The 72,089-nt window shown below is 44.0% G+C and overlaps 1 protein-coding gene and 1 non-coding gene across 2 annotated transcripts; one reads left to right on the plus strand and one right to left on the minus strand.

Moving 5' to 3' along the window:
* Positions 1-24,048: 24,048 nt before the first annotated feature.
* Positions 24,049-24,123, plus strand: Trnat-ugu (transfer RNA threonine (anticodon UGU)). Its single transcript has one exon. It is a non-coding gene; the product is annotated as a tRNA-Thr (tRNA).
* Positions 24,124-33,373: 9,250 nt separating this feature from the next.
* On the minus strand, positions 33,374-54,684 carry LOC126228336 (uncharacterized). Its single transcript, XM_049942287.1, has 4 exons — positions 54,462-54,684; positions 41,333-41,452; positions 35,736-36,003; positions 33,374-34,465 (listed from the first exon to the last, which is right to left on the minus strand). Exons 1-4 carry the CDS (start codon positions 54,551-54,553, stop codon positions 34,460-34,462), a joined length of 486 nt encoding a protein of 161 aa, XP_049798244.1. The 5' UTR covers positions 54,554-54,684; the 3' UTR covers positions 33,374-34,459.
* Between the last annotated feature and the right edge of the window lie 17,405 nt (positions 54,685-72,089).

Genomic DNA, 72,089 nt, shown 5'->3' on the forward strand with positions numbered 1-72,089 from the left:
TTGTCATGAGACTGGCGCAAGACATGTTCAATAAGCTGTCGACTGTTTTCTGCCCCAAGTTAAAATAGAGAAACAGCATGTGCCACAATATTTGGAAGTGTCTCTGAGGTCATATTAAGAGCGTATCGCGCAAAGCGTTCCTTCAATTCAGCTACGTTCGTAATCGTAGCACTGATCACATTTTTAAGACAATCTCTCAGCCAGAAGTTACACGGATTAAGTACAGGTGACCTGGTCGGCCAGGCAGTGGGGAAATGACGGCTGATAAATCTAGCTGTGCAATGTGTGGAGGAGCATAAAAGTGATCGAACCCGCATACCCAAACTGCTGAAGAGCTGGAATTACGCTGGTGTGCAAAAGACTCTCTCAGCGCATTTACCAGTGACGGTACAGATAACAGAATCCGCGTAACTCATTACTCGAAAAATTACGGCCCGGCGTTAAACTACGCCGTCAAACCGCATCACACAGTCGCCTTTGCAGAATTTAGCGGTATTGGTTGACTTGTGAGCGGATTTTTGTTGCTCACATTCTGCAATCTGCGTGATGGTATGTCATTGGGAATGGGCTTAGTCTGTTCATAGAATGTTTCATGGCCATTCATTGTCCACTCCCATGCGAACAAAAATTGTAGAGCGAACGTTTGTCTTGCTGGCAAGTCAGCAGGAAGCAACTCAATACGGATGATTCTGTACGGGTAGCTACGCATGATGTTCCATAGGAGTTTATGCACCGCGCTCGCAGGCATGTTAAACGTTCCGGAAATTCTCCGTTCACTGCACCACCGCTCGACCCCTCCTGCAATGCTGTGGCCGTATCTTCGACTGACGTCAGATGAACTACTTTCCCCCGTCTGCGACATTGCACACCAACAGAACCAGACTTTTCGAATTTTATGATTATTTTCTCAAGTCGCTTAACAGACATCTAAACAAGGCTTTTTTTTACCCTTAAGTGCCCGGAACATCTGCAGAGTACTTTCGCACAAGCACCGTTCTCGTAAAAGAGCCCTACCAGCAGCATGCGATACGTCATGGAGACAGTCACGTTCGGACACAAACTGAGGGAAAATCGTGTTTCTCGCGTGTGTTGGTGAGCATATTCTGGCGCTATTCGTCAAATTTCCGTTAAATTTCGTTGGCTCCGTGACGTTTCCCCCTGCGTCAACAGCATGCACGGTTCTGTTTGAACAGTGTTTGGAAACTGGACACTCTGTAATCAAAACGATAGAGAACGGACTGTAGTAAGTGTATAGTATGTAGAGGTCGAACAATTGTACGTCATCTAACTGTTCGACCACTGCACGTTATAAAATCAAAAATAGACTTTGCACAAACATTTTAGCTGAATATTTGAATAGACCATAAAACGGTGGCAGCTTTGCTAGACAGGAGGATGTCGAAGCTACGGACGCCAATACACCGGCTTCGGCTTTGCTGAGTGTTTTTCATCACACACGAACCCGGGCGGTGAAATTAAATTACTGGCTGTATCGTACCTGTGCGGTGTGCAGCACGGCTTGCTGTCGTGCCACGTGCAAGCCGTTTTCGATGTTACGGCGCGGGTACACGGCTGGACGGAAAATGAGTCTCGGTTGTAACGCCGCGCCATTTAGCACTGTCGCGCCGTTGTTTAACTGTGGACGGTTTCCCGTCAGAATCACGCATGTCGGCAAAATTGAGCCCGCCGCGACGTTTGCACCACTGCGAACTTTACTGGTGCCCAGCGCGAATTAGTTCCGCCATGGCCGAGGCAGCAAGAAGCGAGCTGTAACGCAGAGCGACAACCATTGATCTCCGGAAGAGGACGCGGAAGTTTCGCGCGCACTCTCTGTGCCACAGTGAAGCAGCCAAGTGGGTGACGGGCTTTCCATTGTGAAGTACAGACAAGGCGGATTAAGGACTTACTAGCTGTAGCGATGTTTTAAAATGTCGCCCATTTGTGCTGTACCATTTGTGGAAAAATTATTATCATACACCTGAAACGTTTGTGGGTTATTAGAATATGTATAATGATTAGTAACATCAAGAGAAGACGTACACTGAGGCGACAAATGTCATGGGATAGCAATACGCACACATAGGTGGGGGCGGTATCCCGTACGCGAGGTATAAAATGGCAGTGCACTGGCGGGGCAGCCATTTGTACTGAGGCCATTGTGTGTAAAGCTTCACCAGGTGATTGCGGCCGCACGATGTGAACTAACAGACTTTGAACGCGGAATGGTAGTTGGAGCTAGACACGAGGGACATTCCATTTCGGAAATAGGAAATTTACTCCGCGACCCACAGTGTCAAGAGCGTGTCGAGAATACCTGATTTCAGGATTTACCTCTCACCACGGACATCGGAGTGGCCGGCGGACAATGCAGTGGCCGGCGGCCTTCAATAAACGCCCGGGAGCAGCGGTGTTGGCGCAGTTGCCAGAGCTAGCAGACGAGCAACAATGCGTGAAATAACTGCAGTAAACAATGAGGGACGTCAGGTGAACGTATCCGTTAGTTCAGGGGGGAGGGGGGGGGGATTTGGGGTTGATGGCCTGTGGCAGCAGGCGAGCGACGCGAGCGCCCCTATTAACAGCCCGGCATCGCCTGCAGCGCCTCTCCTGGGCTCGTGACCGCATCAGTTGGATCCTAGACGACTGGAAAAACAGTGGGTTGGTCGGATGTGTTCCGATTTCAGTTGGTGAGACTTGATGGAAGGGTTCGAGTGTATCGCAGACCCCACGAAGCCATTGACGCAACAGTGAACAAGGCACTCTACGAGTTGGTGATGGCTCCACGAAGGTGTGAGCTGTGTGGATTTTGGCCCACCAGTCCGACTGAACAGATGATTAACCATTTGCAGCCATTCGTGAACTTCATGTCCCAAAGCAAAGATGAAATGTTTTGGATGACAATGCGCCGTGTGACCGGGCCAAAATTGTTCGCCACTGATTTGAAGAACATTCTGGACAATTCGAGCGAATGATTTGGCTTCCCAGCTCGACCGACACGTATCTCATCGAACATTTGTGAGACATAATCGAGAGGTATAGAGAAGCGTGGAGAGCTGCATCAAACCGGTTTTTGGACTGAAGACGACAGCAACAAGAACAACAACCGAGAGGTCAGTTCGTGCAGAACATTCTGCACCATCAACACTTTCGCAATTATGGACGGCTGCAGAGACAGCATGGTTCAGTATTTATGCAGGGTTTTTTTTTGAGCCCATGCCATGTCAAACTGCAGGGCAAAACGAGGTCCAGCACGGTATTAGGTGATGTCCCATGACTCTTGTCACTTCAGTGTACAGTCGGATATGAGCGCCAGTCACTGTTTACTTTCACTTATTATCACGATATGTTCTCAGCCGCAATGTGCACGCCATCCTGCAGGTTTGCAGGCTCTCAACCCCAATGACAAAGAGAAGCGTCTCTCATTTTATGGTTATGTCCCAGCAAAGATGGAGGATCACCCATTTCTATAGCGTGTATTTTTAGCGATGAAGCGACGTTCTACCTCAGTGGAAAAGTCAACAATGTTCTCATATGGGATTTGGAAAATCTACATTCACCACTGCAACACGAAAGAGACTCACCGAAGATCAGCGTGTTCTGTGTCATATCTCGTGCAAAGGTTTACGGACCATTTTTCTTTGCGGAAAGAACTGTAACGGGAAACACGTATGTTGGAACAATGGCTGTTTCCTCAAATTATGGAAGTTTCCCAGGACTTCATTTTCCAACAGGATGGAGCTGCACCCTATTGGCACAGTGATGTACCAGTCTTTTTGAAAGACTCACTTCCTCAGCGCTGGATCGGTGGCAGGGGACTTGAGGACCTGGCTCTGCATTTCTGACCACAGAGATCTCCTGATCCCACACCCTGCAACTATTTCGTATGGGGTTATATGAATGAAGCTGTTTACGTCTCACCTCTACCAACCACTGTGAACGATCTGCGACTATTTCGTATGGGGTTATATGAATGAAGCTGTTTACGTCTCACCTCTACCAACCACTGTGAACGATCTGCGACTATTTCGTATGGGGTTATATGAATGAAGCTGTTTACGTCTCACCTCTACCAACCACTGTGAACGATCTGCGACTATTTCGTATGGGGTTATATGAATGAAGCTGTTTACGTCTCACCTCTACCAACCACTGTGAACGATCTGCGACTATTTCGTATGGGGTTATATGAATGAAGCTGTTTACGTCTCACCTCTACCAACCACTGTGAACGATCTGCGACTATTTCGTATGGGGTTATATGAATGAAGCTGTTTACGTCTCACCTCTACCAACCACTGTGAACGATCTGCGACTATTACGTATGGGGTTATATGAATGAAGCTGTTTACGTCTCACCTCTACCAACCACTGTGAACGATCTGCGACTATTTCGTATGGGGTTATATGAATGAAGCTGTTTACGTCTCACCTCTACCAACCACTGTGAACGATCTGCGACTATTTCGTATGGGGTTATATGAATGAAGCTGTTTACGTCTCACCTCTACCAACCACTGTGAACGATCTGCGACTATTTCGTATGGGGTTATATGAATGAAGCTGTTTACGTCTCACCTCTACCAACCACTGTGAACGATCTGCGACTATTTCGTATGGGGTTATATGAATGAAGCTGTTTACGTCTCACCTCTACCAACCACTGTGAACGATCTGCGACTATTACATATGGGGTTACATGAATGAAGCTGTTTACGTCTCACCTCCACCAACCACTGTGAACGATCTGCGACTATTTCGTATGGGGTTATATGAATGAACCTGTTTACGTCTCACCTCTACCAACCACTGTGAACGATCTGCGACTATTTCGTATGGGGTTATATGAATGAAGCTGTTTACGTCTCACCTCTACCAACCACTGTGAACGATCTGCGACTATTTCGTATGGGGTTATATGAATGAAGCTGTTTACGTCTCACCTCTACCAACCACTGTGAACGATCTGCGACTATTTCGTATGGGGTTATATGAATGAAGCTGTTTACGTCTCACCTCTACCAACCACTGTGAACGATCTGCGACTATGACTTATGGGGTTATATGAATGAAGCTGTTTACGTCTCACCTCTACCAACCACTGTGAACGATCTGCGACTATTTCGTATGGGGTTATATGAATGAAGCTGTTTACATCTCACCTCTACCAACCACTGTGAACGATCTGCGACTATTACGTATGGGGTTATATGAATGAAGCTGTTTACGTCTCACCTCTACCAACCACTGAGAACGATCTGCGACTAATTCGTATGGGGTTATATGATTGAAGCTGTTTACGTCTCACCTCTACCAACCACTGTGAACGATCTGCGACTATTACATATGGGGTTATATGAATGAAGCTGTTTACGTCTCACCTCTACCAACCACTGTGAACGATCTGCGACTATTTCGTATGGGGTTATATGAATGAAGCTGTTTACGTCTCACCTCTACCAACAACTGTGAACGATCTGCGACTATTACGTATGGGGTTATATGAATGAAGCTGTTTACGTCTCACCTCTACCAACCACTGTGAACGATCTGTGACTATTTCGTATGGGGTTATATGAATGAAGTTGTTTACGTCTCACCTCTACCAACCACTGTGAACGATCTGCGACTATTACGTATGGGGTTATATGAATGAAGCTGTTTACGTCTCACCTCTACCAACCACTGTGAACGATCTGCGACTGTTACGTATGGTGTTATATGAATGATGCTGTTTACGTCTCACCTCTACCAACCACTGTGAACGATCTGCGACTATTTCGTATGGGGTTATATGAATGAAGCTGTTTACGTCTCACCTCTACCAACCACTGTGAACGATCTGCGACTATTACGTATGGGGTTATATGAATGAAGCTGTTTACGTCTCACCTCTACCAACCACTGTGAACGATCTGCGACTATTTCGTATGGCGTTATATGAATGAAGCTGTTTATGTCTCACCTCTACCAACCACTGTGAACGATCTGCGACTATTACGTATGGGGTTATATGAATGAAGCTGTTTACGTCTCACCTCTACCAACCACTGTGAATGATCTGCGACTATTACGTATGGGGTTATATGAATGAAGCTGTTTACGTCTCACCTCTACCAACCACTGTGAACGATCTGCGACTATTTCGTATGGCGTTATATGAATGAAGCTGTTTATGTCTCACCTCTACCAACCACTGTGAACGATCTGTGACTATTACGTATGGGGTTATATGAATGAAGCTGTTTACGTCTCACCTCTACCAACCACTGTGAATGATCTGCGACTATTACGTATGGGGTTATATGAATGAAGCTGTTTACGTCTCACCTCTACCAACCACTGTGAACGATCTGCGACTATTACGTATGGGGTTATATGAATGAAGCTGTTTACGTCTCACCTCTACCAACCACTGTGAACGATCTGCGACTATTACGTATGGGGTTATATGAATGAAGCTGTTTACGTCTCACCTCTACCAACCACTGTGATCGATCTGCGAAACCGGATCACTACTGCCGTGCACTCAGTAACAGCTGGTACGCTTTCGCGTGTGTAGGGCGAGTTTGGTTACAGCGTCAATGTTTTTGGTGCAGCTAACTTTGGCCACATTGAACATTTATAACATTTAGCACATTTCTCTTTATTGTTGTTGTTGTTGTGGTCTTGAGTCCTGAGGCTGGATTGATGCAGCTCTCTATGCTACTCTATCCTGTGCAAGCTTCTTCATCTCCCAGTACCTACCGCAACCTACATCCTTCTGAATCTGCTTGCTGTATTCATCTCTTGGTCTCCCTCTACGATTTTTACCCTCCACGCTGCCCTCAAATACCAAATTGGTGATCCCTTGATGCCTCAGAACATGTCCTACCAACCGATCCCTTCTTCTAGTCAAGTTGTGCCACAAACTCCTTTTCTCCCCAGTCCTATTCAGTACCTCCGCATCAGTTATGTGATCTACCCATCTAATCTTCAGAATTATTCTGTAGCACCACATTTCGAAAGCTTTTATTCTATTCTAAGCATTATTAAATAAGTATTAAAAACTAATTAATTACAAGCAGTTATTAACCGCGCGGGGTAGACGCGCGGCTTAGGGCGTCCAGGCGGTTGCCCCCGTCGTGGTTCGAGTCCTCACTCGAGCGTGTGTGTGTGTGTGTGTGTTGTTCTTAGCGTAAGTTAGTTTAAGTTAGATTCCCGTAAGCTTAGGGACAGATGACCACCGTAGTTTGGTCCCATAAGACCTTACCACTAATTTCCAATTTCCAAGTTATTAAAAATTATTAAATTGATGTGAAACATTATGAAAAAATTTTGAAACTTCCTCTTTTCATTGGTATAAACCTTGTTCATTTTGGATTTGTTCCTGAATAAATATGAAGTTTCGAAAATGGGTCCATCACTTAGAAAAACCCTGTAATTTTGTCGAATGATTCGTTTTTCACAGTGTTTCCAACTTCTGGCCGAGTTTATGTTTGGAGAGTGAAACATGGTGGATGTCCATTGACGACTGAGGCAACGATATTCCATGAGCCACATGTTTAGTCTGCAAGATCGCATTAAATGTGTGTGTGTGAATTGCTAAGGGACGAAATTGCTGAGGTCATCGGTCCGTGGACTTACACACTACTTGAACTAACTTATGCTAAGAACAACAGACACATCCATCCCCGAGGGAGGACTCGAAATGCCGGCGAGAGGGACAGCGCAAACCGTGACATGGCGCCTCTAACCGCGTTGCCACCCCACGGGGCCATATCGCATTAGCTCAAAGGATTATGTGACGATGTTGGCTAATCAGATCCTCCTCACGCTGCAATGTACGTTCCCCAATGGTGATGCTGTGTTTGAGGTCGACAGGGCCCGTGTTCACGTGACTCGCACTGTGCAGGACTGGTTTTTTTCATTACAGGGACGAACTGTCGTATCCGCCCTGGCCACCACAGTCAGCAGGTCTCAGTGTTGTTGAGTCGCTGTGCTCTACTTTGGAGAGAAGGGCGCGTCGTCGCTATCCACCTCCATCGCTACGTCAGCTTGCCACTGTTTTGCAGGAGGAATGGTGCAAGATTCCATTCGGAGAACGGCTGTAAGTCAGTGGGTATTCTACACGGTATCAAGTGTTTACACATTTTTCCATCCCTATGCGCTTGTTTTTCAAATCACTATCGTTTGGAGCATCAAAAGGATTTTCTGACCGGATCGGGGATTCCTTGGTGGGAAGATCTCAACATATTGTCTTGAATGGAGACATTTCGAAGTAATTTCAGGTGTACCCCAGGTAAGTATGTTGTGGCCCTTGATGTTCATGATGTATATTAATGATCTCGCAGAGTATACTAATAGTAAGCTCATACTTTTCGCATATTATGCGCTTACCTATAATAAAACACTTTCTTAAAAACTGGTGAGATATTCAGTCAGTTTTGGTGAGATTTCATGTCTTAAATCTTCAGAAATGTGAAATCGTGTACTTCATAAAAGGGAAAAAAACGGGGTGTCCTATGGCTGCGATATTAGTGATACACGATTGTAATCTGTCGACAGATACAAATACTTAGCTGCAACAGTGTGCAGGGATGCGAAATGGAACGATCACGAAGGCTCAGTCATAAGTACGGCTGGTGGAAGGATAGTGGAAAAATATTCTCACTCTACAAATGCTACTTACAAATCACTTGAGCAAAAAAATGGTTCAAATGGCTCTGAGCACTATGGGACTCAACTGCTGTGGTTATCAGTCCCCTAGAACTTAGAACTACTTAAACCTAACTAACCTAAGGACATCACACACATCCATGCCCGAGGCAGGATTCGAACCTGCGACCGTAGCAGTCCCACGGCTCCGGACTGCGCGCCTAGAACCGCGAGACCACCGCGGCCGGCTCACTTGAGCATCCCATATTACGATGTTGCTCCAGTGTGCCAGTCCCACATGAAATACGATGAACTTGGGATATTTTACTTATAAAAAAAGGGCTGCGCGAATAATGACTGGCTTGTCTGACTTAGCGTTATGAAAAGTCTGAATTGGCAAAGTTTGAATATCTTTTTGTTCTACTTCTTTTTTTACGCCGTCGGGGCCAACGTACCGCACGCTGCTACTAGTTTCATTCTCTGTCGTCTTCTGTCTATCGCTGCCATCTGCCATCTGTCCACATGTATCGATGAGTATTGCATGTCTTCCTGGAGGCCATCCATGCATTCCTGTTTGGCCTTCCCGGTGGGCTTTCTAGCTATCGTCTTCCACACGAGCCACATGTGTAGCCCATTGTAGTCGATTGCTTCTGATGGCTAAAGATTTATACATATCACGCGACACTCGCTTACTTACAAAGCATCAACAAACAGTATTAATTTAACAGTCTAGAAATGTACATCCTCCCATGCATCATTCCTGCAGGACGGCGAGGAGACAATTAACAGAGGTACGTAAGCACTCATTCTTCCAGCCAACTTACATGCGTATTGAGCGGGAAAAGTCGTATTTAGTGGTTCAATGTGATGCGCCCTACGCTGTGCATTTCCCTGTGGTTTGCAGGTTGTGTAGGGAGATGCAGATGAGGAAGCGACGCGGTTGATGGCTACGGCTTGACTTGTTGAGTGATTGCTGTATTGTCTACTTTAGAGGGACTAGATGTAAGCTGCATGCGAGAAAGATGTTGACTGCAACATGGAAGCGTCGCTACGTAAAATAATTGGCGAGATGCGGGCAGCACTCGCGCCCTGAGGGTTCCGTACAAACGTGACTGTGTGTAGAGGCAGCTCAGCCTCCCTGGGAATGGGGGATCTCGACGATGTTTGCCTGTTATCGACGCTGACACTGGAAATATACCAGTCCTGGGAATCTAAAGACTTACGAGAAAGCTTTAGCCGGCAGCTTTGGCCGAACGCTTCTAGGCGCTTCAGTCCAGAAACGGGCTGCTGCTACGGTCGATGGTTCGATTCCTGCCTCGGGCCTGGATGTGTTTGATAGGTTAGTTAGGTTTACGTACTTCTAAGTCCAGGGGACTGATGACCTCAGATGTTAAGTCCCATAGTGCTTAGAGCCATTTGAACCATTTGAGAAAGCTTTAATTTCAATTTTGAAGTCGGATAACAAATGACAAAAGAAATATTTCTCTCGCGAGATATAATTTCAAATTAACAATTTTCTCCTTTTTCACCTTACTTTTTCAGTCAAACATTTCTTTTTCCAAATGTCATCATACCTCGTCAACGGGGAATACCCTATACGTTTTAATGAGTGAGTTTGTGAGTGTGACGTGAGTGGCCATTTCTTTCGATTGCATTGACTTAGAATTCTGACTGAGTGTTTTACAACGCCAAGTGACCGCAGGCCTTAGTACGTGACATACATTTAAACGTAATACTTTTATCTGTTCCTGACGAAAAGGAGTCTTCGCACACTGACAGACAGACAGTCGGATAACAAATGACAAAAAAATTTTAATGTGGTATAATTACAAATTAACAGTTACTTCATTTTTCCTTCACTTTTACTGTATCAGCTTTCTGGTTGACAAATTTCATGATTCTGGGTCAAACGTAAGTACACAATAGGTTCTAATGAGTGTCTTTTGCGTGTATCAAAATATGTGACATTATTGTCCGTATCTTTTGATTGCATTGACTTAGAGGCTTGAGGCTATCCCAAAGGACCGTAGACCTCATTGTGTGGCGTAAAGTTTAACGTCACGTGTTAGCAGTTCCAGAGGAAAAGGGTTTTTAACCCTTGGACAGACAGACAGACTGACGGACAAGAAGATGATCTTACAAGGGTTTTGTTTTTTTCAGGGAAAATAGTTGAATTTGATGTTGGCGCCTGACTTTCGAGAAACATTTTTTCAGAGTCCTTGATAGATCTGCAATAGTTCAAGAGTTTCTCTATACAAAATATGTTCGCTCATGCACAAATTAGCGAAAGAAAAATTGTGAGCAGAATTCTGAATAGTCCCTGAAGAGCAGTACAAAAAATCGTAGTGACACTGACTGAAAGAAACATTGCAGCATGAAGGTGTTTCTAACGAAAGTAAAAAGACAGTGACGATCTCCCCTTTGTGTAAACATGTTTCGATGTCATCTTTGATCCAATATCGGCCATGATATCCTACAATTTTTGCAAGATAAAACGAGAAAGAATGTAGATATTCTTCCTTTCAATAAACATTCTGGAGCTCATGTGTGCTCATGATCGTTTTTCAAACGTGAATATAAGTTTTCGCCGCCTCAAGTAAATAAATGAAAACATCACCGCGAATTCTTACCACAGCATCTCCACACCACTTCAGGGCGTAGAATGCTTCGCATTGCAGTTTAAATTTTCGTTACCACGATCATGAAAAACGCTACCAAACGTACCCCTGCCGGAATTTTAGTTAAAATGGGTAACCTACATTAGACGACGAAACAGATAACTAAGAAGCTGCGAGTCGGACCGATCTGCTACCACAGGACTACGTTTTCCGAGTTGGAGTAAGGGTTTAACAGACCATTTTCTGCAGAACTCTTGCAGTACTATTCAGAACTATGTACAGAACTAGTCTACGAAGTTGTTTTCTATGTATTGAAAATGCATCCCTTGTTATTGGAATTAGCAAAAAATTCATTAGGTTTTTCTGTAACACTTTTGAGGATCTATTCAGAATTCTGACAATGATTTTTCTCGAAAACTGGCACAGAATTGTTCCACAAAATTTCGATAGACCTGCCGGATGTCTGTAACCTCCTGCCAGAATATTTAGGCGCAGAATCTTCAGGTGATACTCGCGAAAAGCCGCTGATCTCCGGTACATGCGTGACGGATTCACTTGGCGTTGCGCGTTCGTTACTTGAGCGCGTTCGTTCTGCTGCTCCGCGCACCCTCCGTGGTGAAAACTCGCCGCATCGATATCAGTTCGATTGTCTTCCCGCGGTTCCATCACAGAACTACGCCGACTACGGAGGAAACGAAGTTTTTCAACCACTGGATTCCATGCCGAATTCAACTGGAAACCGCCGTCTCGATTAATATGTCGTATTTCCACGGTTTCATTAATAATAGTACTCCAAAAGCATGAGCCACAATGTTTGTCTCACTGTAATTAATTACCTGACAAGTGGAAATACAGTGTTCGGCGATGGTAGATTTACAAGGCTGAAGGAGGCGAGTATGCCGCTGATGTTCTACACCGCGATCCTGGACAGTACGCGTCGTTTGCCCTATATAAGATTTGCCGCATTCACACGAAATCCTGTAAACAGCTGCCTTGCGCAGCTGTGGCCCGTCTTTGACAGATCTCAACAGCGACCACGGAGGGCGATCGGAGCAGTAGAATCGAACGCGCTAAAGTAGCGTACGCGCAACGCCAAGTGAATCCATCACGCGTGTATCGGCGGGGCCTGAAATACTAGAGGTAAGTGCATTTTAGCTAGTATCACCCGAAGATGGCCAGAAGGCTCTGCGCGGAAATACTGTGGCGGGAAGTTACAGACATCAGGCAGTTCTCCAGAAACTTTGTGGAACAATATGTAAGCCGGGAAAGTTTTAAATCTCACATGTGCCAAAGAATTTTTTTTACAACGTTAAAATTTTCCCGAGTAGTAGTATTTTCTTCGTGAAATTCTGCAGAGTTTTTAAAATTTTGTGCTGTGGTCTCTGGAACTATAGCGTATCTGCGAAGAACTCTGAAAAAACATGTATACTTCTCGAAAATTAGGCTCCAACTTCACCATGTAAGACGTGTATATTTCTATTGTCTATTGTCAAACCACAATTTATGAAAGATGTTTATATTTTATTAATAGGCTTAAGTAGGAATAATTAATATTTGTCATGTTGGAAACAATTGTGGTAGCACGGAATGTCTGCACCAAAGTATTGTCGACAAGAGAGACCGTAAATTGATATAATTTTAAAAAGGGCGGGAGAGACCGCCGATGGATACATTATAAGTAAAGAGCGGGAATGACCGCGCATTGATACATTTTGTAATGGTAGCAGGGATTGTCTGCACCAGAAAGCATTGTTGGCAGGAGAGACCGCACTTTAGCGTTCGTAGGAAGCCAATAGTAAGTGAGATGTGAAGCGAGTTGGTAGCAGGTCTGAAGCGAGAGTTTGAGAGGAGTAGTGTGCTTGCCAGCCACCAGCTATGATTTACAAGAGATTATAAACGGATGTACAGAGACATGAACCAACTATTATCATAAGAGGAACTAATATTATTGAATTATTTTCTTTGCGAAACTCAAGACTACTGAAGGTATGTTTGCGCAATGCTAGTTGTAAGATTACAGTAAAAAGTAAGTCCCATTTGAACGTTTGTAAAATCATTTCATTACCAACAGTAAATATTTGAAGCGTTTTCAGAATATAATTAATTTTTGCCAGCAATGTTGCATTACTGATTATAATCCATCCCAAAAAGCATCAACATAAAACTTTACAAAAATGTTATTGTTGTCAAGAAAAAGTGTAACTATGAATTACGTAACGTCAGTAAAATATAATTAAAGAATAACGTCAGCTTTGCTATTAAAGAATAACGTCAGCTTTGATAATACAGCCACTTATTATGACAGCCCACCAGCATATACCAGAGTATAGTAAACCAGAGTAAGTATATTCATGTCACAGTTCGATGTAGCAGTCATATGGCTATCCAGTAACAGTAAAATAGGTAAGGAACAGTTTTGGGTTATTGCAGATAACGACTGAGGGCCACGACGACGACACATTCCATGTTTCGTCGAAATAATCAGAAAACCACTTTTAATAAGCAGCAATTAAATTTGTATGCGAAGATTAAGAAAGAGAATAAATTTCAAAGGGAAGATTTCATTTGTTATTGTGGTGTCACCGCCAGACACCACAGTTGCTAGGTGGTAGCCTTTAAATCGGCCGGGGTCCGTTAGTATACGTCGGACTCGCGTGTCGCCACTGTCAGTGATTGCAGACCGAGCGCCGCCACACGGCAGGTCTAGAGAGACGTGCTAGCACTCGCCCCAGTTGTACAGCCGACTTTGCTAGCGATGGTTCACTGACAAATTACGCTCTCATTTGCCGAGACGATAGTTAGCATAGCCTTCAGCTACGTCATTTGCTACGACCTAGCAAGGCGCCATTATCATTTGCTATTTATCTTGTAAAGCATGAACCGTCAGACCGATGTTTACCAATTATGGTTTAAAGTTAAGTATTCCAGAAGCTACGTACTTTTTTACTAGACTCAACTCCTTTAACTGTTCCAGCCCTCACGTCAGCCTGCGTGAGCTTAAACGCGTGCCCTTCGGCCTCCCGTCCTAGTGGATTGGCTGTCTTGCCAGTCCACAACAGTTATCATTAAGCAAGAGATAGAAATCCTAAGGGAAGGTTTCGTAGGTTACTGTAGAAGGGAAAGAAAAGAGGTATAGAGGAGACGGGAAGGTTTCAATCAGACTGTGAAAACTTTATTCAAAAGATGCTACATCTGTTCCATTTTGTCAAGCGAAATCCTGAATTTAGTTTCTTTTCCTTTAATTTGCAGTATATTAGAGTCAAATTGAGGCTCATTGTTAATTTTTCCAAAAGGATTCGCTAAAACAGGAATTTACACTAAAAATTTCGGCTGTGTCGATTTCGACGAAACAAACATGCTAGTACGGGCAGTTGTGGGATCCAGTGCACAGCGGAGGAGAAAGTCGGCCGTTTTGGAGTGCTTGTACTTCAGTCTCGACTGACTCCCAACAAAAACGCGAAGTGTCTGCGTGACGCGTGTCGGTCGCGGAACGGGCCGCCGTCGTCGCGCCGCGGCAGCCGGCAGGGCAGCCGGCAGGGCAGCGGGCGGCTGTCCGCCTGTGCTGCGTTGGCAGGCGCCAACAGCCACCTGGCTGTGGGGCACGATACTTTGCCGTGTTGTTGCCTCCACTGACGTCTATCAATACGCGGTGAACCATCGAAAACTTGCAATTTCGTGTATTGTGAACGGACGAGACTACTTTCGTCCTGCCATAATTGTACGTTTTTTATTGTTCTGGGAGAAGGTTCCTTACAGTAGAGCACGCGAAATATTATTTCACTATATTATATAAATGAGTAAAAGGTCTACTTATATTCCACACAGTGCTTTGTCACAGGATTGTTTGATACAATTGTCACTGACCATGAAAGCTCCACTTTCTGCACTGTCCTCTTGCAGTACGAAACGCAGCCTTCACTGGAGTACGAGTCTGTCGGAAACTTTAACAGTCATCACTGTCCTACACGATGACGTTGACTCCTGTAGCTGAGGTTAAGTCCCTGCGTGCTCGACGGTATACTGGCGTCAGTGTGAGCGCGCTGCTGTCCTGGGATGGAGGCGTGGCCTTCACCGAGTCCCTGCCACTGCTCATTGCCGCTAGATGTCGCTTATGTCTGTGGTATCTATGTGCGTTCCCGACTCCAGTGCTTCACCGCGATCTCTGAACCATATCACATCGCGAACGGTTCGAGATATCGAATACAGGTTACCGACAGATGATAGTATGTGCAGGGGGACGTAATTTCATTACATGGGTATTACTCTTGTATTGGTGGAAATATTTCGCTGCTTAATGAAAGCAACTGCAAATAATTCTACATTTATTTCCTTTGTCCGAGGTGTTCTTTCACATAAAACTAAGAAATATGGCGCCGGATATGTTTATTTCCTCGTAAAGGTAACAAAGGATTGTACCCCTGGTCTAGGGGTAGCGTCTTTGATTCATAATCAAAACATCTTCGGTCCCGGGTTCGATCCCTGCCACTGCCTAAACTTTGATAAATAATCAGCATTGGCGGCCGAAGACTTCCGGCATAAGAAGTCAGCCTCATTCTGCCAACGGCCTTGTCAAAGAGGGCGGAGGAGCGGATAGAGGTTCAGGGCACTCTCTTGTCCTAGGGGTGGGAAATTGCCCCTAAAGGCGGAAGAATCAGCAATGATCAACGACATGAGGATGCAGAAGGCAATGGAAACCACTGCATTAAAGACACGTAACGAGTATCCACAGGACATGTGGCCTGTATTTGAAGAAGTGTCATGATGATCTCTCCATTGGCAAAAGATTCCGGAATAGTCCCCCATTCGGATCTCCGGGAGGGGACTGCCAAGGGGGAGGTTAACATGAGAAAAAGATTGAATAATTAACGAAAGGATAACGTTCTACGAGTCGGGGTGTGGAATGTCAGAAGCTTGATCGTGGTAGGGAAACTAGAAAATCTGAAAAGGGAAATGCAAAGGCTCAATGTAGATATAGTAGGGGTCAGTGAAGTCAAGTGGAAGGAAGACAAGGATTTCAGGTCAGATGAGTATCGGGTAATATCAACAGCAGCAGAAAATGGTATAACAGGTGTAGGATTCGTTATGAATAGGAAGGTAGGGCAGAGGGTGTGTTACTGTGAACAGTTCAGTGACCGGGTTGTTCTAATCAGAATCGACAGCAGACCAACACCGACAACGATAGTTCAGGTATACATGCTGACGTAGCAAGCTGAAGATGAACAGATAGAGAAAGTGTATGAGGATATCGAAAGGGTAATGCAGTATGTAAAGGGGGACGAAAATCTAATAGTCATGGACGACTGGAATGCAGTTGTAGGGGAAGGTGTAGAAGAAAAGGTTACAGGAGAATATGGGCTTGGGACAAGGAATGAAAGAGGAGAAAGACTAATTGAGTTCTGTAACAAGTTTCAGCTAGTAATAGCGAATACCCTGTTCAAGAATCACAAGAGGAGGAGGTACACTTGGAAAAGGCCGGGAGATACGGGAAGATTTCAATTAGATTACATCATGGTCAGACAGAGATTCCGAAATCAGATACTGGATTGTAAGGCGTACCCAGGAGCAGATATAGACTCAGATCACAATACAGTAGTGATGAAGAGTAGGCTGAAGTTCAAGACATTAGTCAGGAAGAATCAATACGCAAAGAAGTGGGATACGAAAGTACTAAGGAATGACGAGATACGTTTGAAGTTCTCTAACGCTATAGATACAGCAATAAGGAATAGCGCAGTAGGCAGTACAGTTGAAGAGGAATGGACATCTCTAAAAAGGGCCATCACAGAAGTTGGTAAGGAAAACATAGGTACAAAGAAGGTAGCTGCGAAGAAACCATGGGTAACAGAAGAAATACTTTAGTTGATTGATGAAAGGAGGAGGTACAAACATGTTCCGGGAAAATCAGGAATACAGATATACAAGACTCAGCATACAGGAAAGTCAAAACAATCTTTGGTGACATTAAAAGCAACGGTGGTAACATTAAGAGTGCAACTGGAATTCCACTGTTAAATGCAGAGGAGAGAGCAGAAAGGTGGAAAGAATACATTGAAAGCCTCTATGAGGGTGAAGATTTGTCTGATGTGATAGAAGAAGAAACAGGAGTCGATTTAGAAGAGATAGGGGATCCAGTATTAGAATCAGAATTTAAAAGAGCTTTGGAGGACTTACGGTCAAATAAGGCAGAAGGGATAGATAACATTCCATCAGAATTTCTAAAATCGTTTGGGGAAGTGGCAACAAAACGACTATTCACGTTTGTGTGTAGAATATATGAGACTGGCGACATACCATCTGACTTTCGGAAAAGCATCATCCACACAATTCCGAAGACGGCAAGAGCTGACAAGTGCGAGAATTATCGCACAATCAGCTTAACAGCTCATGCATCGAAGCTGCTTACAAGAATAATATACAGAAGAATGGAAAAGAAAATTGAGAATGCGCTAGGTGACGATCAGTTTGGCTTTAGGAAAAGTAAAGGGACGAGAGAGGCAATTCTGACGTTACGGCTAATAATGGAAGCAAGGCTAAAGAAAAATCAAGACACTTTCATACGATTTGTCGACCTGGAAAAAGCGTTCGACAATATAAAATGGTGCAAGCTGTTCGAGATTCTGAAAAAAGTAGGGGTAAGCTATAGGGAGAGACGGGTCATATACAATATGTACAACAACCAAGAGGGAATAATAAGAGTGGACGATCAAGAACGAAGTGCTTGTATTAAGAAGGGTGTAAGACAAGGCTGTAGCCTTTCGCCCCTACTCTTCAATCTGTACATCGAGGAAGCAATGATGGAAGTAAAAGAAAGGTTCAGGAGTGGAATTAAAATACAGGGTGAAAGGATATCAATGATACGATTCGCTGATGACATTGCTATACTGAGTGAAAGTGAAGAAGAATTAAATGATCTGCTGAACGAAATGAACAGTCTAATGAGTACACAGTATGGTTTGAGAGTAAATCGGAGAAAGACGAAGGTAATGAGAAGTAGTAGAATTGAGAACAGCGAGAAACTTAACGTCTGGATTGATGATCACGAAGTCAATGAAGTTAAGGAATTCTGCTACCTAGGCAGTAAAATAACCAATGACGGACGGAGCAAGGAAGACATCAAAAGCAGATTCGCTATGGCAAAAAAGGCATTTCTGGCCAAGAGAAGTCTACTAATATCAAATACCGGCCTTAATTAGAGGAAGAAATTTCTGAGGATGTACGTCTGGAGTACAGCATTGTATGGTAGTGAAACATGGACTGTGGGAAAACCGGAACAGAAGAGAATCGAAGCGTTTGAGATGTGGTGCTATAGACGAATGTTGAAAATTAGTTGGACTGATAAGGTAAGGAATGAGGAGGTTTTACGCAGAATCGGAGAGGAAAGGAATATGTGGAAAACACTGATAAGGAGAAGGGACATGATGATAGGACATCTGCTAAGACATGAGGGAATGACTTCAATGGTACTAGAGGGAGCTGTAGAGGGCAAAAACTGTAGAGGAAGACAGAGACTGGAATACGTCAAGCAAATAATTGAGGACGTAGGTTGCAAGTCCTACTCTGAGATGAAGAGGTTAGCACAGGAAAGGAATTCGTGGCGGGCCGCATCAAACCAGTCAGTAGACTGATGACAAAAAAAAAAAGGTAACAAATATCTCTATCATTTACTAACAGGTGATGAAATGAAATGTCGTGTGGCGAGGACCTCCAGGCGGGTAGACCTGATCGCCTGTTGCAAATCTTTTGAGGTCACGCCACTTTAGCGACTCACGCGTCGATGAGGATGGAATAATAATGATTGAGACGACACAAACACACCGTAACTGAGTCGAGAAAACCTCCAACCCTGCTGGGAATCGAACCCGGGACCCAGGGCATCACAGGCCGGCGGGCTGTCCACTCAACTACGGTGGCGGACACTGATAGATGATTAATGAAGTAGATGCAACTCCCAAAAACGTCGATGTAGTAGTTCAGATGGAGTTGTAAGTCCAAAACACGTGGGACTCAAAACAGGGATATAAATAAAATACTGTGACTCAGTCTGCGTACCTCTAGTAAAAATACTCCCAACCTCTTACTTTCAGGAGTTCCAATACTGATTTATGATAGCAGCAATGACATTTCAGCTCAAGGAGTATGACTGGGAACATGTAAGTACGCTAAGTTCTTTCAGAATAAAATTCAGTCACCAGCTGCAAATGTATATTCATTTCCCTTTACCACTTTCATCAAATTAATTCGTCACCTTCAGAAGCCTACAAAATTAGGAATGTTATAAATCTTTAGACCGTGTAAGAAATATACTGATGAAGTAAAACATTATGGCCATCTGCTTGTAGCTTGTTTGTTGTTGTTGTTTCGGTCTTCAATCCTGAGACTGGTTTCATGCAGCTCTCCATACTACTCTATCCTGTGCAAGCTTCTTCATCTCCCAGTACTTACTGCAACCTACATCCTTCTGAATTTGCTTAGTGTATTCATCTCTTCTTCCCCCATGAACCATGGACCTTGCCGTTGGTGGGGAGGCTTGCGTGCCTCAGCAATACAGATGGCCGTACCGTAGGTGCAACCACAACGGAGGGGTATCTGTTGAGAGGCCAGACAAACATGTGGTTCCTGAAGAGGGGCAGCAGCCTTTTCAGTAGTTGCAGGGGCAACAGTCTGGATGATTGACTGATCTGGCCTTGTAACATTAACCAAAACGGCCTTGCTGTGCTGGTACTGCGAACGGCTGAAAGCAAGGGGAAACTACAGCCGTAATTTTTCCCGAGGACATGCAGCTTTGCTGTATGATTAAATGATGATGGCGTCCTCTTGGGTAAAATATTCCGGAGGTAAAATAGTCCCCCATTCGGATCTCCGGGCGGGGACTACTCAAGAGGACGTCGTTATCAGGAGAAAGAAAACTGGCATTCTACGGATCGGAGCGTGGAATGTCAGATCCCTTAATCGGGCAGGTAGGTTAGAAAATTTAAAAAGGGAAATGGATAGGTTAAAGTTAGATATAGTGGGAATTAGTGAAGTTCGGTGGCAGGAGGAACAAGACTTTTGGTCAGGTGATTACAGGGTTATAAATACAAGATCAAATAGGGGTAATGCAGGAGTAGGTTAATAATGAATAAAAAAATAGGAGTGCGGGTTAGCTACTACAAACAGCATAGTGAACGCATTATTGTGGCCAAGATAGACACAAAGCCCATGCCTACTACAGTAGTACAAGTTTATATGCCAACTAGCTCTGCAGATGATGAAGAAATTGATGAAATGTATGACGAGATAAAAGAAATTATTCAGCTAGTGAAGGGAGACGAAAATTTAATAGTCATGGGTGACTGGAATTCGTCAGTAGGAAAAGGGAGAGAAGGAAACATAGTAGGTGAATATGGATTGGGGGGAAGAAATGAAAGAGGAAGCCGCCTTGTAGAATTTTGCACAGAGCATAACTTAATCATAGCTAACACTTGGTTCAAGAATCATAAAAGAAGGTTGTATACCTGGAAGAATCCTGGAGATACTAATAGGTATCAGATAGATTATATAATGGTAAGACAGAGATTTAGGAACCAGGTTTTAAATTGTAAGACATTTCCAGGGGCAGATGTGGATTCTGACCACAATCTATTGGTTATGAACTGCAGATTGAAACTGAAGAAACTGCAAAAAGGTGGGAATTTAAGGAGATGGGACCTGGATAAACTGAAAGAACCAGAGGTTGTAGAGAGTTTCAGGGAGAGCATAAGGGAACAATTGACGGGAATGGGGGAAAGAAATACAGTAGAAGAAGAATGGGTAGCTCTGAGGGATGAAGTAGTGAAGGCAGCAGAGGATCAAGTAGGTAAAAAGACGAGGGCTAATAGAAATCCTTGGGTAACAGAAGAAATATTGAATTTAATTGATGAAAGGAGAAAATATAAAAATGCAGTACATGAAGCAGGCAAAAGGGAATACAAACGTCTCAAAAATGAGATCGACAGAAAGTGCAAAATGGCTAAGCAGGGATGGCTAGAGGACAAATGTAAGGATGTAGAGGCTTGTCTCACTAGGGGTAAGATAGATACTGCCTACAGGAAAATTAAAGAGACCTTTGGAGAGAAGAGAACCACTTGTATGAATATCAAGAGCTCAGATGGAAACCCAGTTCTAAGCAAAGAAGGGAAGGCAGAAAGGTGGAAGGAGTATATAGAGGGTTTATACAAGGGCGATGTACTTGAGGACAGTATTATGGAAATGGAAGAGGATGTAGATGAAGATGAAATGGGAGATAAGATACTGCGTGAAGAGTTTGACAGAGCACTGAAAGACCTGAGTCGAAACAAGGCCCCGGGAGTAGACAACATTCCATTAGAACTACTGATGGCCTTGGGAGAGCCAGTCATGACAAAACTCTACCATCTGGTGAGCAAGATGTATGAGACAGGCGAAATACCCACAGACTTCAAGAAGAATATAATAATTCCAATCCCAAAGAAAGCAGGTGTTGACAGATGTGAAAATTACCAAACTATCAGTTTAATAAGTCACAGCTGCAAAATACTAACGCGAATTCTTTACAGACGAATGGAAAAACTGGTAGAAGCGGACCTCGGGGAAGATCAGTTTGGATTCCGTAGAAATGTTGGAACACGTGAGGCAATACTAACCTTACGACTTATCTTAGAAGAAAGATTAAGAAAAGGCAAACCTACGTTTCTAGCATTTGTAGACTTAGAGAAAGCTTTTGACAACGTTAAGTGGAATACTCTCTTTCAAATTCTGAAGGTGGCAGGGGTAAAATACAGGGAGCGAAAGGCTATTTACAATTTGTACAGAAACCAGATGGCAGTTATAAGAGTCGAGGGGCATGAAAGGGAAGCAGTGGTTGGGAAAGGAGTGAGACAGGGTTGTAGCCTCTCCCCGATGTTATTCAATCTGTATATTGAGCAAGCAGTAAAGGAAACAAAAGAAAAATTCGGAGTAGGTATTAAAATTCATGGAGAAGAAGTAAAAACTTTGAGGTTCGCCGATGACATTGTAATTCTGTCAGAGACAGCAAAGGACTTGGAAGAGCAGTTGAACGGAATGGACAGTGTCTTGAAAGGAGGATATAAGATGAACATCAACAAAAGCAAAACGAGGATAATGGAATGTAGTCGAATTAAATCGGGTGATGCTGAGGGGATTAGATTAGGAAATGAGACACTTAAAGTAGTAAAGGAGTTTTGCTATTTAGGGAGTAAAATAACTGATGATGGTCGAAGTAGAGAGGATATAAAATGTAGACTGGCAATGGCAAGGAAATCGTTTCTGAAGAAGAGAAATTTGTTAACATCGAGTATAGATTTAAGTGTCAGGAAGTCGTTTCTGAAAGTATTTGTATGGAGTGTAGCCATGTATGGAAGTGAAACATGGACGATAACCAGTTTGGACAAGAAGAGAATAGAAGCTTTCGAAATGTGGTGCTACAGAAGAATGCTGAAGATAAGGTGGGTAGATCACGTAACTAATGAGGAGGTATTGAATAGGATTGGGGAGAAGAGAAGTTTGTGGCACAACTTGACTAGAAGAAGGGATCGGTTGGTAGGACATGTTTTGAGGCATCAAGGGATCACAACTTTAGCATTGGAGGGCAGCGTGGAGGGTAAAAATCGTAGAGGGAGACCAAGAGATCAATACACTAAGCAGATTCAGAAGGATGTAGGTTGCAGTAGGTACTGGGAGATGAAGAAGCTTGCACAGGATAGAGTAGCATGGAGAGCTGCATCAAACCAGTCTCAGGACTGAAGACCACAACAACAACAACAACATTCATCTCTTGGTCGCCCTCTACGATTTTTACTCTCCACGCTGCCCTCGAATGCTAAATTTGTGATCCCTTGATGCCTCAGAACATGTCCTACCAACCGGTCCCTTCTTCTTGTCAAGTTGTGCCACAAACTCCTCTTCTCCCCAGTCCTATTCAATACCTCCTCATTAGTTATGTGATCTACCCACCTAATCTTCAGCATTCTTCTGTAGCACCACGTTTCGAAAGCTACTACTCTCTTCTTGTCCAAACTATTTATCGTCCATGTTTCACTTCCATACATGGCTACACTCCATACAAATACTTTCAGAAACGGCAACGAGGGACCCAGCGGGAACAAACCTTTGAATATCCCAACTGGTGAACAATTGTGACAGCACTACCAACAGAGATGAAATGATAATTAAATAGACACCCTAGCTGCAAACAGGCGTTGATATACTTTACTGGGGACATGTTGAAAATGTGTGCCCCGACAGGGACTCGAACCCGGGATCTCCTGCTTACATGGCAGACGCTCTATCCATCTGAGCCACCGAGGGTACAGAGGATAGTGCGTCTGCAGGGACTTATCCCTTGCACGCTCCCCGTGAGATCCACATTCCCAACATGTCCACACCACTACATTCGTAGTGTGCCTAATAGATGTTTGCCCATCATACTCATTACTCGTGGCAGATTAATCTACCAAGTCCCGTACGAGTTCGGGCATAGCGTGTGCGTTCACACAAGAAGGTCAATGGCCGGGAAGCCATATTTTAACTATATATGACGGTAAGATACTACCGTCATATATAGTTAAAATATGGCTTCCCGGCCATTGACCTTCTTGTGTGAACGCACACGCTATGCCCGAACTCGTACGGGACTTGGTAGATTAATCTGCCACGAGTAATGAGTATGATGGGCAAACATCTATTAGGCGCACTACGAATGTAGTGGTGTGGACATGTTGGGAATGTGGATCTCACGGGGAGCGTGCAAGGGATAAGTCCCTGCAGACGCACTATCCTCTGTGCCCTCGGTGGCTCAGATGGATAGAGCGTCTGCCATGTAAGCAGGAGATCCCGGGTTCGAGTCCCGGTCGGGGCACACATTTTCAACATGTCCCCAGTGAAGTATATCAACGCCTGTTTGCAGCTAGGGTGTCTATTTAATTATCATTTCATTTCTAGCAAAGCTGCATGGTCATCCACGGTATGTGTTCTTTCGGGAACAGATACTACCGTCATATAACCAACAGAGATGTCAAGTTGAGCACTGAGTTGTTTGATGGTGATCCGTCGATCATCTCGAACAGCAACAGCAACAGAACGATTCACATTAAGCAGAAAGGAAGGAGGAAGAGGGTTTATCGACGTAAAAAACCTACATTATGAACAGGTAGACAATTTAAGAAAATTCTTTATAGAACGAGCAGAAACTAGCAAAATACACAAAGCAATCACTCATATAAATACATCGGCTACACCATTGCAATGTCATAACCACTTCTATAGACCTTTAGATCACATAACATCAACAGATACGATGAAAGTAAATTGGAAAAAGAAAACACTACATGGCAAGCACCCGTGTCATCTAACACAACCACACATCGATCAAGACGCATCCAACACATGGCAAAGTAAAGGCAATATATACAGTGAGACGGAAGGATTCATGATTGCAGTACAGGATCAAACAATAAACACCAGATATTACAGCAAGCATATTATTAAAGATCCCAATACCACAACAGATAAATGCAGACTTTGCAAACAACAAATAGAAATAGTAGATCACATCACAAGCGGATGTACAATACTTGCAAATACAGAATACACCAGAAGACATGACAATGCAGCAAAAATAATACATCAACAACTTGCCATACAACATAAACTAATAAAACATCACGTTCCCACATACAAGTATGCACCACAAAATGTACTGGAGAATGATGAATACAAATTATACTGGAACAGAACCAGTATAACAGATAAAACAACACCACATAACAAACCTGACATCATACTCACCAATAAAAAGAAGAAATTAACACAACTGATCGAAATATCCGTACCCAATACAACAAATATACAGAAGAAAACAGGAGAAAAAATTTGAAAAATACATCCAACTGGCTGAGGAAGTCAAGGACATGTGGCATCAGGATAAAGTTGACATTATACCAATTATACTATCAACTACAGGAGTCATACCACACAATATCCACCAGTACATCAACGCAATACAGCTACATCCAAACGTATATATGCAACTACAGAAATCTGTAATTATTGACACATGTTCAATTACCCGAAAGTTCCTAAATGCAATGTAACATATACCGTACAGTTAAAAGGAAGTCACGCTTGATCAAGGTCCGCGTCACTTTCCATTTCTAACCAGACATAACGTCTGAGAAAGGAAAGAAATAATAATGAAAACAAAACACATGAAAGTGACGAGGGAGACCAGTGGTATCAGAGTGTACGTACATCTTAAATGTGACATGACATTAATTTTTGACTCATCAATCAGCTGAAGAAGTCGCACTTAAAATGAAAACAATAAAAGATCGAATGTGCGTTAAATCTTGTGAAGAGTTACGAATAGTTCGAAACGAATGACAACAAACTAAAATTCAAAAGAGAGCTTATTATAGGTATTTATCTACGAAAGTTCATCCATGTTCTCAGTGTTCAAACAGTATCATCATGGTTAAACTAATGTACGGATATTACATATGAATGAATAAATAAATATTAATGAGTACATCTATTGCTATAGAAAGATTAAAACAATAGCAGCATTTCTAAATCATTAGTCGTTTGACCTGAGTGATTGTGTCGCTGCCCCACTCTATCTACTGCTACGCGCAGTATGGCAGATAACATCAATAGCATACTGGAAACTTTTTCTGTCCCTACAGTTTTCCCCCTTTCACAGTTTCATCCACCTCCAAGTTAATTGTTCGTGGATTCAATAGCAGATGCACCAAGAACTCCTTTCCTCGCATTCTTTGCAGCATTTCTTACTATATACGTCTCTTAATTTTTAGCTTCTGCAACACTACATTCGAAATGCTTTTACAAACTCTCACAGAATTCCACACGAACATCTGATCCTCATATAGCTAATTTATTGAGTGTTTCTTATCACCAGGGCCATTTTAGTATCTTCATTACTTCAATTATCCTTTGAAATTTTTCTTACAAGGTAGACGAAGCCTTTCAGTTCTGTTACTGTGTAGTTCCCAATTTTGTCGGTAAACCTCTGCTCATCTTCCGATTACGTGTCACTTTCATCTTACTTGTTAGTCTAGTTTGTTCTTATTCCATATCATGTGCTGATGGTGCTACCGATGTAATTAAACAGATCTCCTAACCGACAATCACAATGATTGATTTGTGCGTGATTAGTTACTCCATTAACTGTTAATCTTCTGAAATCTGCTTCATTACTTTGTCGCTCATTTAAGCAATTACAGCCACGGGCTCGTATTCTGACATTCACCTTCCATCCTGTGAATTTGTCGTTCTTTTATTCTTTCATTACTCCCATTAGATTATTATAGATTAGTGCTGTGTCCCCCCCCCATGAACCATGGACCTTGCCGTTGGTGGGGAGGCTTGCGTGCCTCAGCGATACAGATGGCCGTACCGTAGGTGCAACCACAACGGAGGGGTATCTGTTGAGAGGCCAGACAAACATGTGGTTCCTGAAGAGGGGCAGCAGCCTTTTCAGTAGTTGCAGGGGCAACAGTCTGGATGATTGACTGATCTGGCCTTGTAACATTAACCAAAACGGCCTTGCTGTGCTGGTACTGCGAACGGCTGAAAGCAAGGGGAAACTACAGCCGTAATTTTTCCCGAGGACATGCAGCTCTACTGTATGATTAAATGATGATGGCGTCCTCTTGGGTAAAATATTCCGGAGGTAAAATAGTCCCCCATTCGGATCTCCGGGCGGGGACTACTCAAGAGGACGTCGTTATCAGGAGAAAGAAAACTGGCGTTCTACGGATCGGAGCGTGGAATGTCAGATCACTTAATCGGGCAGGTAGGTTAGAAAATTTGAAAAGGGAAATGGATAGGTTAAAGTTAGATATAGTGGGAATTAGTGAAGTTCGGTGGCAGGAGGAACAAGACTTTTGGTCAGGTGATTACAGGGTTATAAATACAAAATCAAATAGGGGAAATGCAGGAGTAGGTTTAATAATGAATAAAAAAATAGGAGTGCGGGTTAGCTACTACAAACAGCATAGTGAACGCATTATTGTGGCCAAGATAGACACAAAGCCCATGCCTACTACAGTAGTACAAGTTTATATGCCAACTAGCTCTGCAGATGATGAAGAAATAGATGAAATGTATGACGAGATAAAAGAAATTATTCAGGTAGTGAAGGGAGACGAAAATTTAATAGTCATGGGTGACTGGAATTCGTCAGTAGGAAAAGGGAGAGAAGGAAACATAGTAGGTGAATATGGATTGGGGGGAAGGAATGAAAGAGGAAGCCGCCTTGTAGAATTTTGCACAGAGCATAACTTAATCATAGCTAACACTTGGTTCAAGAATCATGAAAGGAGGCTGTATACATGGAAGAAGCCAGGAGATACTGACAGGTTTCAGATAGATTATATAATGGTAAGACAGAGATTTAGGAACCAGGTTTTAAATTGTAAGACATTTCCTGGGGCAGATGTGGATTCTGACCACAATCTATTGGTTATGAACTGCAGATTGAAACTGAAGAAACTGCAAAAAGGTGGGAATTTAAGGAGATGGGACCTGGATAAACTGAAAGAACCAGAGGTTGTAGAGAGTTTCAGGGAGAGCATAAGGGGACAATTGACAGGAATGGGGGAAAGAAATACAGTAGAAGAAGAATGGGTAGCTCTGAGGGATGAAGTGGTGAAGGCAGCAGACGATCAAGTAGGTAAAAAGACGAGGGCTAATAGAAATCCTTGGGTAACAGAAGAAATATTGAATTTAATTGATGAAAGGAGAAAATATAAAAATGCAGTAAATGAAGCAGGCAAAAAGGAATACAAACGTCTCAAAAATGAAATCGACAGGAAGTGCAAAATGGCTAAGCAGGGATGGCTAGAGGACAAATGTAAGGATGTAGAGGCTTGTCTCACTAGGGGTAAGATAGATACTGCCTACAGGAAAATTAAAGAGACCTTTGGAGAGAAGAGAACCACTTGTATGAATATCAAGAGCTCAGATGGAAACCCAGTTCTAAGCAAAGAAGGGAAGGCAGAAAGGTGGAAGGAGTATATAGAGGGTTTATACAAGGGAGATGTACTCGAGGACAATATTATGGAAATGGAAGAGGATGTAGATGAAGACGAAATGGGAGATAAGATACTGCGTGAAGAGTTTGACAGAGCACTGAAAGACCTGAGTCGAAACAAGGCCCCGGGAGTAGACAACATTCCACTAGAACTACTGATGGCCTCGGGAGAGCCAGTCATGACAAAACTCTACCATCTAGTGAGCACGATGTATGAGACAGGTGAAATACCCTCAGACTTCAAGAAGAATATAATAATTCCAATCCCAAAGAAAGCAGGCGTTGACAGATGTGAAAATTACCGAACTATCAGTTTAATAAGTCACAGCTGCAAAATACTAACGCGAATTCTTTACAGACGAATGGAAAAACTGGTAGAAGCGGACCTCGGGGAAGATCAGTTTGGATTCCGTAGAAATGTTGGAACACGTGAGGCAATACTGACCTTACGACTTATCTTGGAAGAAAGATTAAGAAAAGGCAAACCTACGTTTCTGGCATTTGTAGACTTAGAGAAAGCTTTTGACAATGTCGACTGGAATACTCTCTTTCAAATTCTGAAGGTGGCAGGGGTAAAATACAGGGAGCGAAAGGCTATTTACAATTTGTACAGAAACCAGATGGCAGTTATAAGAGTCGAGGGGCATGAAAGGGAAGCAGTGGTTGGGAAAGGAGTGAGACAGGGTTGTAGCCTCTCCCCGATGTTATTCAATCTGTATATTGAGCAAGCAGTAAAGGAAACAAAAGAAAAATTCGGAGTAGGTATTAAAATTCATGGAGAAGAAGTAAAAACTTTGAGGTTCGCCGATGACATTGTAATTCTGTCAGAGACAGCAAAGGACTTGGAAGAGCAGTTGAACGGAATGGACAATGTCTTGAAAGGAGGATATAAGATGAACATCAACAAAAGCAAAACTAGGATAATGGAATGTAGTCAAATTAAGTCGGGTGATGCTGAGGGAATTAGATTAGGAAATGAGACACTTAAAGTAGTAAAGGAGTTTTGCTATTTAGGGAGTAAAATAACAGATGATGGTCGAAGTAGAGAGGATATAAAATGTAGACTGGCAATGGCAAGGAAAGCGTTTCTCAAGAAGAGAAATTTGTTAACATCGAGTATAGATTTAGGTATCAGGAAGTCGTTTCTGAAAGTATTTGTATGGAGTGTAGCCATGTATGGAAGTGAGACATGGACGATAACTAGTTTGGACAAGAAGAGAATAGAAGCTTTCGAAATGTGGTGCTACAGAAGAATGCTGAAGATAAGGTGGGTAGATCACGTAACTAATGAGGAGGTATTGAATAGGATTGGGGAGAAGAGAAGTTTGTGGCACAACTTGACTAAAAGAAGGGATCGGTTGGTAGGACATGTTTTGAGGCATCAAGGGATCACAACTTTAGCATTGGAGGGCAGCGTGGAGGGTAAAAATCGTAGAGGGAGACCAAGAGATGAATACACTAAGCAGATTCAGAAGGATGTAGGTTGCAGTAGGTACTGGGAGATGAAGAAGCTTGCACAGGATAGAGTAGCATGGAGAGCTGCATCAAACCAGTCTCAGGACTGAAGACCACAACAACAACAACAGTGCTGTGTCTTTGTACTTTAGCAGCAACTGCTGCTTCGGATGACGTTCAAATTTCGTCGATTAGTTTTCAACTGTCCCTGGTAGTCCAACTTGTGGACGACAGCAAAAATTACAGTCACGCTCCACTTAAAAGGGTTTCTGTTACCCTAAATGGTATTGAAGCCCCACAAAGTCCTTCGAGAAGTGTTGAAACTTCCGAGGTTGTCAGCATTGTCCTGTTGCTCATCGCACTGCAAGATAGGCAAGCTGCACCCGAGGGCTGTTGAGAGTGTTGCATCCCTCTCAGGCGCTACAATAGTCGTCAGGCCGAATTGGTGTCTACGTTTCTGACAAGTACATTTGTAACGTGCGAGAGGGAACCTGTATCATTTTATTTACGCACATTTTCATGTTGCACTCCCCAGAGATCACCCCACAGGAGGGTGAAAGTCAGAAGCGTTGAAAAAGTATAAGCACCCCTGCCAGCTTTAGAGCACGTTAAAATTTCGTCGAATGGATTTCAGAAGACCTGTACAGGGGAGCGAAAATTGTGGTCGCGCTGCCCTCCAAACGAGTACGAACAAGTTTAGCGCCGATGTAGATGCAGAGTGTCCTTATAGAAGGATGAAACATTCGAGGATGTCAGCAGTTTCAAAGGTGAACTGCCGTTTTCGACCGCGAAATTTGTGGAAATTAACGCCACAGAGGAACTGACGCCCCTCAGACATTTTCGTGTTGTTTCTGAGCGCGGGTTGGCTAAAATGTTGTCCTCCTCCACTCATAAGAAAAACGCGTGGTTTCAGGGCTGGGCGCAACCCACTTTACAGCTCACGTGAACTTGTGAGCTGTGACCTTTTCTTGCGCGTGTCGACGCTTTGCTGTTTGAAGCGAGGGTGACATCGCAGAGCGTTCTGGAGCAAGTTTCTGGATACCTTTGAGCCAAATTTTAAACTTACGCGTCGCAGTGGGAGGCAATTACGCGGTTTCGAAAAAGTTACCGTTTAATTATGTTGCGCAGTGCAGCTTACATTGAGCAAGACTTTTTCTAGGTCTTTACATGCCGCGAAAACGTCCCTTTTTATTATTTATTTATTTTTTTATTTTAATCCTTATACCATTAAGCGCATATTCAGAATTGCTTCTAAACTCAACTTAGTTTTGCTGAACAGCACTATACTAGGTTTATACAAGCACCTATAAAAAAAATCCGAATTCTCATGTGTCATCCATAAATTTAATAGGACGCGTCAACAATACGGTGTACTGGTCAAGATGCAGGAAAAAAAGTAGTTAGAGGGAAGCGTTTATACAGTAGATATTGTTCTTCTTTTCTCCTGTCACGTGCTACGATGCTCCCGCTTTGAAGACAGAGAAAATTTTTCCGCATAACATAAGAACTAGGCTAAAATGAAACCATTTTACTGACTTATCTTCCTTCCAACCCGTCAATAACGGACTACGAGAGGTAACAAGAAATGGGAGTCCTCTCAGTATACCTCACGTCTTGACACTGGGAAACTATTTTATCTTCTTGTTCGCTCCAACACTGTGCCTTCGCAAGGTGTGTTGAATGCGAGGTTGCGAATAGGTCAACCCGAATAGGCGACTGTCAATTTATGCGAAGAGTAAGGTTTGTACTGCAGACAGGCAGTTTTATTTTGTCTTATTTCTACGGTTATGAGTATTTAAGTGACATTTTTCGTTTCACTGTGACTTTATGTTTAATTTGGTTACAAATCCACCTGTGTAGACCCGCAGTACCTTTCTTACACTTCTCAAAAGCTTGCTTCAGTCAGCAACAGGCCGTACGCTGCAAAAACATTCAGTGTAGGGGTGTCTCGTTGCAGCTGCACCTGCTGGTGGGGATTTGCCCAGATGAGCACATTATGTATGTTCACATTTCCAATTAGGTGAAATGTCGATCGTCGCTGAAGACGAAACGGTCCATAAAATATTCATCGTCACCCAACAACAGTTCTTTTGCAAATTTGGCAAATAAACTGTTGTCTGTAGGCTTTAGAAACTGTAACAACTGCAAACGTTATGGACGTAGATGTCAGCGTTTTGTTAAAAGTCTCCACACAGACGTCACTGGAATTGCTAATTCAGGACTAACCTTCCAACTGATCTCTTCACGCTACGTGTGAAAGAGTCTCACTCAATCGACACGTTCTTCAGTCGACGTTGCTCGTTCCTTCGCCCTTCTTTTGCCTCCAGGTGTAAAAACTTTTGTTTAGAGCTGATCTTTTATTTAATGCATTATTTATAACTGTAAGTTGAATGTAATAGATGCTACGAAGCCTTAAAACCGTATATTTGTTCTGAAACTATGTACATGGCGTTGCGATAAAATACTACTGAAATCGGCGATTGCAAATACTAGCCCTATCTAGATATTCCTTCATGTACCGCTCTGATATTACTTGTGCTTTTAAGGAAAGCTGTTTTCATCCAAACCAGTTTGTCGCCCAAGGGCGTCAATAATCGTTTTGGTGTGTATTCGTATACGATGAAGAAAGGCGCCACGCCATCTTAGCAAATTCAGCGATGACAGAGATCACAGTATCAGCCGCCATATTCGTACATCAACGGGTAAAGAAGAAGAGTTCCTTGCATTTATCTTGGGCAACAAAAAATTCTGACAGCACAAGTGAACAATATAAAAGTTTATGTGCACATAGGAAGAAGAGCCTACACAGTTTAATGACTTCCTTCACTTATGTAGTACAAAAAAGAATATTTGATATAGTCACAAGGTAAATAATGACAAGCAGTATTCAAATTTTAATAAGCAAAAACCATCATATTTCAGTTTCGTATTTTAATGTTTATACGTGGATTTTGAATGCAATTTTGCCATCGAATTAAAGGTCAGTAGAGACAGAACAGAAAGGAGATAAACTAATGTAAAGAGAATACTGATACAGTTATAGCACCTCTCAGTTATGTCTTTACTACTTATTGACTTTCTCTGCACTAGAAACGGAACTCATGTACTTTTTCTCAGAAGGAAAAACTAATATTCTTTGAACTAGTGTTTTTTTCCTCCTTTCATGTCTGCAAATCATTGTGCTTACTTCATGAGGTTTCTTGAATCTAAGGTTCCCCACTTTTGTTGTTTGCAAACGTCAGTATACTTTTATGGTGATCTTGCCTCTGTTCTGTATACATTATTTCATAATAGCATCATCATTCTGATTTAACTAATGTATACGTCACTGAAGACGTCTGGTGAATAAAATTACAATTAAGTGTAAATGTGTCAAAGATCATGAGATTTTATGTTTAATTCCAGAACATTTCTGAAATAACGGTTTGTATTTTAGTGTAAAATGCAAAACCTTGTATGTCCGTTATTTAATGTTATCAGTAATTATTAGTCAATGTATTGAGTGGAACAGGTGGAAATGAAAAATAAGGCGAATAGGAATTTGATTTTCAAATTTAGATATATTTTCTCAGAGTCAACAGATTTTGAACGAAGACTCACACTCACAATAACCTACAAAACATTCCGATGTTGTGACAAAATAAATTAATACATTTATAAATATTTAAAAATAAATTAAACTTCAGACAGTATTCACAAAATAAAAACAGACTAACATTTATGCAAACAATTTATAAATACTATAAATAGGAACTTTGAAACAGTCAAAATAAATAAAACACAGCCAGCAACGTTGACTTACAAGTTCTATAAGGGTACATGTGAAGTTAAAATACAAAACTTAACAAAAATAATAATACTTTCTGGTATCTTCATGCTTTATGTTTCACATTTCAGGGCAAAAGATAGCTGTGTAAATATCTTTGCATCAAAAGCACATTTATAATTTCTCAAGCAGGAATTGACAAAAAGTTTAAGTAGAAACGAATCTACTAGTGAAAAACAAGAAAATGAAATGCATAAGTAGAAATATTGTATACAGACAAACATTTTAGAGTTTTTGCTGTAGCAAGGCGTCGTAAACATGGGATGGGATCAGTCTGGAGAATGGGATAATATTTTTAGGGTGTGCTGAGGGGCACAATTCATTTTAGGAAAAGGAAATTATTGGGGAAGCAACTACAAGACTTGTCTCTCAAGAAGATACAGAGGGATTTTTCGAAATGTGAGAGCAGCTTGACAAAGTAATTAACAACGGAACGTCAAGGCTAATCGACGAGTGTAATTCTGTAAGTCAAAAGGACGTACAAAACAGAAGGGAACCTCGAATGTGGAAGGAGAGAGACATGACAGGACAGACAGCCTTCTAGATGAAACATAGAATTGGAATGTGAATATTGTCCAGAGATACGGCTAAATGAATTAACATACACGAAATAAATTATTAAATAAATAAATAAATTAAAGATGAGATGATTGACATCAGACAGACTACATTGTAATTATGTACAGCAGTTTCTATGAATTCTAACTGGAACAATAAATTATTAAATGGCCGCTGAACTAGCAACTACTGGATGCTCGGTAGGGCTGCAGGGCGGTAGGGCTGAGCGGGTTGGGTCGGCAGCCAGCTGCCACTTGTTGTAGCTGCCGGGCGGCTCGGCTGGCGATGGTGTGGAGCGCTCGCTTACAGCTGCAACAAGGAGGCAACTGTTCACATCTCTGTCAGCAACAAGTCGCAGGCAAGCACCAACATAAAGTACTACCACAACTTTCACACTAGACTTTATAAACTAGCCTCCCTCTCAAAGCGAATGGCTCTGCAGAGTAGAGATGGAGTGTGCATGGAGTTAGCAACCACAGAGATGTGTATACTCACATCGTAGGTCTTAACTGGTTGAGTTGCTAGAACGATGTCCTCGAAAGTTAAGTGTACAGGCTCTAAACCTTGTTAGACAGATCCACTGGCTGGTTACTTTAATCTATACACTTTTGATACTAGTTAACGACTAACTGTACAAGGGCAGTTTGACAGGCCAATAAGTTTCGATGAAAGAACGGAAAACAAGTACTGATAACATGTGTCTCACAATGTTTTTAACTTCCAATGGAATGTGAAGAAAAATGAAATAATCGTGTGGCACTGACGGCTGGAAGTTCCCATCTGGGGAAGTTCGGCCGTAACTCTTCCAAACTGACGCCACGCTGGGAGACTTGCGTGTCTATGATGATGAAATGATACAATCCACGGCCAGGAATAGAACCCGGGCTCACTGCATGACAGTCAGACGCACTGATCACTCAGCTAAAGGATCGGATATGACGATTTTTTTGATTGAGTTTGCCCCACATGAACAGCTCGAAGTTGAGGGACAGAAATTGGAGAAAAGTAACTTCACTGTTATAAAACATTTTGATGTGAAGAGCTGATCATTGGGGCACGTCAAACTAGAATAGGGTGAAGTTGTTCATTGACATTGATGCCTATTTATTTCTGGACCAATGAGCCTGACATTAGTCACTGAAGCATAGAAGGCATTTTCTCTGCCTCGTGATGACTGGGTGTTGTGTGATGTCCTTAGGTTAGTTAGGTTTAAGTAGTTCTAAGTTCTAGGGGACTGATGACCATAGATGTTAAGTCCCATAGTGCTCAGAGCCATTTGAACCATAGAAGGCAGAATGTGTCTTAAACGTGTTGAATCACAACACAATAAACCATTATAAGACTTTCGTGGAGTGATCTTGTTGATTACATCACTAGAGCTACTGGCATTTCTAAGAAATTGATCCAAATGCTTTCTGCTTGATAGTTCTCTCAAATCTCAAAACCTCTCTGGAGTTTGTTTAAAAATTGCGTAGTACTACTGTATGAAAATTCAGGCGATGAAACTAAATTGCTACAAGTATGAGTGGCGGTCCATAAGGCCCCTTGTCAGTTGATAAACAGTGAGGTGAGCACGCACCTGTGGTGTGAGCGTCCTGGGCCACCACGCCAGTCGCGGCTGCTGCTGCTCCTGCTGCTGCTGCGGCGACTGCGCCTGCCGCTGTCCCTCCAGCAGCTGCAGCAGCACCTGCCGCTCGTCCTCCTCGGTGGGGTCCAGCTGCAGCTGCAGGTGCTGCTGCTCCTCCTCCTGCTCCGGAAGCTGCTCGTGGGAGTCGCCCGCAGCTGCGCTGAGCAGCAGCTGCTGCAGGCGCGACAGCATGCGTGGATCAGAACGGCGGCGGCGTCCACTGTAACGATAGGAGAGACAGCTGTCAGTTACGGAGTTTCTGTGGTCGTCGATAATGCTGACTCCTAAGCCAGAGCATCGCTAATGGCAGCAAAGCTCCTCCCTTATGCGCTATTTGAAGTGCTAGGAACTGATTAGTTTTCATTTTGGGATTAATTTCGTTCCTTATCAGGCCACCTGTACGGTGGGAGAACAACGAATATACCAGAGCCGTTTAATAAATAATGCAACACATATTTTTATCGGCCAATCTAGATTGAAAAAGTATGGAATTCGTTGTTGGTCATATTCCTGCTTCCGTCTTTATAGTCTCATGAAGTTCCGATAGGTGGCAACACTACATGTACCCTCCAAAACTGCGTCTGTAGTGATAGTGCGTTCCAAACAGGGAGCTATAATTCAGTTTATTCTGGTGTTTCAAAATGGTTCAAATGGCTCTGAGCACTATGGGACTTAACTTCTGAGGTCATCAGTCCCCTAGAACTTAGAACTACTTAAACCTAACTAACCTAAGGACATCACACACATTCATGCCCGAGGCAGGATTCGAACCTGCGACCGTAGTGGTCGCGCGGTTCCAGACTGTAGCGTCTAGAATCGTATTCTGGTGGAAAACCAGGTCTTGGCAGATATTCATAGCCGCTTGCAGAATGTCTACGGAGACCTGATAGTGAACAAAAGCACAGCGAGTCGTTGGGCGAGGTGTCTGTCATGATCGCAATGAGGTGCCGTAAACGTGTCCCATCTCCTGCGTGACAGTCGGCTGCACACAGCTGGGACTGTGCGGATACTCTCATCTGAGGGTAACCGACGGGCCACAATTAAACATCTCGCTGCTCAGATGGACATCTCTGTCGGCAGTGCCGACATTCTCGTGCACTGGTTGGGGTACTCGAAGGTGTGTGCCTGCTGGGTTCCTAAGCGCCTAGCAGAAGATCTGTTTGGCACAATGAAGGATGCACCCGGCGGGAAGCAGTACGTGGGTGCTGGAGGCGTTACTGATGCAGTAACACTTCGGCTACGACGTCGCCCAGCAGGATCGGGCATAAAGGTATTGCTAGTAAGGCGTAAGTCGTAATGCCGCCGCGTTGAACGGAGATTATGTTGTAGGCAAAAGAGTGGGGAATGATCTGGTGTATCGCCGTCCTGAACAAAACCAAATTGATTTCAGAAAAAAATATGTTGCATTGCATACTGATGATCATCCTTCGCATCAAGTACACATAACCGTACATATCATCTCATGCAATTTTTCTCCTCAAGTATACAAAAATTATACACAGTGTCACTTGATTATACATACGATATATTAAAAAAAGACAGATTTATCTGTGTTATTTCACAACTGAAATAATTAATCAAAATCTTACAATATTCTGTTTTGCCATAACTTGCGACATACTTGATTATTACAATTACGAGATGCACACTTGAACGCGGCTTTTATAATTAATTTTTTGTATAATTAGGTGAATCTGTGTATTGCAGCTATATAGCCCGTACGAAATGTATCAACCGCTATGTAGAGTTGTTGTATGCACTTTATGTACATGAATTTCTGCTTCTGGTACAGCAGGCCGAAAAACTGTCAGGTTGTAACGTAGAAGCAATTTCAGAATAAAAATGTGTTCCCCTATGCATTGCATGAAGTAGTAACGAACCTCTTTTGCAACTGTTCAACAGATCGTAAGCAAAATATTCCATCTGTGTTTGTAATTTAGGAAAGCTAATTATAGCAGGCTTCTGGTTATTGGGGTGTTGATTATCTGGTTTATCGATTATCCATTGTATAGTTCTGAGCGAAGAAAGAAAAAGTCCTGAGTACTCTGCTATAACCAGAAAGAATATTTTCCTTTAGCATACAAATTTCTGGCTGTGAAGACGTAGCTGACAAAACTGCCCTAGACTGAACAAAAGTTTGCAGGTTCGTACTCGGATTTCATACTGTTCAGTTTACTAACTGATGAAGGAGTGGCCGTTGACGAGAATATTCTTATCCTTATTTTATGTGAGTGGTTGTTGCAGAAGTGATGTATAGACGGGTAACTAATTTCTCTGGTTGTACTCATAAAACTGCTTCTTGCACTTATAACTACGTTTACGGGAATTTATAACTATCTCGCGGGTGCTTCACACTACTAGATCTATTAACTGAGTAGGGGGACAGTGTAGTTCATACACTCGGTGGAACTGCTGCCTAGCTATTGCAACAAATTATTATCCTACTGGTTCCGCTGGCTACTTAAATTCACATAAAGTCGCTCGAATTTGCCGAGAAGTTGTAACATCTCGATAAGATTCAACCCAACAATTCTCTGGCGAATAGCCGCTTACTTCCTCCGAAACGCTTTTATGACGAGGACGCTGCACTCTCAAATGGCCGCAACAAAAGGAAATCAGTCACCAACTGGGCGTCTTGCCACAAGATGACGGCCACGAGTCGTAACTGTTCAGCGGACCTCGAAACCTCAGACTTTTATATCGCCCCGATAAATTATTGTCTTCACTCGTAAGCTTCCATCACCACGCTATGAGGACCTATAGAACATTACAGTTTTGTTACTTTTCTTTGATCCTACTAGGCTGTTCTCGAAATGTTTGTGCCACGTTTTCCAATCATCAGCAGCAACAAAATTGCTATTTCAACCGGCTCGTATATACGAACCACTTGCGACAATACACGAGTACCTGAAATACGTATGTTGCCAGTGTTTATTAGTTGTTCTCTGCAACAGTACAATGCGTGACACGAATACATGTCCAAAAACTGTCCAAAATCGAGGTACTGTTTCGTTTTAAATGGAAAGAAACCAAAATGTATAATTTTCGAGCCCTAACCCCTCGATGTTTTGTAGTTAAATCAGCCATCAACTCAAAAGTTGTCTGAACACGACCGTACCTTACTAGCCACGATCCATATAAGATGTAGTACGTTGAAGTCTGATCTTACTTAACCAGGCAGTTACAAGGGAACCTACAGTCTGAGGTGTACTCTAAACCACGGTGCATCGGCATTTTTTACGTTAACAAACGTTGCCAGATGTGAATGAAGCGACTGTGTATTCGTAAATGAACCGATCATATATTCAGAGTGATTAAGAATTGAAAATGCTTAAGACGAAAGTGTGGAGCCTCCAAATCGCACACTGCTTGATCGGCAGCAAGAAATATGCGGAACTTCTGCTGGCTGCCAGTTACAGACGCGAACATTTCGCATGTCGGTGCCGCATGCATGTTGACTCCGGCGTCAGTCAAACGGATCTGTGCTCGTATGTATCAGCAAATCCAACGGTGTGTCATGCTTTCGCGGTGAATCCATCGCAGTTAGGAAGTAGTACAGGATCACGTGTTAAACCGATTCATTTGCAATGGCAACTGAGAAAAGGAAGATGGGGGTCGGAGTGACGGCTCGTCGTCCGCTGCGGACCGCTAAATGTGATTCGCGGCGGTCGGGGTAGAACCAGCCGACGCGACGGCACGTCGGCTAATTTCCATTCTGCGGGCTCGTAGACAGCAGGCAGCGGGGGCGACCGTTTGACATTCGGGGTGGCTGTGCTCCGATAAACGGATTGTCGCGGAAGAATTAGGACGTTCGTGGACGACAGCATCGAAAGGAAGGGGGAGGGGCGGGGAGCCGGCGGACCAATTGTCGAAGCGGCGACCGCCAACCAGTCCGCGGAAACGAAATTACGTGCCACCCCTGTCGTGCCACCCCTGCCGTGCCACCCCTGCATCCTTTCCCACCCCCTCGTCAATCAGCCGCTGTTCGCCGCAGAGAAAATTTTGTGTTTCACTCTGGAGGCGGCAGTTTGCCTGTATAATACGCGTGTAACTGGCATACGCGCGACAAGCTTAATATCAGTACTTACAGGGCGAATGTCTGTTTCAGTTGTGGAGGTTTTCCACCACCCTTCAACGAAGAGACCAACGAGAGAAACGGTTGACCAGTTCTGATCAGTCTCACCGATCAAACATCCAGCCGAAACTCGTTCTGGAAATATCTAGCTCTACGGTTGAGAACCGATACGAAGTGAGATCACCACACACTGGTGTTTTCCAAACCGAGCTCGAGTTGTTAGCAACAACAAAATTATTATTTCAACTGGTTCGCTCATACGAACACCATTTCACAATGCTCGAGTACTTGAAATTCGTCTGTCAGTATTTTATTTGTCGTTCCCTCTAACAATAGTATGTGTCAATTGAAGATTTAGACAAAATCAAACTACTGTTTCTATATAACTGGAAAGAAACCTTTCTTTGTGGAATTTAGAGGCTGCTGACATATCTGTAACTGGTACGTGCTAGGTAGATGCTACGGCTGCTCGGGGATTATTTAGAATAGAGTCGACATAACTTTTGTGGAACGCTATTGGGAAGATGAGAAGTCAGTTTTCGAGACAGACAGCGAAGTTATTCTACTGTATACATCGCCATTTAGTCGAAGTACGTTTATTTTAGTTTCATTACAATCATTCTTTTTTCTAATTTGTGCTCATCGTTTCTTTTTAAACCAACTTTCTTACCTAACATCTTCTGAAATCCGCCTTGTACCTATATAGCGCCATAATAACTCTCCCTGGACCATAAATCTATCTCTTCCTCCTATACGCACGTGCAAACTCCTTTGGTCACCTCTTATTTTTAGTGCATTTGTAGTTAGTAATTTATCGGTCCAGTAATTTTTTAACGCTCGAGAATTGTTACGACACGGTGAGACAAAGAGCAATACTTGCCTTGCTGTGCTGCGTTACAGAGCGAAATAAAAATCAGGAAGTGAAAAATCGTACACCACACACATTAGATGTATAATTTTTATGTTGTAACCATTGACTTTACCGTGCTTTATAGTAAACCAATTTGTTAGCAGTTTCCTAACAAGTGATACCGTAGTGTTAAGAGATAAGTCACAGACACAGTTTCCCAAAACATTTTGCCTTTTCTGCTAGCTGTGGGACAATGTTCAGTTTTAAAAGCCCTTCAGTAGCTGTAAGAAAACGCGCTGATTGAAATCAATCGTAATCACTGCCACATACTTTCGCAACTAGTGATACGGCCCTTCTTGTTCGATACAGTAAGTAATTTCTTTCATACGCACAACTGCTTCTCGACAAGCTTTTTCTAGATTCCGTAGCCGGTTTAAAATGACGGGGTAATCTATAATTAAATAAATAACACAACAAGAAGCTCTATAGCTCAGCTTTCTGCGCATAAACCATATTGTCACAAGTTATCGACGCAGGCGATGAAGTGAGAGAGGAGACTCTGTCCGCTGTTGCCTCTTTCGTTATTACGCTGTAAGACTACATAGAGACATGATTTATACTCACACTTTCATTGGGTCCACTTGGCCGTATCCAACTTTGTGGGTGACGACTTTGCCGCCCATTTTGCCCATCGACAGCAGAGTCTGGAGTTCTGCGACACGGTGGTCCGACATGCGCTTTACCCTGTAAACAAAATAATACTGCAATTAGAATCGCATAGAAGACGCGAACCTATGTTAGCGGAATATACAATTCACTATATCATAACGCGAGGAATCGCCGACGAGTTTGGACGACGGCTACATGCATAACGGATATGCATTGTGGGTCACCACCTAAACAGGCGCTGACTCGAGGTGCGTCCTGTTTTCAACGTTGCGTAGCCATCCACTTATTCTGCCGATGTTACCGGTATGTATGCCTATAGATTTTTATGTATTCTGTTTGTATGTGAGGGAATGGGTGGAAGAAGGGGGTGAATGAGGAACGTGACAGGAAGGGGTAGGAACGAAGAGAAGCCCGGCATATGCAGTGACTCATTAACGAAAAGAGAGAGAGAGATGTTATCGAGACGTGGCGACACATATGACTGTGGCCATCAGAGTGGAGAAGCTGGAGACGTCCTGAGATGGAAAAGATGCCAAACGGACGAACGCGGTCGCCGCTCCTATCGGCAGGTTACGTAACGTCGTCTTGACGCCAAACTCAGACATCGCCCGGCCGATGCGCAGAAGCGTGGAGCGGAAAGAAGATCGAGAAATGAGTCTTGCCGCAAGCGAACTGGACACGCGCCAAGAGCACAGCCAAAAAGGAACAAAAAGCCGGCCCTGTATGTAAACAGATACGGCCCCGCGCGTGAGTGTCGGCTCATTCACAGCACGGCGCGAGTACGCGCGAAGCCGAGATAGCAGCCGCCGCAGTGAGTATTCTTATCACGTGTCTACCCTTTTTTGTGCTCGGATGCAAACAATCCCTCCCAGGAACGAGTTGCCCTCTCTGAATGACGTCGAGCGAGTGCCGAACATGGTCAAAGAGATGCCTCATTGTTTATATTTTTTCTCGTATCCGTCTGTTACCCCTAGTATTTTGCTAGCTATCTTTCTGATATGTAATTCCGCCGCTCTTTAGCAAGTATCTGCTCCATATGTAGCACAGAGCAGGACGAAATGACGATGTGTAGGTCACTGCTCACCTGGAGGGGCAGACTGCGTCTCCGCATCGTAATCGCAGACACGTTTATGATCACTTCGTTACTGCCTCCGCCGTTCCGTTACGCTACCGACGAGTACCTTTCAGATAAGCGAATAATCGCCACAAAACGGATATAAGTACGCATTCTGGCTCCATTTTCACCCGGAAACAGTTGGTGGCTATCCGTATTTCTATTTATAATGAAAAGTGGTCAGTCTATGGCCTATAAGCAATTAGAATGAGCTGGCAGGGAAACACTAACGGCACAGCCGCAGTAAATGAAGAAATTTTTTCCCAAGACAGCTTGGACATACCACTATCACTCGCGGTTGCACGTTAAAGTGCTACCTGTGTTTTGTCGGTCTGAGCCTAGCATCACACTACGGAAATAAGGATCTAATTTATGAACGCCGCGTCTGAAGATGAGCGAAAAAGATTGAAAGACTGGTTTATGGGAATAAAATACGAGTATATTTGAGAGAGAGACGAGTCGTAATTTTCCGTATTTGTATCCAATACACAGCCAACACGGGTTCTGGAACATTCGTAATAAGGCTGAAGCTCCCTATATTGGCTTTCTCAGGCCATTTTCCACCGACCGACCGCTGTGTCATCCTTTACCATATTGCGGCATTCAGATACGAAGCGGCATCGACTAAACATACCGCTCTTCCCAGAACTTGGGTGTCGGTGTTTCTCACTGAAGTAGCTCTTTATTTCACTTCACGAGGCCGACTGCATCCATTTCCAGTCCTCCCACCAACGATGAAGCCCCTGCAGAGCCAGGAATCGAACCAAGGTCCTCTGCATAGTAGTCAGACACTGAAGGCGGAAAATATCCGTAATCGATAAGGTTACTTTAAAGGTAAACCTAAGTCTGGCGGACGATTCATCGTCCCTCCTTTACACCGCGTTAGCCACCTCCCTCGTGAAAGCACTTTAGACAACTGTAGGCCAAGGGTTCGGCCGAAAGTAGGTGAGCTCTCGCTTTTTTCCCCCTTTTCCTTCTAATTCCTCAGAGAGTGAAACATGTTACTGCTGAGTGACACGCAGGCGTGGAAGGAAACGTCTGGCCCTTGGAGGAACGCTTGCATCATGCGCGAGCGCCTTTGATGTGGCGTTGTGGGGCAGACGCGACGACCGGCTGCGTTTCGCACAGCGCGGCCTTGTCGTCGTCGGGTTCGCGACCCGTGCCGTCTGCGCGATAGCCCGCCAAAGGCGCCGCCCTGGCAGTAGTGGCGGCGGGACCTCTGGTAGAAGCGCGGCTCGCGGGTTCGTTCAACCTCAGGAGCCAGGTTTTGTCCCTCGCGAGGTGCAAAGTCCCTCCGGCGCGCCCACGCGTCACTGCCGTGCAACAGGTCGCACTTCTCGCTGTATCCGCCGTACGTTCCCAGTCGAGGCTCTGCACAATTACTTAATAAACGGTACGAGTTTCCGCAGTTTGCTCCGTAGCGTACCAACACGTATTAATCGGTATTAAGAGAAACAGAACTTCGCTGTCTGGCGGCATTTAAATAAATCAGTGGCGGAGACAGAAAATGTGTGCCGGACCGCGACTCGAGCCCGGATGCTGCGCTTCTCCAGAACGGTTGCCTTAACCACCTCGGCCACCCGTACACACTTCACAGCCAACCCGAGCTCCCAACCTGTCACACACCTCGTAGCTTCACTACTCGTAGCATTCTCCGAGTCCCACAATGGTTCGGAAGATACGGTAGACTAGTACTGAAAGTAACTAGAGCCGTTCCCGCCCTTATATATACCGAAATGTTCCACTGGAGAGTCACTACGGTATGAAGTATCAGACGAAATTTCCGACTGATGTGATGATTTCTTGCTCGGGAGAACGCAGTGTGCTGTCTTGGAGACGTTGTCACTGACAAATGTAGATGTAACTTCAGGTGTGCCGCAGAGACCCTTGCTGTCGTTCAGACAATGTTGACTGTGAGCTCAGTCTTTATGCAGAAGATGCAGTTATGTCTGCGATAGAAACTGTAAAACGTTACGTAAATATCGTCACATGTTCATAAGATTTCAACGTGGTACAAAGACCGGTAACTCGCTTTAAATTTTCACGAATGGAAGTGTACTTGACAAAACGAAAGATCATATTATTCCAATAATAATGAGTTGCAGCTGGAATCCATCAACTTACACAAATACTTGGGTGTAACAATTTGTAAGGATATGAAAATAAACATAGACTCAGTTGTGGGTAAAGTAGGTGGTAACGTCGGTTCATCGGCAGTATACCAGAAAAATGCAGTGAAGCTGCAAAGGTGATTGCTTACAATACATTCGTGTGACCCATCCCAGAATAGTCCTAAAGTGTGTGAGGCCAGTATGAAGTAGAACTAATAGGGATCACTGAACGTATACAGAGAAGGGCAGTACTAGTAGTGAATACAAATGGCATCTATCTCGCGAAAGCCTAGTTACAAAGTTTCAGAAACCAGTCTTAACTGAGGAATTTAGGAATAGAGTACGAATCATTGTCTATCGCTCCCGCATGGACTGCGAAGTCAAGTTTAGAGTAACTTCAGTGCATAGAGAGGCATTCAAACAGCCGTTTATGTTGCCTTCCATACGCGAATGGAGCCGAAGGAAAGCCTAATATGCAGGTGCAATGGGAAGTATCCTCTAAAATGGTTCAAATGGATCTGAGCTCTATGGGACTTAACATCTATGGTCATCAGTGCCCTAGAACTTAGAACTACTTAAACCTAACTAACCTAAGGATATCACACAACACCCAGTCATCACGACGCAGAGAAAATCCCTGACCCCGCCGGGAATCGAACCCGGGAACCCGGGCGCGGGAAGCGAGAACGCTTCCGCACGACCACGAGCTGCGGACGCAAGTACCCTCTGCTACACACTCCAGAGTGTTGTTCAGAGTATGCAGATATGGATGAGTTAGTAAGGTTTGTAATAATTGATAGCACGTAAATTGAAACTATGTACTCTTATGAAGGTATTATATGATGCCATAAGAAAATGTGTGTAACGTTCTGACGCTTGCTGTGATTAGCAATGAATGTTGGTGCAAAAAGTAGAGGGGGGATGTCAAGCTTTCGTCACGTGACAACAGATGCCGGAGCGGAACTCCATCTATTCTGGGAGTGTTGATCTTCCTACTTAGCACATCTTTTCACGATGGAAAGTTTGCAAGCCAAGTTCCAGTGTACACATCCTTTTTAAGGATATCTCGTTCTAATTTAAAAGACTTCCAGCGTTTACAACACCGGTGTAGACTATCCCCTTATGATATTTCTTTATTCCTTTAATTAACTCAATACTTGTAGCAACAGTTTTTACGTCCGGCTGAAAGACTTACACAGAAATCGAACAAGGGTCACAGTGTTGAGCCACGGGACTGGTACTGGAGAAGCTGGAGCCCTGTCAGCCAGATTTCGGTTTTCTGTGATTTTCTTAAATCACTTAAGGCCGGTTCTGGGATCGTTCCCACAAAGAAGACGCGGCCGACTTCCTTCCCCATCCGCCATTCACAATCCGAGCTTATACTGTCGACGCCGGGTTAGATCCCAATCTCGGTACCATAGTAAACGGAAATGATAAAAAAAAGTTACTCTCCTTTCATTTCGCCTGAATTTGCATCTCTCAGCCCCGATGTGCGCAAGTCGCTGCCCACGATTAAACACTCGCTCCCACTACGTGCACGCGCTCTGCTACCGTGTCCTCCGCATTATACCGCACATTCCAGATACCCCCGCAATTTTGTGGCGGCCGCAGAGGGTTGAGTCAACAGAAAAGATAGGAGACGGCGCGCAGTTTACTCATATCCTCAGCAAGTCTCCTTACGTACGGTAATATAATGGAAAATCGTGGAAGGACAGCGAGGAGCGCGCATGTCTTATCTTCGCAGCCTTGTCGTCGGCGGGAATTTTCCCATCCGTGTAACGAAGGCGGAGGCTGTGGCGGTGTGGGGGCCGCGGCAGGAGGGCTGGACTCCTTACATTTCCCTCAGTGCCCCGTCTCCTTCTCGTACGACGCAGAAAGCCGCTGTGCAAATTCCACTGTATTCTCCAGTCACTGAGTTCCGTGGTTAACTCATCGCACTGAGACAGTCCTCCTCAAAAGAGAGTGCGTCCCTCCTCGTCGCCTTAAACGCACAAAAGATACTTGAATTCCTAACCACGTGACACCGTATGAATATTTAGAGGTAACACTAACAAGCGAGACAAAACGGCACAGGTACGTAAATTCTGTATTGAGGAACAGGAATATGTTTCTAAAGCTTAATTATGTTAACAGAATTTCAGTTCCGTTCTTTATTCACTGCGCAAATAACATAACCGATTAAAAGAAAGCTCTTTCACAAATGAATGATGATGACATACGACACCACACTACGACGTCTCTTTTATAGCGCCGAGATAGGGGAGCAGCTCAGTATTCGTCTAAAATAGCACGAAAAGTCACGTGAGAACCACACACAGGCTGGCTGAGTCGTGAGGGTTAGATCCGTATTTGCTCAACCCCTTGTCTAGGAATCAAAGAGAGTTGTGCTTTATGGTAGAGCTTGTAGTCGCACAGATGTAAGTAACTAACATATCGTTTCCACTTTCACCCGCAAAATTTTGTTTTATGTCTTCCACTATTTGTGTCGATAATTTCTCTCAAGTTGCTTTGAATCATACACACTTTATCTTCTAGTGGTTTCCAGGAATTTCCGTGTTGTCGTTGCTATTAATTTTTCTTCCATTAATGACGTTTGAACCTCGCTTGACACTACTTAATCCTCTTCCATGTGCAACCTACAATCATGATATTTTAACTACCACCTGGATAAAATAAAGTTTTGTTTGTGTGCAGGTACATGTCTGCCGCCCCTATAGACATTGATATATGGAGACCTCAGTGCTGTAGCACGCCATTAGCGGGGCGCAACCCATCTCATTCAGTCGACAGCTACACATAGCTGGAAATTGACAAGTAATGAGAACAACTGCCGAAGTACAAAGAAATATATTGGAAGTGGTGGCAAAGCTAAGGTTAACCTTCTTGGGACACTTCTACCGAAATAATTAATGCTGCATTTCTGCAAAAAAAAGTCAACAGTAGCATAGCTTCAATAACTCCTAAAACAACTAAGAAGAAACAACATGGGAGAACTGGAAATAACAGAGATCAATTTTTCTTACGTATAAGACAGGAGGTTTAGATGACGATTTGGCGTGAAAAATAAAAAAAATGAGTAGGAACATGTATAGAAGGAAAAAAGGAGGACGTGGGAGAAGACCAAGAAGTGCTGGAAAAATGGGAAGGAAGCAAGAGATCCGAAACTGAAGTTGTTTCGTGATTCCAAAAGAAAACATGTTCCACAGCTGTAATATATTTAGAGAAATTCGTGTTACTATTATAATCGGCTTTTAATGAACAACTGACCATTAGTTTCGTCGTCTGTGCAAGTTTAGACTTGTTTTAATGTAGGAAGTTTACGTAAAAATCTTGTCTACTGCTCTCGTATGTTCTGTATATCACATGACAACACAAGTTTATCACAATTGTACGACGCACATTAATAGGTCTAAGGTCAGTAAATGTCGTCAATGAAGAATTATTCACGATTAATAGCTTATCGTGGTAACATTAACTTTTCAGAAGATGATAATATGCAATATGACGCAGAAAGCGTAGACGGCGCTTGCAAAGTGTTAACCCTTCAGTGAGAAGACAGAGGGGGGTCGGACTTTGGCGCGTGCGAGGGACAGCGGCAGTGAAGTGGGCCACCGGGAGCTGGAGCGCAGCCTGCAGTCCGGCGGGGCTCTCCGGATTAATTGCGCGGCCGATGCAGTCCTGACGACGGGCGCCTGTCGCCGTAACTACTGCGCCGCCGCGCGAGTGCTGAGGCCCCCAATCTAATTAACAGCCTTCCGCGTAGGCGGGCCGGAACCGTGGGGACACGCGGCCGTGGACACGCGCAACACCTGACGACCGCAGGTCTCCGTCCGTCACTTTGACTCATTTTCTGGTTGGCGCGCCAGCTGCCGTCAAATGGTGCAAACTTTTAAAGTGAGCCCATTGAAGAGCTGTTACAAAACGCTGCGTGTGTTTGGTGTACAGTGCAGACACACGTCCAAGTGGACTGTAGCAAACAAATTAAAAATGACGGGATGCCATCCTCCTTTTATTGCCTAAAACGTCACCTCTATAGATGTCCTACATAGTTATTCGCGTGTCACCAAATCCGCAGTTGCTGGATAGTACAATGCGCGTTTCGTTATTTCAGGTGAGCAAACTCTGCCGAAAAACTGTCACGGTCCTACGATATGGGCCCCACGGCCGAAGCGTTTTCAGCGGCTCTGCCAACAGCCTCGCTGCAGCGGAACCAGCGGTTTCCGACTGATCACCTATTCGGATTGGCCGGTCCGGACCTGCAGAGAGCTGTTGACAAGCGGGTGCACTCGGCCCTCTTGAGGTCGACTGATGAGCTGATAACGGCCGAGAGAGAAGTGTGCTGTGACTCTCCACATCTGCATCCAGTGACACCTGTCGGATGAGGGTTACAAGGCGGTCGATCGCTACCATTGGGCGCCAGTAGCCCTTCTAATGAAGAAACCAGCACTGACGATTGAAACGTTAGTGAAGACAATTGCACTCGGGAACGAGAACTGCGAGCTCTGGAGAATGCTGGTCATCAATTTTCGCCAGCTAGGAGAGCAGGTCTGAACAGCGTAGCGGCAGATGCCCCCCCCCCCCCCCCCACCCATAAATGGCGATCGAGAAGCCACTATACGGTGAGCAGATGGGGAGTCGGCGCACGGTGGGAGGCGGAATTGTCGCCTCCAGCCGGTGTCACGCACTGGCCGCCTCTGGAGAATGAGGTCAGTCGCCACGTGTGGACAGCCGGCCGGCGCTATCAGGGGTCCCCGGGTTCAGCGGCGACTCCGCTGACTGGGCAGGCCGGGCGCGAGGCCGAGTGCGTGGTGGGCGAGCTGAGCGCCCTACAGCAGCCACCGACCGCCTCAACCCGTCCGCAGTTTGCATCAGCCAAGTGAGGCAGTGCAGCGCTCGGCACTCCGGAAGCAGAGGTCAGTACCCAGCTGGGCCGTCACAGTTGTTGTTGCGTCATCTGTCCGAGGCAGTCTGCCCCGTGAAAGCTCCTTCAACACCGCGCGATGTCCGCCTCGGCAGCTCCGGGTTCAGCGCGTCGGATTCCTAACCGAAGGGGCTCGAGTTCGATTCCGGCCGGGTCGGAAATTTTCTCTGCTCGCGGAATAAGTGTTGTTCTTAAGTTACTATCGTCGGGACTAACAGGATAATCGTCTCCAGTACACTGTCCTCTTTCCATTACTGAGATGGCTGAATGGGCACGAAGTGAAAGCCAATAAACTGAAATAAAACGTAGACCTCATAACCACTGCAACAGAATGCTTACTGCAGTGGAATCTTCGCGTCCTGTAGAATTTTATCCTCCCCTTCCGCTTCTAACAAGCGCACACACTTCCCTCCATTGCCGGACTGTTTCCTTCACGGTTTGTGTAGCCTGCTGCTATCATCCCAGTCTTTCACAAAGGAATGTTATTCACACAGCCTTGTATCTCATCATAATTCCAGGATGGGCGGGGGGGGGGTATCTAGGAAGAAAACTTAAATCGAGAGGTGAAAGGATGGCACTGAATGAGATACAAATGTACAGTAACGTAAATCACGATGGACAGGTATTTAGACTGCTGTCCTATGCAGTGTCTTACCAATGTCTAAGTGGTACTGCACTTTGCATCAGAAGCGAAGAGCTCCAGTTAAATTTGAAGCCCGTTTACTGACAAGAACCAGAGAAGTGCCGACCGTAGAATACGGCCGTGATGGCGCGATGTGGGCGACCGACAATTGTGGCGAATGAAGGAGAGCGGACGTTGACATTGACAAAAACTAATTTTAAATGCTTACGTGAAGGACACTTGTGCAAGAGATAAGCTAAACTCGTACCGACGCGCCCGCTTACGCGAGCCGCGATAAAACATGTTGCGAGTGAGTGATGCAATGGCTCCTGTAGTACGGATCACTCCGCATTGAGAGCTGCGGCCGACAGCGTGCCAAATAAAGAGCGGCGAGTTTCCTAATCGAGATCGGCAGGTGTCGGGGTCGTGGAGGCCTCGAGCGCGGCAGTTCGGTCTGCGAGCGGCGGGCGCCGGCAGCCGGCAGCCACTTTGCTGCAGTCACCGTGAGTTCGTGGGTGTGACGTCAGACACTGGTGTGCATGACGTCGCCGTTGTGAAAGGGGCGGGCGGAACCCGCGGGTACGACCTCGTTACGTCAACAAATTCGCCAACACAACACGGGACTGCTTCCGGAGATTACGCCACCCGTTTATTTGTCGGTATTGCCACTGCAAATAGTTGGTTGCGTTCTGTGTGACTCTGTCCCCCGTCTCTCTCTCTCTCTCTCTCTGTCTCTCTCTCTCTCCCTCTCTCTCTGTTTTTGCGCGTGTGTGTGTGTGTGTTTGTGTACGTAGGGTGATTGGATCGGCGACTGTATACTGTCGATTTCTGCTTGAAACCGCGCGTATGTGTTAAATATCGTTCAAGCGTTCGCCTGATTTCGTCAACCACTTCAGCTGACTAACAACGTGGCAGTTTAATCGAGACCAACACTCCCAGTTTACCTTTATCTACGTCTACTTTTGGTGGATGCAGTGCAGTAACAGTCTTTCGACGGGCTCTAAAAGCAGTAAAAAATGGATAGAATTACAGAAGGAATAAAACAAAAGGTTGACTGTTTCTTACTTATTACTGACTATAAAGTGAGGTATCTGACAGGGCTCTCGAGAGGGGGGGGGGGGGAGAATTATAGCACACACAAGTTTCGTTACGCCATCTGGCAGACGTTTAGAGCATCACGTGTGTCGGCTCCCATGTGGAAGAGAATTAATATTTTCGAAAGACGTTCACTTATGTAATTTAATGACATATTTTGTAAATTTCCTGATGCGTTTCAGCCACTGACCATCTTCCAAAAAACTCTACAAAGAATAAAAAGTGGAGAAAGAGAGTTGTGTATACAAACAAATTAGCAGTAGCTATTTCCAGCACGGAATGATGAAAAATCAGTACCAGGTATCTCATCACAGTCGCTAGTAAAAGAAATTTGAATCATGTGTATAGTGGGAGCATTTATAGACCATATGTACAGGACTGCTCAATTAACTTTAGCAACTGTGAATTCAATACTGTTTTTCTCATGCTCTGCCCGTTTTCAGTCTTGTAAAGCTGGCCTGTGGTCGCTTCACTTGGTCATTCTCTGTTGGAACTGATGATTGCTAATTACCGTTTGAAGGCGGCCAGTGGCTGAAAGAAGTGGTGCCACTAATAAAATATTTATGATCCAGACAAACATACAGTTAAATTGTGTAACTGGAATTGTGAGCGTTGCCCCTTATTTTGCGGCCATGCAATAAATTTCAAAGACGCTTTACAGCACTGCAACTACGACCGTAAAAAATAGTTCTGCCTCTGATGAGCACCAGATAGTAATATAACGCAGTGCGGAATGTTTTGTGAGGTCAAACGACGAAACGTCACTTCTAAAGAGAAGTCGGCACGTCAGAGGCGTATGGAAATTTCTGTGGACTGCGGATGCTATCGGAGGCGGCCTATTTTCGGACAAGCGTTGCGCAGCAGCGGGCTGTATTTACTCCCACAAAGCGTTTGCCGCGTAGTGGGGATAAGAATGGGACGAGAAATACGCCGGAAACACCGACCAGGTCAGAAATGGGGCGATCCACACGTCACCAACAAAGCTCTCCTGGTGCTAACGTCATAGGGCGTTTTCCACTTCGCTTCTGTTTAAATCTGTTCCAAATAAGGAAATCTGTTCTGAGGTTATGACTTTGGTAAAAACACAGAAGTCCGAACAACTTTTATTTCCGCAGCAAGACGGTACCACAGAGCTGTACTAGAGAAAGTAGGCTTGCTAGTGCCCGAATGACGCCAGTGAACGGATAAGATCGTAATGCTGGCTGCTAATGGCGTGTCGCTTTGCAACAGATTTAATATCTCCGAGGAGAAGGTATTTGGACTTGCAGACGACGGCAGTATTGAATTACCTTGTACTGAATTGTAAGTTATATACATTGGAATCATTGGAATGAAAAATCACATGAGAAATACTGTGTCCTCTGGAAAAGGTAAACTAATGGAAACTTACAAGTAATATTGAACTAAATCACAACACAGAAAAGAAATAATAAGACGTAGGGGGCTAATATTCCTTGATAATTTGGTTCAAATGGCTCTGAGCACTATGGGACTCAACATCTTAGGTCATAAGTCCCCTAGAACTTAGAACTACTTAAACCTAACTAACCTAAGGACATCACACACACCCATGCCCGAGGCAGGATTCGAACCTGCGACCGTAGCAGTTCCGCGGTTCCGGACTGCAGCGCCAGAACCGCTAGACCACCGCGGCCGGCCTTGATAATTTGTGTGGAATGGATGACAACTGATAAACGAAACAGCTCTTTAAATGCTTTATTGCCAACAAAGAAAAGTAAGTGTATTGAAGATGTCAAGCATGATTTACGAAGGAACAGCTTGAAAACGAGAAAACTGCACACAGTGACCGTTTTAGAATAAAGCGGTTAGAGATGAAAGGATTGCAGGGAAAAGAGGAGAGTTAGATAGGTTCAAAGTGGAGCTAGGACAGGAAAAAAGAAACACGGAATGGAGAAACACTGGAGGCAAAATTAGGGAAAACAACAAAATGTGAAGCACTGAAGCTGGATTGCCGCCTGTAGCAGGCCTCAGATACGAAATGAGGAAATGGAGGAAAACTAAATACGCAGTGCCGGAAAAATAGTGGGCAGCCTATAGCAACTGTTGCTGATGACGATTAGAAATACGTAGCAACTGTGAGGAATTATACAGCGAACCCACACGAGCGAGACCTGCGACTGTTGGACTGTATTTTTCGAGTTGCCAAGCTGGTCTTGCAGTTTTGCTAACAGACGACCCCAACGAGGGAATAAGGTGAAAAATTGGCTACAAAAATGGTTCAAATGGGTCTGAGCACTATGGTACTTAACTTCTTTGGTCATCAGTCACTTAGAACTTAGAACTACTTAAACCTAACTAACCTAAGGACATCAGACACATCCATGCCCGAGGCAGGATTCGAACCTGCGACCATAACGGTCACGTGGTTCCAGACTGAAGCCCCTAGAACCGCATGGCCACTGCGGCCGGCTTAGCTACAAAATATAGGAAAAGTAATTGGTGCTGACAGTAGCTGGGGATGACACCGGATAATCGGTTGCAAGTTTTAGGGAATGTTCAGTGAAATCGCACGAGTTGCACCGGTCAGATTACATTTTTTTTATTTGTTAAGCTCGTCTTGTGTTATTAGTAGCACGATTTCCTAACGAGGAAAGCCGAGATTGTGTGCTGCGCTGTTCTACATTTAGATCTACATTAATTCTCTACAATTCACGCTTGAGCGTGTGGCGGAGGCTGCACAGAACCACTTTCAATTTCTGCATTGTTCCACTCTCGAACAGAGCACCGTAAAAATGAACGCCTAAATCTCTCCGTGCTAACTCTACTCGATCTTACTTTATCACGATGTTCAATTTTTTTTTATGTAGGTGGGAGTCAACAATATGCTTTGGTATTCATGGGAGAAATCAGGTGATTGTAATTTAGTACAAAGGTCTCACCCCAAGGGAAAACGCCCTGGTTTTGATTGATTGTCACCGCATTTCGCTTATCATATCCGTGACACTTTCTCACCTATTTTGCGAGAGTAGAAAACGAGCTGCCCTCTTTGAACTTTTTCGATCTCCTCCGTCAATCTCATCTTGTAAAGACGCTGTGTCGCACAGTAATAGCTGAGTAGACGACACGTGAGGTTCAGACAGAATCTTTAATAAGCCACCAGCCGCGTACAATTATTTCTCTGGTTACACTACAACTGGTGCGGTATCGGTACGAATGTGTCGTAGGAGGCCGCACGCTGGAGAGACGCTGGAGGCACCCACCTGTGGTTGTCCGCGGGCATGGCGGAGCCGTCGCTGACGGCGACGGCGGCCAAGACGGCGGCGAGCAGCAGCGAGAAGACGACGCGGGACATGGTGCGTCAGGCGGCGCTTGTGTACGGCGAGGGCGGGCGTTCGAGTGTGGCGGTACCGGCTGCGGTGCTGGCGGTCTCTGTCGGCGGGCGGCGGAGCGCAGGCGCGGGGCAGATGAGGTACCACGGATGCTGCGGTGACGTCTGGTCGCCGGCGGTGGGCCGGGCTTGCTATATACGGGCCGTCCCCCCACCCCGCCCACCGCTCGCGGGTTTCCCGCTTCCCCTCCCCTTCCCGCCCCTCTCTGCTCGTTGATCAGCGGCGCCAAGCTGCCCCTCACTCTTCGTGTAGTCGAGCTGGGCGCCGGTTTACAGGAGCGAGATCGCCTCTCGTTTGTTTCTGTTAGCACATATCGCGCAAGCGGTGTTAGCGAGCTGTCGCATGCCGTGACTTTTGCAGATTGCCACAGCTCACTTCCGTCGTCGATGTCAGCTTTTTCTCTCGCACTGCTAGTGTCTGCTTCGGCGTTTCTTGCTTTCACTACGAAATGTAGCGATCGTGTGGCCATTGCTTCGGAGACACCGTCTGCCAACAAGCGGAGAATTGTAACTCCTTTAGAGAAAACATTCTGTCTCTTGTAAAGGGACGTAGGTTCTACCTCGGACCATAGATTCTTTAGATACCTTAGACATATATGGACTGTGTAATCCCTTATCTCTGCCGTGGTAAAGTTTGAAATCACTTATTTAAATCACGTGGCGCGAGCAGAAACCAGATTTTTGTCATTACCCCCCCCCCCCCATGCGAAGTGGACCCGACGTATACAGCGTTTTTAATTTATAGCTGAACGTGTTCCTTTAACGATTGAACAAATTGTAGGATTACTATTACGCGTTTACTAATGTAGTTAATCCTCATTTCTCCGGAAATCACAATCTTAATGCGGTGGTTGAACGTTTGTTATATTTGCCCATGACAGAGGATAACTAACAGTTTGAACATTTTATTGTTAGTTTCTTCTATTTTTACAAGTGACACAATTAGTCTTTCTCGATTTGTTGCACTCCGAGTTATCTAGTTCACGGCTTTTATATCTAATAGTAGAAGACCAGTGTGCAAGAAGCATTAAGTTTTCTGGCCATTCCTCAAAAATTAGTATGTCATGTTTCATTACGATTTTGTAAGAAACTACCTTCGTTCCTATACATATTTTCCTCGTTGCCCACAAAAATGAGCATTAATTTCTTATGAAATTTTCTTAATCCAGAACAGATACCGGAAAAATTTCAACCATACTATATTAGAAAACGTTGATTGTAGAGAAAATATTAACAATATGTCGTCTCAAAATCTTCGTAATTCATCGACCTTTACATCTGAAGTCCAACTGATTTTTACTATATTGGTACACTGTATAACCAAATAACTATTCAATTTTTATTATTTAAACACGTGTAAATATTTCCAATTAGAAGGCTATTCGCATCTGCTTGGTAACGATATCATTCCTTGGCTTCAGCTTTTAAATTCAATGAATCAACCTCGAAAACATGTTAGCAAATTTGAGTGTTTTTAAAACAACGTCACCAGTGGAACAAAATATTACTTCTTTTCACAACCAAAGACTGTGGACGCCTCGGTTTCAGGTAGGGTTTAACATTTGTGCAAGGAACGTCATTGAACTGAATATGTTTTTCGTACTTTTGCAGGCTGAAAATATTTCTTACTCAGTAGATTTCAGACACGTTCTCTACACCACTATTTTTTAAGCTCTTCGATAAGTGAAATTGTTTTTAATGTCCATTTTTACGGTGGAACCTCTGTTTCTATAGCATGTTTTTATGGATCATTCTCTAAACGGGATATCTGCAATAAAAACAGTAATTATTTCATATAATATTTATTTACTTCAAAATTCAGTTTCCCAGTTAACCCAAAAGTCTGTAAAATAATTTCAGTTAGCGTAAAATAATAAGAAAACGGACTTCCGAATTTAAATTTTAACTATATTAATGACATTTTCATTTCAACAGATACTAGGCTTTATTGACGGAATCTGAATTCTCACATTACGCTCGACACCAAATCTGTTGTGATGTTTGTCTTTTGTCGACGTACACATTGTGAGTTTGTCATCTGGAGGTAGTGAGTGGAGATGTAGGATATACTCGTACTTCTGTTTGAGCTTAGTGGAGGGGTGACGGCAGCGGAGACAGCTAGAAACACTCTTACAGCTTTCTGCGTGTATCCATGATGGTACATGATGATTTGTCGTTCACGATTCGTCACAAAATTTCGCACAGCTTTCTGCAATCTCTGACACCGTCAGCACTTCGTGCTCCTATCAGAGCCACCATCTGACGACGGAGGACTAAAATCAACCTGATGCGAGAATCAGTACCGACTGATTGCTGTTTGCTCTGTTTGTTCCACAGTTGAAGATGCGAACAACTTAATGAACACACAAGATTACTTGAGCGATTATTTAATGTGCCTATAATGTTTCATATCCTAAGTTCGAGGAAAAGAATCATATCTGACTGCGAAGCGTCTAAACTTTGTCCAGTTTGTTGTAACATTTTACTTTATTAGTTTATTGTATTTATGTCGTTGGGCTGAGAAGCCAGACCGGACTTTAAGCGCAAAATTAAGTCCTCGGAACAAATAACAGATCGGATCAATGGCTGGCAGTCAGATTCGACATGGACCGTTCTCAACGCTCAGTATCCGAAGTTTACGCACTGCACGTTAGGGTGTGCGAGCAAGTCGTCCTATCTTCATTTGAGTGACTCTGTTATGTCAATGAAGTAAAGCGCAGACACATTTTTCTATAAACGTATATTTAGGTACACCGTAGTCTATTTTGAGTACTATTCCGTCTTCAGATTATACATAAATGTGCGTTACATGATGCATGGAGCAAATAGGTGGTGATTTGACATATTTAATGGTAGGCAGACGAATGTAGTTCTGTGAAGATAGGTATTACTGGCCTAAAGTAATTTTGCCCACAATAAAAGAGATTTGTGGAAACCTGACAGACTACGCTACATCATTATCCTAACCTCAGGCTCGTTCGTGTAACTACGTCTTAACATATAACATTTATAGAGACGTTTACTGAAAACTATGTGCTATTCATGTCTCAAAGTTCATGAATGCGGTACTCGGTCAGCTGAAGCGAACGTATTCAGAGTTTAGTTGAACTATAATAGATAATCTCCGCATAGTGCCAGCAACAGTTATTAGAATTATCATTTATACGATGCCTTCGAATGCATGTACATAAAAGCCTCAGGATGAATTTTTGCTGAAACGCGTAGGCTAATACATATCGATTACAACTGAATCGCAACACGCCGAGATGCTTATTATGTATAAAGTATTATAATCCATCTAGAAAAGCCACGGTTTCGTAGAAATCAACATGACATGAAATAGCAGGATGATATTATTTTGACTTCAACGTAGACATGACGCTAGGGTCACTGGGGGGGTAATGACTCAATAATCTGCACAATACACTGCCAAATTGTGTCCACATTGTGATGACTTACTTTAGAACTTTTTCGTAGTTGTTTTCTTTCATGCTGGATTTGTCAATTCTTTCGTGACACGGTGTTAGCTGAGATGCTGAGCGCAGGAGCGTGTGAAGCTGCACGAGGCCAGACAGCAGCTGTTCTGAGTGACGCACCGGCGGCCACCGGTTGTCACAAGTGCGTTAAATTGTCAAGCAGTTTCGAGGTCAGGAGTAACTTTTTCCTAGTAGTTGATGTGTATAAGATTTTACATACATTGTATTTTGTACATTAACTAGGAGTGAAGTACGAAAGAAAGTTAATGGCTGAAACGCCTGAATTCCCACAGGAGCGAAATAATCCGCAGAAGTGGCTCATTTCCGTAATTTAAGTGATTAACATTTGCTTCTTCTTAAATGAATACCTACACTTCACGATTTTAAACATGATGTAATTGTTCTGCTATTAGGCACAGATGTAAACACTTATTTCATTGCGCCTTCGTAGATTATATGCACTTCTCTATATTTAATGGTCAACAGAAAGTCATCAATCAAATATGTCCTAGGACTAGAAGCGAGTTGGGAGAATTAGAATTTATACCATCTCGTCCAGTCATGGATACAGGACCGTGTGTGTGGATACGAGAATGACGTACATCTCATTATCCGCATATTGTAAATTACGCCGCCAAACACGTTGCCATTGCACAGCCTGTACACAGCGAAGAGGAGCACATTTCTTGTGGCTAGACGAGTGTCGCAAACCAACTCTAGATTAACTGGAGTATTTGAGTTTAGTACATTCGGCGGACAATTGCTGACAAGAAAATTTCGGTGTTGAAATACAAGAAAGACAAAGAATTCTTTTTTCTAGATTATAGTCCTTTTCAAAACAGCCTTAATGTAAACAAATAGTCTGTTTATTGTGATAATAAGAATGGATGAAAAGTGTTTCAATCAATAAAGTTAATTAAGCCGTTGAGATTAAGCCGTTGAAGGGGCGGGCGTTCGGCTACAACCTTTCTTTCTTTTATAAACAATAAAATAAATAGTCGGTATGTGTTTACCACATAGTTAGTTAGAGAAACCTCTTAAACAATCCTGTCTTATTTATTTTTGTTGTTTCTACGATAACAGCCTACGAACTTTCAATTTTACGGAACGCCCTCACACATGTGAAATCATTATAAATAATAACTGCTGTCGTTGCTATTAGTTCCCACCCCCTTTTCTCTCTCTCTTTCACTCTCTCTCTCTCTCTCTCTCTCTCTCTCCCTCCATGTGTGTGTGTGTGTGTGTGTGTGTGTGTGTGTGTGTGTGTGTATGAGAGAGAGAGAGAGAGAGAGAGAGAGAGAGAGAGAGATCAATACTTATTATTGAATTGAAAATGAGACAGGCGTAATAACAACTGCTGTACAATGTTTGAAATCAACAGGTATGCAACATTACTGGAATATTTAAACATTTGCACTTACAGACCTGTTGCTACCAAAACCTGCAGTTAAGATTTCATGTTATGTGTGGAAGTGCGGAAGAGTTTAGAATTTCATGTGACGTGCAAGGTGGGGTAATGATGTCACACTCGCGCCAAATTTCACCACGGTGTGTCCATTGTCACCGTGAACGTGTCGTACGATAAAAACGTCGTCGCGTCCCCTCTTACTACACTTCACGCCCTCTTTTGACGCTTTTGCCACCCAGGTCAGAACTGAGATGTGCAGCTTTTAAACCACGTTGCTTTATTACGGATGGCCGAGAATACATTTAAGGCACACCGCCCCTCAGCATCGTCATGGAAAATGCTCAGGGCTTGGCATAAAGGGCGTCAGTGGAAGCAGCCATTTCTCGTGGACGTGGAGCAGTACGCGTTCCACGTCCGGAGACGACAGTTCACAGCGCAGTGAGCAGCAGGCCGGCCTTGTTTACGACCTCTGGCGCTGCTGGCACGCTCTGGGGCATATCACGTGGCTGCAACCTCACCGGACGTGATCGGACTCCTTTGGGGTGTAGGGTAGCGCGACAGCAGTTTTTGCTCTGGTTTACGACGTGGAGCCACTATCGACCGTTCAAAAGACCAAATCTGAACGTGAAACGAAGCAACAAAGGATGTTTACGCTTTTGCAGCCCTCCTGTTTTGTGTGACGAACACCTTTCTGCAAACGAGGGACCAGTTTGTTGATATCGTCAACGCAGAATGTTTAACTTCGTGACGGAGTCACAGCCTCACCTATGCTTGCACAGCTTCATCATCATCGAAGTGAAGTCCTCGAAGCAGCTGTTTAAGTTTTGGAAGCAGATGAAAATCTGTTGGGGCAAAGTGGAGATTGTTTGGGGGATGATCGATGACAGCGAACCAGTGACTCCGAGGCAGATGTCGCAGCGTTCGTGTGTGGTCTGGCATTGTCACGCTGAAGAAGAGGGTGCTCCGTGCGTGGACGAACTTTTCGAAACAGCGCTTTCAGTTCCCCAAGGGTCTCTCATGCACCGAAACAGTTACGTTATACACCGTCACATTACACGCCACAATTCGAAGCCCTCTGGCCGCACTCTGTTGAAACTTGTGTCAGGCAAGAGGAAAAGTCAGCCGAACTGTATGTATGGCATGGAATACCTCAAGCAATATTGAGAACATAAGAAATTCAGAGCATCTGTTGTGGAATTTGCACAACGTGACCCTGCGGAAAACCAGTGAAGACTGTTTACAACACATCCTCTGGGAAAGCTTCAAGAAATGTTTTGTTTGCAACAGTTAGTTACCCCTTCCAGCTACTTCTCTACATACTCGTCGCTACGACTTCGACGTCTGTAATAGGGTTGTATCAACTTTTCAATATCCTCCTCATAGAAAGCAGCCAACCGCGTTTTACGCCAATTCTGAACACTGGTCTGCAACTCTTCGTCTGTGGCAAAATGTTCATAGCCATCGGTTCTTGTGAGCAGACATAAAAATGAGAACGAATCAAGTCTGGGCCGTATGGTGGGTGATCGAAACTTCCCAGCGAAATCGCAGCAAAACGGTACTAATTGATCCTGCAATGTACGGTGCTAGAAGGAAGAACGCACGACAGGTAAGTTGCCTGAAAGCAGGCCAAATCTCTCGACATGTACCCATACTTGGCGGGAGACACTATTTCCTCAGCATCTTTACGTGGCCATTGTGTGGTCATTACTAGAGACACTGTCCAACACATCTGTGCAAAGCTTCTTCGATTTTTCACTGCGATTGCCACTTCGCGATCGAATGGAACTTACTTTCTGGACACCCTTCATATATTTGGCCAGACGTGTCCGGTTAAAGCTGGACACTTGGCAACCCTAGTGGCGGGCCGAGTGATAGGCTCCTCTTGTAGGCCGAAGAGAAAGGAAGAAACCTCTATGGTTGGTTCCTAAATTGTCTGCGCTACTTTTTCGGCAGGTTTGTTTGCCTCCTCTGTGCGTGAGTCCTCGACGTGGGACTATGCCGCCACACCCTCAGTAGGCCCTGGTACAGGACTCTGATAACGCTGCATGTCACGTATGCGCAGAGACTAAAGTTCGCTGGAGGACTGTTCACTCGGTTACGTCACGGAGACAACCGCACCCCATGTGACGGCTTCTGAAGTGTGAACGACAGCAGGCGCCGCCCTCCACAACCGGCGCCGTAGGGTTGTCCAGTCCAGCAGCGCTGCCGTGGCGAAAGCGCTCGTAGTTCCCGCTCGGCGGGCTATCGCGGGGATCGGTGAACCTCCGCCGCCGTAACGTGACTCACCCGCTGCGCGGCTGCCCTGCTGCCCGTCGCTCCGGTTGCATACACGCCAGGCGCGCGCGCTACTTCAGCTCCGTCGCACACTCGTATCCCGTCCGGCGCCGGTTGAAGGCCCAAGCGACACAAACGGCCGCTCACCCACGGCCGTAGCTGTGTGTTTTGCCGCCCTAGGCGAGAACTGGGAAATAATGCTCCCTTTTTTACTACCATTGGTCTCACCGATATCCCTGGTCCCTTCCCCATCCCCAACCCACTCCACCAACACCTGCAACATGCAACGGCACAACAGCACAAATTTCCTATTATTATAAAATGGTTCGAATGGCTCTAAGCACTATGGGTCTTGCCTTAGAACTACTTAAACCTAACTAAGGACATCACACGCGTCCATGCCCGAGGCAGGATTCGAATCTGCGACCGTAGCAGCAGAGCGGTTCCAGACTGAAGCGCCTAGAACCGCTCGGCCACATTGGCCGGCTCCTATTATTATACTTTTTTAAACTAAAGTGACCTGATGTCCTCAAGCCGGCCGGGGTGGCCGAGCGGTTCTAGGCGCTACAGTCGCTACGGTCGCAGGTTCGAATCCTGCCTCGGGCATGGATGTGTGTGATGTCCTTAGGTTAGTTAGGTTTAAGTAGTTCTAAGCTCTAGGGGACTGAAGACCTCAGAAGTTAAATCCCATAGTGCTCGGAGCGATTTGACCCATTTAGATGTCCTCATTTACTGCTTTTTCCTCAATTCGTTTAAAACTGATTAAGGATAACATATGTCCTCAGTTTCTTGTTTTTTGTGCTCATTTTCTGAAATTTCACAAAACAATTGAAATGGGAAGAATCTGTTGAACATTTTAAACTGGAACTCAAATGAATATACCGATGCAACTGAGTTTGATTTCAATTACTTATGTTATTTAATTGCAAGGAAATGGACTAACAAATCAACAAAACTACACTGCTGGCCACGGTAAATGCAACACCCTGAAGGAATCATCCGAATCTAGTGAAATTTACACCATGAGTTTGCAGCGATGAGATATGCAACTGATTAGAATTTCAGCGCAGACGCACATCACGCGCGCCTGTGGCGCCACCTCATAGCGCCATTTAAGGCTTGGCGATTTCGACGAGTGTACGTTCGGCACGTGTGTTTACCTTGTGGTTGTTTCACAAGACGATCAGTTATGCCTCGTAGACAACAGCGAACATCTTTTGATCAAGTATCCGAATTCGACAGAGGAAGGATAGTGGCTTACCGAGATTGTGGATTATCATATAGAGAAATCGCTAGTCGTGTTGGGCGAAACCAAACAACTGTAATGCGGATATGTGACCGTTGGATGCAGGAGGGTACGACGGACCGACGTGGTCGATCGCATTCACCTCGGTGCACCACTGCACGTGCTGATAGGCACATTGTGCGCATGGCAGTGACGCATCGCTCAGTGACATCCCGAACCATGGCACAGCACATTGCGTCTGTAAAGCATCATCCAGTGTCTGCGCGTACCATTCGACGCCGTTTACAGCAGAGTGGTCTGTCCGCAAGACGTCCATTGCTTCGTCTACCATTGACGCAGAACCACAGACGTCTCCGTCGCCAATGGTGTGATGATAGACGGATGTGGACGGCAGAATGGAATGACGTTGTCTTTACTGACAAGGCACGCTTCTGTCTGCAGCACCACGGTGGTCGGATTCGAGTGTGGAGACACCGTGGAGAGAGGATGCTGGACAGCTGCATTATGCACCGCCACACTGGTCTTGCACCGGGTATTATGGTATGGGACGGTATTGGATATTACTCTCGCACGCCTCTAGTACGCATTGCCGGTACTTTAAATAGCCGGCGCTACATATCCGAGGTGCTGGAGCCAGTTGTCCTTCCTTACCTTCAGGGCTCGGCCACAGCCATATTTCAACAGGATAATGCGCGACCACACGTGGCACGCATTGTCCAGAGGTTCTTCGTCAATAACCAGATTGAATTGCTTCCCTGGCGGGCTCGCTCTCCGGATCTTTCGCCGATAGAAAACGTGGTCCATGGTTGCTCAACGAGTGACCCAGATTACATCCCCAGCTGCCACACCAGATGATCTTTGGCAACGTGTGGAAGCTGCTTGGGCCGCTGTACCCCAGGAACACATCCAACGTCTCTTTGTCTCAATGCCGAGACGTGTGGCAGCGGTGATCTCCAACAATGGAGGCTACTCTGGCTACTGATTCTGGCAGGAACCACATGTCACAGACGTCTGTAAACGTAATCATTTGATACTTGGTCAACATGTTATCTACAAAATAAATTTTGTTGTGCTACCTCTTGTCTTTCTTGGTGTTGCATTTACGGTGGCCAGCAGTGTATTTCCTAGTGCGAATAAATTTTTTTTGAATGGAGATAGGACACATACCGAAGCATAAAACGGGGTAATCTGTTATTTCATTTCTGTTTTAATAGAAATATTCTTGGAATCAGGAATAAATTTCAGCTTCTTGAGCATCCACTTTCTTGCAATTAAATATATAAATAATGCCTTGTTTGCATTTTCTTTTGAGAGTTCTACAACCTTTGTTAACCATCCTGGTGTTGCAGTGGAATAAGCGATTGGCTTCTGATAATTCGTCCGAGATGGGTCCGGGTTCGAATTCCGGTGGGGCATGGATGTTGTGTCTGTCTAAAGGTGAGACAGAAACAAAAAGAGGCATTGAGGGAGGTATGGTATCGAGCCGTAAAATGGCCGGAAGCCATCGCATGTGACTCGTTCCAGCTCTCGAGAGAGATACATCAAAGTCATGTTTGTTTCCGTTTCGTACTCTGTAGCATTTCCTTTACTTTAAAGTTAGGTAGAGGCAACTATTCTGTATGCTTTTGGAAACAATCTGGTGTTTTATTCGTCCTCCTTTGCCGCCCGTAACATTTTGGTGCCATAGGCGGCCACCTACTCTTGCCTAATCGTAGAAACGGCCCTGCACTCTTAACATACGTCCGGGACTAGCTCGGATAGTATGGTTTTTGTAGCGCTGTCGTGGGTAACGTCCGGAATAGAAAAAATTTCCAGTGTTTGAGAATTTCGTGGTTGGCGACGGTTCGTTTTTAAATTTTAGATCTACATGTTCGACATCGCGTTTTTCAACATTCTCTTACGGCTGTGCTGTTGTTAGGTAGGTGTGGGTAACAGTTCCGCCGCAAGTTGTCACTTACGTTAGTCATTTTGCAACACAAGAAGGCCAAAGTGTTTATCTCGTTCGTGTGTGAAGTAGCTCGTCTACATGTTTTCAATCATTTCATTTGTATTCGTTTTCTGTGTAATCGTTTGGAAATGGGCGAAAGAATGTGTCTGCTTAATGTTAATCTGCAAGGGGAATACAATGTCTCTAAATTTTGTAATAACAGTAACAATGGACATGTTTGTTGGACGCAAGGTACTGGAGAATTTTCTGTTGGACATAAAAAGAAAGAGTAATATAAAAGATCGAGTGAAAACAGCTGAACATAAGAATGCTTCACCAAACAAGACATTTTTTAGAACCAAAGATGGGGATTGTGATGTGGACTGTCCTGCTGAAGAGGTTTTTATACCACATTCTTAGACACGGACTCAGTTCAAAGCATCAGACTGGACACCTAAACTGGTTAAAAGTTTATATGATCCAAACTTTTCATCTGCTAGTACAAAAGCCCAGACAACTGTAACGAACGTAATTCCGCAATTTATATTTGATAAAGTGCTGGAAAACATTAATTATGTAACCGTAACGATGATTAACTGATACAGAAGATGTTCTAAATATTTCAGTATGGAGGGGGGGGGGAGGGGGAAAATCAAAAATAAACTTTTAACTTACCTTGGAGTGTCAGGTGAAACTGCTCAAATTTTGACTCGCTATCTTTTGCAGTGTGCGAAAAATACGAACTTGAAGAGTAGTTGGTTTGTTACACTGCAGACAACACTGACAATAATTCTGATGATTCAAAGAAAAAGGGGAGCGACAAAGCCTTCAGAATGGTTCAAAGTGATTCAGAGAGACCTATTTTAGAAATTGGTTGTACAGCTCACATCGTATACAGATCATTTCTGAAAAAAAATCGTATCTAGTAAAAAATAAAACTGTGTAAACAAAGTTTAATATTCCGGTAAATTGTAAGTAGTTTCAAAACTGTCTTGGGTTGGACCTAAAAAATATGGTCGTATGTCCGGGGTTGGCCAAAAAAAATGGTGAGCTTAATGCAGAAACCGCACTGTAACGGGGATCTGACGACTAGACGTCAGGAGAGGAAGATCCGCCAGAGTAAAAAGTTGGGGGGGGGGGGGGGGGGGGAGTACTGCGTTCTTAGCAGAATGGAGCTGTGAGCACAACAAAAGTGACTTCGAACGCGGACTAGTCATTGGATGAGTGAACGTCAGCCGGATAACACAGACACTTCAACACTTCTGAAGTTGTCCAAGACGAGTGTTGGTGATGCGGTTGTGACGTAGAAAGGCACAGGAACAACTACAGTCAAGAGCAGGCAGGCCACATGCACTGACGCGCCGGTTGTAAAATATCGCGTAGAATTGGCGGGAGGTATCCCTCGTCAGTTCCAAAATGCTAGCAGCACTCTAGCTAGTACACTGACCCCGCGTACGGACTTGAACGTGTGGGTCACAATGAAGAGCAGCTCCTCATAAGCCATAAGTTTCTGCAAGGCGTGGACTTGGTGGAGTCAGCGCCTGCCACCTGTTTGCCGACGCCATGTGACGGCCTACGCACCGCATGTGCGCCTGGCACACGTCACAGCCTATTGTCTGGCACGTGGCACAGAGCAAGCAAGTAGAGCCGCTTTCGCCGCATGTTCCAATGGAGACAGGACCCTAGCACCGTTTGACGTGGTGGCAGCTGTCCGCGCTGCCCACGAAAACAACGTAGTGTTGTTGTTGTCCTCTGAGGCTGTTAGTGCGTGGCTCTGGAAGGCGTGTCAGTTGAAGGCCGGAGCTTTAGCGACCTGCCGAACTTCGGTGTTGTGTTTGTGGACTACGTGTCCCGATACAGCACAGCACATATTCAGAACCACTGATTTTAGAATTCTTTTTAAAGATTTTACCAAGAGCCCAAGGAATATAAACTTATATCTGAGGAATGAGGCGTATGGGGAAGCTAATAATGTGTTACTTGAATGGGAAAATGTTCTCGAACCAACCCTGATTGCACATGTGCAACCTGAGCATTCAGCTTACACATGAGACTCTAGAGTGAAATGGAGACTGGCCTTCAGTCCAAGCGAAGAGCGCAGCACTTGTAGTGAGACGCCCAGCAGCTATGTATCTGAGGCAGGCAGGCATCCCAGGAGGAACCGTGCAAGGGGGAAGCGCGGTCAAGTGATTGGTCATCAGTATCGATATGCGCACTACATAGCGCAGACCCGTCGACGAGCCCGCATCTCGTGGTCGTGCGTTAGCGTTCTCGCTTCCCACGCCCGGGTTCCCGGGTTCGATTCCCAGCGGGGTCAGGGATTTTCTCTGCCTCGTGATGGCTGGGTGTTGTGTGATGTCCTTAGATTAGTTAGGTTTAAGTAGTTCTAAGTTCTAGGGGACTGATGACCATAGATGTTAAGTCCCATAGTGCTCAAAGCCATTTGAACCATTTTTTGAACCCGTCGACGAACTGTGTCGCTCATCCACTCTGTCACAGGACCTTGTTGTTCCAATTTTCATTAGAACCATAAATTTATATCAGTCCACACTAACAATGAATCTGTAAAACCGTCATGTCTGTCTGCTTGTCTTTGTACACGCTAATCTCGAAAACCACTACACATATTTTCACGTGGTTTTCGCAGCTAATTTGAACATAATTTGAAGAACCGTACAGGCTTGAGTTCGCCATTATCGGATACGGAAAAAAAGGTTATCGTGCTTTAAAGTTCCACTAAAACTTCGTCTATCTGTCTGTCTATTTGAACATGCCAGTTTCCAAAACTGCAAGACGAGTTTTCACCGGGTTTTCAGAGGTAATATGAGTATAGCTTCGGGCACCATATAGGGCTTCCTTCATAAAGATCGGACAACGGAAAAAAGATATCCATACATATTGTAAAAATGTATTTACATGTATGCGTACGTCTGTATATTCCACACCTCCTCCGAAACCACAGAACCGATTTCAACCAAAGTTGGTACACATATCACTTACTGTCTGGAAGTCTAGAAAGACCGGTGGTGATTTTTTTTTTTTTATGGGGCCCTCCTCCATCTCAGAGTAGCATTGCAACCTACGTCCTCAATTATTTGCTGAATGTATTCCTGTATTCTAGTCTCTGGGCTTCCTCCACAGTGTTTTTCACATATTCCTTTCCTCTCCGAATCTCCGCAGTACCTCCTCATTTCTTATCAGTCCACGTAATTTTCAACATCACATCTCAATTGCTTCGATTCTCTTCTGTTCCGGTTTACCCACAGTACATGTTTCACTACCATACAATGCTGTGTGCCAAATATACATTCTAAGAAATTTCTTCCTCAGTTTATGGCCTAGATACTAATAGACTTTTCTCGGCCAGGAATGCCGCTTTTGCTAGTGGTAGTCAGCTTTTGATGTCCTCCTTGCTCCGTCCGTCATTGGTCATTTTGCTGCCAAGGTAGTAGAATTCCTTTAAGTTCATCTACTTCGTCATAAATCCTAATGTCAAGTTTCTGTCTGTTCTCATTTCTGTTACTTCTCACTACTTTCGATTTAATCTCAATCTATATACTGTACTCATTAGACTGTTTATTCCATTCAGGAGATCATGTAATTCTTCTTCACGTTCACTCAGGATAGGAATGTCACCAGCGAATCGTATCATTGATACCCTTTCACCTCGAATTTTAATTCCACTCCTGAACCTTTCTTTTTTATTTCCATCATTGCTTCTTGAATATACGGATTGAACAGTAGGGGCGAAAGACTGCATCCCTGTCTTAGAACCTTTTCAATCCGAGCGGGTATTATTAATTCAGTATTCGAGAACGAGGGCACTTAGTGATTTGCAACGAATTTTAGACATAATTTCATACCTTTAGGAAACTTTTGTTCACTGACATCACAAAGAAAATGATGAAAGGAAAAAAGTTTGTCGGTTGCTACTTTTTCGCTAATCATTTTCGCATCAGGTATGGTGTTTTAACTTCTTATTTCTTTACTACTAATTATATTCGCGACCCATTTTGTAAACAGCGTTCACACGTAGCACGGTCGTTTCACGACACGTAGCTTGGGACACATAACATCATAAACACTGAGATTCGTGAAACACTGCCACATCATGCAAGACGTTCACATTTATTATTACTAAACCGCTGAACCGATTTCGATGAAATGGAGATAGCTCGAATCGAGGAAGAAGACAGGCTACTTTATCTGAAGAAAATTACGCAAATTAGGGAAAAATATTTACTTTTTAACTTTGAAACTTGATCATATTCGCGAAAATGGTTCTGTTGGTTAATATGTGACGATTCAAAGTAATGAATATAGCATTTATACATTATTCATTGTGTTTATCCCATACATCCACAGTATTTGTTGCATAATGAACACATTGTGTGATGTATAGCTATCTCATGTGCGATCCAGTATTTTAGCACATAGTGACTTGTAACAAACTTGGCGCGTGATTTCAAGCCTTTACGAAACTTTTTCACGCTTTCAGTCTGCACAAAAAGATGATATGAAAATAGATTCTCACTCATTTTGTTTTCGCTGTTCACGCAGTATTCACGACACGCTTTGCATACAGTGTACACACATACCACTGAATGTACCTGCAAAATTATATAATTGTATAATACTTAGTTCAGGATGTATAACGTAATGAACACAGAGATGCGTGAGAAAATACCGTATTATACATGACGTTTAAATTTATTGTTATTAACCTACTTAACCGGTTTCGATAAAATTTTGTAAGGCGATAGGCTGAACACTGAGGAAGAACGTACGCTACTTTAGAAAATGTGTAGCAGAAGATACTTATTGATTTGAAGAATAGTACGCAAATTATGGAAAAATATTTACTCTACGACTTTTGAATTTCATCATATTTGGGAAAATGGTTCAAAGTAATGAATAAAATGATTATACAGTCTTCAATGTGTTTAATCCGTACTTCCACACTACCTCAGTAGCACGATACACAGACGTACACTCTTGCACATTCCTCTATGTACGAACTGCTCAGTACTGACGCAATTTATGCTGGCGCACCGTGCGTTGGAACAGCGTGCGAGGGGAGAGGGCTGAACTGCGTAGCATGCGTCTGAGAGGACGACAATCTGGTGTGGCAGTAGCTTTGTTTTCTTGAAAATGCATTTCCTTTTATAAACATTCCATATGATCCTGTATGCTGTTCAAACTTTTTCTGCACGTGTGTTATTGCTCACATTGTCCTTGAAGCTTTGAGTCTGACCGATGCTGCTCTGCCTCGTTTATAGGGATTCCAGTTCTACATGTGTGGAGCCCATATAGAGTGTTGCCTCTTAAGAGATTTGGAGGACACTTTTGACAGTGATCTCACGAAGCTCCTCTGGTGGAAGTCTGGCTTCAGTGGCAATCCCGACAATTCACGATATGTAGCCGGCAAAGGCAACACATTTGATAACAATTCTTTTCTGTTTGTTGTTACGTTTATTGCACTATTTTATTCTGCCATATTTTTATAACATTGTGTCATATCGGATTGAAAAGGTTTGGATGTAACCATGATCCTGGTATACGCCTATGTTTATTTCTACATCTACATCTACTGTATTGCTCTGCAGTTCACATTTAGTGTTTGGTAGACGATTCATAGAACAACTTTCGGACTATTTCTGAACCTTTCCGCTCTCGAAAAGCACTTAGGAAAAACCACCACCTAAGTCTTTCCTCGAGAACTGTAATTTCTCTTATTTTACTATAATTGTCACCTTTTCTTACGTAGGTTGGCGTCAAAAATATATTTTGGCATTAGGAGAAGACAACTGGCGACTGAAATTTCTTGAAAAGATTTCACCGCAACTGAAAACCATTCTACTTTAATGCTTCCCACTCCAAATCGCGTCTCATATTCCTCACACTCCCTTCGCGCTAATACAAGACGCGCTGCTCTTCCTCGAACTTTTTCGATTTCCTGCGTCAAGCCTAATCAGGATTGGATATCTAGCGACAATGGAAATTAGTCGGAGATTCGTCAGTGTGGTGTGGTCAATAGAAATATAGGGTTTTTTAATATAAACAAACGTGGCCAGTGTGCGAATCGACTTTTTTGTATTTATTTCTCACATTTTAGACTACTGCCTGTAATTTAAACACAGTCTATATTAATCCTTACTTAGATGATTACCTTAAGCAATCAGTATTGTCTTCTTACACTAAAAACTAAAGAATTTACATTTACTACACAATTGTATGTACTTCTACAACTACTTAAAATTCATCCCATACATTAACGAAGAATACCTAGTACCTCTGTAGCACCATACTTAATATTTACTGTTGTTCAGCGCCACCGTAGACTATACCTAACTGATATACAGGGTAAATCAGACGCCTTATTCATGCGTTTTGTGCAATTCACGATGCCTTCAAATAACACAATCAACATTCTCACTTTCTCTCGCTTGCTGCGTGCAACTACAGAAATTATGAACTGACCTTTTTGTACGAAATTTAATGTAGTTAAATTCTGCGCTAGGATACGTTTTCGCTAGAGGACGTAGTTTTCGAATTATTCAAGAAAAACTTAGAAAAACGACTTTCAAAGGTGTTTTCCTTGAATAACTCTAAAGCTGCGTCCTCCAGAGAAAACGTATCCGAGTACAATATTTAAATACGCCAAATCATCTACAAGAAGATCCTGTTCATTATTTCTTTAGGAATAATAGTTTGAGTGTAGCGAGCAAGAAAATGTGAAAATTTTGTACATGGATTTTAAAGGCATTACGGGCCGCATAAAACATCGATAGGGGCAGCCGAATGACTCTGTATTTTGTGGATGGTAATGAAAACAGTTTTTATGTGCCACATGGTTTAGGTAGGTGGTGCGGCAGTAATGTGCATATCCGGAAAATGAGACGTTGCACGATCGAATCCCGTTCCGACCATGGGATACTTCAGTCTACTTTTAAACTAGTCTTCACCTCTCTATGATGTGATGTGAATATTCACTTGGAACAACATGTGGTTCAGTTTTCACGTTAACTGCAGTTTCCCTGTCCCAGCACGGCTGTAAATGTGCACCACACCAAGGACACTCGCTGGCGAGGGCATTATCCCGCTATTGGGACATTCGCATGGGCTCCCACTGCTCCTGTGGTATAAAGCGAAGGTACCATGGCAACTGA

This window comes from Schistocerca nitens, unplaced genomic scaffold (genome assembly GCF_023898315.1).
Source record: "Schistocerca nitens isolate TAMUIC-IGC-003100 unplaced genomic scaffold, iqSchNite1.1 HiC_scaffold_363, whole genome shotgun sequence".
In the NCBI taxonomy this organism is placed as follows: Eukaryota; Metazoa; Arthropoda; class Insecta; order Orthoptera; family Acrididae; genus Schistocerca; species Schistocerca nitens.

Excerpts from the sequence above, each read along its gene's own strand:
- LOC126228336 (XM_049942287.1), bottom strand. The coding sequence starts at position 54,553 with ATGTCCCGCGTCGTCTTCTCGCTGCTGCTCGCCGCCGTCTTGGCCGCC. Across the intron at positions 41,453-54,461 it reads ATGCCCGCGGACAACCACAG|GGTAAAGCGCATGTCGGACC; the intron begins GTGGGTGCCTCC and ends TTTTGTTTACAG. Across the intron at positions 36,004-41,332 it reads CAAGTGGACCCAATGAAAGT|TGGACGCCGCCGCCGTTCTG; the intron begins GTGAGTATAAAT and ends CTATCGTTACAG.